This window comes from Triticum aestivum, chromosome 4D, assembly GCF_018294505.1.
Source record: "Triticum aestivum cultivar Chinese Spring chromosome 4D, IWGSC CS RefSeq v2.1, whole genome shotgun sequence".
NCBI lineage: Eukaryota > Viridiplantae > Streptophyta > Magnoliopsida > Poales > Poaceae > Triticum > Triticum aestivum.
This window is the reverse complement of record NC_057805.1, coordinates 15,751,921-15,823,125: the sequence shown is the minus strand read 5'-3', so window position 1 is coordinate 15,823,125 and position 71,205 is coordinate 15,751,921. Positions and strand designations below refer to the sequence as shown.

The 71,205-nt window shown below is 43.5% G+C and overlaps 5 protein-coding genes and 1 pseudogene across 7 annotated transcripts; 4 read left to right on the top strand and 2 right to left on the bottom strand.

Moving 5' to 3' along the window:
• Positions 1-17,290: 17,290 nt before the first annotated feature.
• LOC123095783 (uncharacterized) lies at positions 17,291-17,998 on the top strand (annotated as a pseudogene).
• A 309-nt stretch (positions 17,999-18,307) lies between these two features.
• On the bottom strand, positions 18,308-21,756 carry LOC123095782 (uncharacterized). Its single transcript, XM_044517347.1, has 3 exons — positions 21,077-21,756; positions 18,667-18,738; positions 18,308-18,584 (listed from the first exon to the last, which is right to left on the bottom strand). Exons 1-3 carry the CDS (start codon positions 21,674-21,676, stop codon positions 18,582-18,584), a joined length of 675 nt encoding a protein of 224 aa, XP_044373282.1. The 5' UTR covers positions 21,677-21,756; the 3' UTR covers positions 18,308-18,581.
• Positions 21,757-23,423: 1,667 nt separating this feature from the next.
• LOC123095780 (chloride channel protein CLC-d) lies at positions 23,424-33,695 on the top strand. 3 transcript variants are annotated; one of them, XM_044517345.1, is made up of 23 exons: positions 23,424-23,821; positions 23,946-24,018; positions 24,989-25,210; positions 25,286-25,332; positions 25,407-25,505; positions 26,210-26,284; positions 27,976-28,064; positions 29,311-29,451; positions 29,532-29,602; positions 30,120-30,199; positions 30,287-30,436; positions 30,537-30,596; positions 30,674-30,748; positions 31,109-31,260; positions 31,407-31,542; positions 31,633-31,764; positions 31,868-31,945; positions 32,020-32,075; positions 32,157-32,234; positions 32,463-32,619; positions 32,699-32,800; positions 32,901-33,045; positions 33,289-33,695. In XM_044517345.1, exons 1-22 carry the CDS (start codon positions 23,621-23,623, stop codon positions 33,009-33,011), a joined length of 2,385 nt encoding a protein of 794 aa, XP_044373280.1. In that variant the 5' UTR covers positions 23,424-23,620; the 3' UTR covers positions 33,012-33,045; positions 33,289-33,695. The 3 variants fall into 3 exon arrangements, with proteins under 3 accessions (XP_044373280.1, XP_044373281.1, XP_044373279.1); XM_044517346.1 differs by having other exon boundaries at positions 23,425-23,821; positions 32,901-32,942; XM_044517344.1 differs by having other exon boundaries at positions 23,426-23,821; positions 32,901-32,947.
• A 481-nt stretch (positions 33,696-34,176) lies between these two features.
• Positions 34,177-36,940, top strand: LOC123095779 (proteasome subunit beta type-2). Its single transcript, XM_044517343.1, has 3 exons — positions 34,177-34,480; positions 34,629-34,752; positions 36,395-36,940. The coding sequence occupies exons 1-3, from the start codon at positions 34,323-34,325 to the stop codon at positions 36,746-36,748; spliced, it is 636 nt and encodes a 211-aa protein (XP_044373278.1). The 5' UTR covers positions 34,177-34,322; the 3' UTR covers positions 36,749-36,940.
• Positions 36,941-37,381: 441 nt separating this feature from the next.
• Positions 37,382-41,666, bottom strand: LOC123095778 (uncharacterized). Its single transcript, XM_044517342.1, has 6 exons — positions 40,896-41,666; positions 39,235-39,337; positions 38,952-39,007; positions 38,442-38,606; positions 38,060-38,173; positions 37,382-37,738 (listed from the first exon to the last, which is right to left on the bottom strand). The coding sequence occupies exons 1-6, from the start codon at positions 41,664-41,666 to the stop codon at positions 37,646-37,648; spliced, it is 1,302 nt and encodes a 433-aa protein (XP_044373277.1). The 3' UTR covers positions 37,382-37,645.
• A 21,350-nt stretch (positions 41,667-63,016) lies between these two features.
• On the top strand, positions 63,017-64,838 carry LOC123096580 (premnaspirodiene oxygenase-like). Its single transcript, XM_044518346.1, has 2 exons — positions 63,017-63,910; positions 64,194-64,838. Exons 1-2 carry the CDS (start codon positions 63,017-63,019, stop codon positions 64,836-64,838), a joined length of 1,539 nt encoding a protein of 512 aa, XP_044374281.1.
• The last annotated feature ends 6,367 nt before the right edge of the window (positions 64,839-71,205 follow it).

Below are 71,205 nucleotides of genomic sequence, written 5' to 3'. Positions count from 1 at the left end.
ACATATACCACAACATGTCCCTAGTGAGCCTCTAGTTGACTAGCTCGTTAATCAACAGATAGTCATGGTTTCCTGACTATGGATATTGGATGTCATTGATAACGGGATCACATCATTAGGAGAATGATGTGATGGACAAGACCCAATCCTAAGCATAGCACAAGATCGTGTAGTTCCTTTGCTAGAGCTTTTCCAAATGTCAAGTATCATTTCCTTAGACCATGAGATTGTGCAACTCCCGGATACCATAGGAGTGCTTTGGGTGTGCCAAACGTCACAACGTAACTGGGTGGCTATAAAGGTGCACTACGGGTATCTCCAAAAGTGTATGTTGGGTTGGCACGAATCGAGACTAGGATTTGTCACTCCGTATGACGGAGAGGTATCTCTGGGCCCACTCGGTAATGCATCATCATAATGAGCTCAATGTGACCAAGTGTTTGGTCACGGGATCATGCATTACGGTACAAGTAAAGTGACTTGCCGGTACCGAGATTGAACAAGGTATTGGGATACCGACGATCGAATCTCGGGCAAGTAACGTACCGATTGACAAAGGGAATTGTATACAGGATTGATTGAATCCTCGACATCGTGGTTCATCCGATGAGATCATCGTGGAACATGTGGGAGCCAACATGGGTATCCAGATCCCGCTGTTGGTTATTGACCGGAGAGTCGTCTCGGTCATGTCTGCATGTCTCCCGAACCCGTAGGGTCTACACACTTAAGGTTCGGTGACGCTAGAGTTGTAGAGATATTAGTATGCGGTTAACCGAAAGTTGTTCGGAGTCCCGGATGAGATCCCGGACGTCACGAGGAGTTCCGGAATGGTCCGGAGGTAAAGATTTATATATGGGAAGTCCTATTTTGGCCACCGGAAAATGTTCGGGATTTTTCGGTATTGTACCGGGAAGGTTCTAGAAGGTTCTAAAGTGGGGCCCACCTGCATGGGGGGACCCACATGAACGTGGGTAGTGGGGGCAAGGCCCCACACCCCTGGTCAAGGCGCACCAAGATCCCACCTTAGAAGGAATAAGATCATATCCCGAAGGGATAAGATCAAGATCCCTAAAAAAGGGGGATAGCAATCAGTGGGGAAGGGAAATGATGGGATTTCTTTCCCCCACCTTTGCCAACGCCCCAATGGACTTGGAGGGCAAGAAGCCAGCCCCCTCCACCCTATATATAGTGGGGAGGCGCATGGGAGCAGCACCCCAAGCCCCTGGCGCCTCCCTCTCCCTCCCGTGACACCTCTCCCTCTCGCTGAGCTTGGCGAAGCCCTGCCGAGATCTCCGCTGCTTCCACCACCACGCCGTCGTGCTGCTGGATCTCCATCAACCTCTCCCTCCCCTTGCTGGATCAAGAAGGAGGAGACGTCTTCCCCAATCGTACGTGTGTTGAATGCGGAGGTGTCGTCCGTTCGGCGCTCGGTCATCGGTGATTTGGATCACGACGAGTACGACTCCATCAACCCCGTTCACTTGAACGCTTCCGCTCGCGATCTACAAGGGTATGTAGATGCACTCTTTTCACTCTCGTTGCTAGAAGACTCCATAGATTGTTCTTGGTGATGCGTAGAAATTTTTTAATTTCTGCAACGATCTCCAACAGTGGCATCATGAGCTAGGTCTATGCGTAGTTTCTATGCATGAGTAGAACACAAAGCAGTTGTGGGCGTCGATATTGTCAATTTACTTGCCGTTACTAGTCTTATCTTGATTCGGCGGCATCATGGGATGAAGCGGCCCGGACCGACCTTACACGTACGCTTACGTGAGACAGGTTCCACCGACTGACATGCACTAGTTGCATAAGGTGGCTAGCGGGTGTCTGTCTCTCCCACTTTAGTCGGATCGGATTCGATGAAAAGGGTCCTTATGAAGGGTAAATAGAAATTGGCATATCACGTTGTGGTTTTACGTAGGTAAGAAACGTTCTTGCTAGAAACCTATAGAAGCCACGTAAAAACATGCAACAACAATTAGAGGACGTCTAACTTGTTTTTGCAGCATATGCCTTGTGATGTGATATGGCCAAAAGGATGTGATGAATGAAATATATGTGATGTATGAGATTGATCATGTTCTTGTAATAGGAATCACGACTTGCATGTCGATGAGTATGACAACCGGCAGGAGCCATAGGAGTTGTCTTTATTTTTGTATGACCTGTGTGTCATTGAATAACGCCATGTAAATTACTTTACTTTATTGCTAAACACGTTAGCCATAGAAGTAGAAGTAATCGTTGGCGTGACAACTTCATGAAGACACGATGATGGAGATCATGATGATGGAGATCATGGTGTCATGCCGGTGACGAAGATGATCATGGTGCCCCGAAGATGGAGATCAAAGGAGCAATATGATACTGGCCATATCATGTCACTATTTGATTGCATGTGATGTTTATCATATTTTGCTTCTTATTTGCTTAGTACGACGGTAGTAAGTAAGATGATCCCTTATAATAATTTCAAGAAAGTGTTGCCCCTAACTGTGCGCCGTTGCAAAAGTCCGTTGTTTCGAAGCACCACGTGATGATCGGGTGTGATAGATTCTAACGTTCACATACAACGGGTGTAAGACAGATTTACACATGCAAAACACTTAGGTTGACTTGACGAGCCTAGCATGTACAGACATGGCCTCGGAACACAAGAGACCGAAAGGTCGAACATGAGTCGTATAGAAGATACGATCAACATGAAGATGTTCACCGATGTTGACTAGTCCATCTCACGTGATGATCGGACACGGCCTAGTTGACTCGGATCATGTTTCACTTAGATGACTAGAGGGATGTCTATCTGAGTGGGAGTTCATTGAATAATTTGATTAGATGGACTTAATTATCATGAACTTAGTCTAAAATCTTTACAATATGTCTTGTAGATCAAATGGCCCACGCTAATGTTGCCCTCAACTTCAACGCGTTCCTAGAGAAAACCAAACTGAAAGATGATGGCAGCAACTATACGGACTGGGTCCGGAACCTGAGGATCATCCTCATTGCTGCCAAGAAAGATTATGTCCTAGAAGCACCGCGAGGTAACGCACCCATCCCAGAGAACCAAGACGTTATGAACGCTTGGCAGCAGCGTGTTGATGATTACTCCCTCGTTCAGTGCGGCATGCTTTACAGCTTAGAACTGGGGCTCCAAAAGCGTTTTTAGCAACACGGAGCATATGAGATGTTCGAAGAGCTGAAAATGGTTTTCCAAGCTCATGCCCGGGTCAAGAGATATGAAGTCTCCGACAAGTTCTTCAGTTGTAAGATGGAGGAAAATAGTTCTGTCAGTGAGCACATACTCAAAGTGTCTGGGTTACATAACCGCTTGACTCAGCTGGGAGTCAATCTCCCGGATGACGCAGTCATTGACAGAATCCTTCAGTCGCTTCCACCGAGCTACAAGAGCTTTGTGATGAACTTCAATATGTAGGGGATGGAAAAGACCATTCCTGAGGTATATTCAATGCTGAAATCAGCGGAGGTGGAGATCAAAAAGGAACATCAAGTGTTGATGGTGAATAAAACCACTAAGTTCAAGAAAGGCAAGGGTAAGAAGAACTTCAAGAAGGACGGCAAGGGAGTTGCCGCGCCCGGTAAGCCAGTTGCCGGGAAGAAGCCAAAGAATGGACCCAAGCCTGAGACTGAGTGCTTTTATTGCAAGGGAAGTGGTCACTGGAAGCGGAACTGCCCCCAAGTACTTAGCGGGCAAGAAGGCCGGCAACACCAAAGGTATATGTGATATACATGTTATTGATGTGTACCTTACCAGCACTCGTAGTAGCTCCTGGGTATTTGATACCGGTGCGGTTGCTCATATTTGTAACTCAAAGCAGGAGCTGCGGAATAAACGAAGACTGGCAAAGGACGAGGTGACGATGCGCGTCGGGAATGGTTCCAAGGTCGATGTGATCGCCGTCGGCACGCTACCTCTACATTTACCTACGGGATTAGTTTTAAACCTCAATAATTGTTATTTAGTGCCAGCTTTGAGCATGAACATTGTATCAGGATCTCGTTTAATTCGAGATGGCTACTCATTTAAATCCGAGAATAATGGTTGTTCTATTTATATGAGAGATATGTTTTATGGTCATGCCCCGCTGGTTAATGGTTTATTCTTAATGAATCTCGAACGTGCTGTTACACATATTCATAGTGTGAATACCAAAAGATGTAAGGTTGATAATGATAGTCCCACATACTTGTGGCACTGCCGTCTTGGTCACATTGGTGTCAAACGCATGAAGAAGCTCCATGCAGATGGACTTTTGGAGTCTCTTGATTACGAATCATTTGACACGTGCGAACCATGCCTCATGGGTAAGATGACCAAGACTCCGTTCTCCGGAACAATGGAGCGAGCAACCAACTTATTGGAATCATACATACTGATGTGTGCGGTCCAATGAGTGTTGAGGCTCGCGGTGGCTATCGTTATGTTCTCACTCTCACTGATGACTTGAGTAGATATGGGTATGTCTACCTAATGAAACACAAGTCTGAGACCTTTGAAAAGTTCAAGGAATTTCAGAGTGAGGTTGAGAATCAACGTGACAGGAAAATAAAGTTCTTACGATCAGATCGTGAAGGGGAATATTTGAGTTACGAATTTGGCACACACTTAAGGAAATGTGGAATAGTTTCACAACTCACGCTGCCTGGAACACCTCAGCGAAATGGTGTGTCCGAACGTCGTAATCGCACTCTATTGGATATGGTGCGATCTATGATGTCTCTTACCGATCTACCGCTCTCATTTTGGGGCTATGCTTTAGAGACTGCCGCATTCACTTTAAATAGGGCTCCGTCGAAATCCGTTGAGACGACACCGTATGAATTATGGTTTGGGAAGAAACCTAAGCTGTCGTTTCTAAAAGTTTGGGGATGCGATGCTTATGTCAAGAAACTTCAACCTGAAAATCTCGAACCCAAGTCGGAAAAATGCGTCTTCATAGGATACCCTAAGGAAACCATTGGGTATACCTTCTACCTCAGATCCGAAGGCAAGATCTTTGTTGCCAAGAACGGGTCCTTTCTGGAGAAAGAGTTTCTCTCAAAGAAGTAAGTGGGAGGAAAGTGGAACTTGATGAAGTACTACCTCTTGAACCGGAAAGTAGCGCAGCTCAGGAAGATGTTCCTGTGGTGCCTGCACCGACTAGAGAGGAAGTTAATGATGATGATGATCAAGGTACTTCGGATCAAGCTCCTACTGAACTTCGTAGGTCCACAAGGACATGTTCCGCGCCAGAGTGGTACGGCAACCCTGTCTTGGAAATCATGTTGTTAGACAATGGTGAACCTTCGAACTATGAAGAAGCAATGGCGGGCCCAGATTCCGACAAATGGCTTGAAGCCATGCAATCCGAGATAGGATCCATGTATGAAAACAAAGTGTGGACTTTGACAGACTTGCCCGATGATCGACGAGCGATAGAAAACAAATGGATCTTTAAGAAGAAGACAGACGCGGATGGTAATGTTACCATCTATAAAGCTCGACTTGTCGCTAAGGGTTATCGACAAGTTCAAGGGGTTGACTACGATGAGACTTTCTCACCCGTAGCGAAGCTGAAGTCCGTCCGAATCATGTTAGCAATTGCCGCATACTATGATTATGAGATATGGCAAATGGACGTCAAAACGGCATTCCTTAACGGCTTTCTTAAGGAAGAATTGTATATGATGCAGCCGGAAGGTTTTGTCGATCCTAAGAATACTAACAAGGTATGCAAGCTCCAGCGCTCCATCTATGGGCTGGTGCAAGCATCTCGGAGTTGGAACATTCGATTTGATGAGATGATCAAAGCGTTTGGGTTTACACAGACTTATGGAGAAGCCTGTGTTTACAAGAAAGTGAGTGGGAGCTCTGTAGCATTTCTCATATTATATGTGGATGACATACTGTTGATGGGAAATGATATAGAATTCTTGGGAAGCATAAAGGCCTACCTGAACAAGTGTTTTTCAATGAAGGACCTTGGAGAAGCTGCTTATATATTAGGCATCAAGATCTATAGAGATAGATCAAGACGCCTCATTGGTCTTTCACAAAGTACGTACCTTGACAAGATATTGAAGAAGTTCAATATGGATCAGTCCAAGAAGGGGTTCTTGCCTGTATTGCAAGGTGTGCAATTGAGCACGGCTCAATGCCCGACCACGGCAGAAGATAGAGAAAAGATGAGTGTCGTCCCCTATGCCTCGGCCATAGGGTCTATTATGTATGCCATGCTGTGTACCAGACCTGATGTAAACCTTGCCGTAAGTTTGGTAGGAAGGTACCAAAGTAATCCCGGCATGGAACACTGGACAGCGGTCAAGAATATCCTGAAGTACCTGAAGAGGACTAAGGATATGTTTCTCGTTTATGGAGGTGACGAAGAGCTCGTCGTAAAGGGTTACATCAATGCTAGCTTCGACACAGATCTGGATGACTCTAAGTCACAAACCGGATACGTGTATATTTTGAATGGTGGGGCAGTAAGCTGGTGCAGTTGCAAGCAAAGCGTTGTGGCGGGATCTACATGTGAAGCGGAATACATGGCGGCCTCAGAGGCAGCACAAGAAGCAATCTGGGTGAAGGAGTTCATTACCGACCTAGGAGTTATTCCCAATGCGTCGGGCCCGATGACTCTCTTCTGTGACAACACTGGAGCTATTGCCCTTGCCAAGGAGCTCAGGTTTCACAGGAAGACCAGGCATATCAAGCGTCGCTTCAACTCCATTCGTGAAAATGTTCAAAATGGAGACATAGATATTTGTAAAGTACATACGGACCTGAATGTAGCAGATCCGTTGACTAAACCTCTCCCTAGAGCAAAACATGATCAACACCAGAACTCTATGGGTGTTCGATTCATCACAATGTAACTAGATTATTGACTCTAGTGCAAGTGGGAGACTGTTGGAAATATGCCCTAGAGGCAATAATAAAATGGTTATTATTATATTTCCTTGTTCATGATAATTGTCTATTGTTCATGCTATAATTGTGTTATCCGAAAATCGTAATACATGTGTGAATACATAGACCACAACATGTCCCTAGTGAGCCTCTAGTTGACTAGCTCGTTGATCAACAGATAGTCATGGTTTCCTGACTATGGACATTGGATGTCATTGATAACGGGATCACATCATTAGGAGAATGATGTGATGCACAAGACCCAATCCTAAGCATAGCACAAGATCGTGTAGTTCGTTTGCTAGAGCTTTTCCAAATGTCAAGTATAATTCCCTTAGACCATGAGATTGTGCAACTCCCGGATACCATAGGAGTGCTTTGGGTGTGCCAAACGTCACAACGTAACTGGGTGGCTATAAAGGTGCACTACGGGTATCTCCGAAAGTGTATGTTGGGTTGGCACGAATCGAGACTGGGATTTGTCACTCCGTATGACGGAGAGGTATCTCTGGGCCCACTCGGTAATGCATCATCATAATGAGCTCAATGTGACCAAGTGTTTGGTCACGGGATCATGCATTACGGTACGAGTAAAGTGACTTGCCGGTAACGAGATTGAACAAGGTATTGGGATACCGACGATCGAATCTCGGGCAAGTAACGTACCGATTGACAAAGGGAATTGTATACGGGATTGATTGAATCCTTGACATCATGGTTCATCCGATGAGATCATCGTGGAACATGTGGGAGCCAACATGGGTATCCAGATCCCGCTGTTGGTTATTGACTGGAGAGTCCTCTCGGTCATGTCTGCATGTCTCCCGAACCCGTAGGGTCTACACACTTAAGGTTCGGTGACGCTAGAGTTGTAGAGATATTAGTATGCGGTTAACCGAAAGTTGTTCGGAGTCCTGGATGAGATCCCGGACATCACGAGGAGTTCCGGAATGGTCCGGAGGTAAAGATTTATATATGGGAAGTCCTATTTTGGCCACCGGAAAATGTTCAGGATTTTTCGGTATTGTACCGGGAAGGTTCTAGAAGGTTCCGAAGTGGGGCCCACCTGCATGGGGGGACCCACATGAATGTGGGTAGTGGGGGCAAGGCCCCACACCCCTGGTCAAGGCGCACCAAGATCCCACCTTAGAAGGAATAAGATCATATCCCGAAGGGATAAGATCAAGATCCCTAAAAAATGGGATAACAATCGGTGGGGAAGGGAAATGATGGGATTTCTTCCCCCCACCTTTGCCAACGCCCCAATGCACTTGGAGGGCAAGAAACCAGCCCCCTCCACCCCTATATATAGTGGGGAGGCGCATGGTAGCAGCACCCCAAGCCCCTGGCGCCTCCCTCTCCCTCCCGTGACACCTCTCCCTCTCGCTGAGCTTGGCGAAGCCCTGCCGAGATCCCCGCTGCTTCCACCACCACGCCGTCGTGCTGCTGGATCTCCATCAACCTCTTCCTCCCCTTGCTGGATCAAGAAGGAGGAGACGTCTTCCCCAACCGTACGTGTGTTGAACGCGGAGGTGTCGTCCGCTATTAGTGACTTTGGAGTGACTCTTTGTTGCATGTTGAGGGATATTTATATGATCCAATTATGTTATTATTGTTGAGAGAACTTGCACTAGTGAAAGTATGAACCCTAGGCCTTGTTTCAACGCATTGCATTACCGTTTACGCTCACTTTTATCGCTTGTTACCTTTATGTTTTTATAAATTCAGATTACAAAAACCTATATCTACCATCCATATTGCACTTGTATCACCATCTCTTCGCCAAACTAGTGCACCTATACAATCTACTATTGTATTGGGTGTGTTGGGGACACAAGAGACTCTTTGCTATTTGGTTACAGGGTTGTTTGAGAGAGACCATCTTCATCCTACGCCTCCCACGGATTGATAAACCTTAGGTCATCCACTTGAGGGAAATTTGCTACTGTCCTACAAACCTTTGCCCTTGGAGGCCCAACAACGTCTACAAGAAGAAGGTTGCGTAGTACACATCACAACACTATAAGCCCCTATCTTTCTCTGTGTCCGATTAAAACTCTAAACCCATAAGTATTGCGTGAGTGTTAGCAATTGTGAAAGACTAAATGATAGTTGAGTATGTGGACTTGCTGAAAAGCTCTTATATTGACTCTTTCCGATGTTATGATAAATTGCAATTGCTTCAATGACCGAGATTATAGTTTGTTAGTTTTCAATGAAGGTTCTGATTCATACTTGACATTGTGAATAGATTATTACTTGAGCATAAGAAATCATATGACAATATATATATATATAGGGATTGACTATTCGTCAACCTGGGTGAGGAATAGTTATTCTTCAGCCCCCTCTATTTTACCACCAATGCACTATAATTTATGTTCTGTAAGTTTTGTCTTATTTCTGACGTAAAAAGAGACCGTAAGAAAATATATAATCACCGTAAAAAATATTTTATGTTATGTAAAATTACAAACGTAAAAACATAGTGTAGAATATACATAAACTCTAAATTTTCTTGTCTTATGACCTATATTATTATTTTTTATACCAAAATTTACGTACTGAATCAATAGGAATGTAACTATTTGAATTCCAAATATAATTTAATTATGAAGTGATTGTAAGATTACCTCGGGTGAAGAATAACTTATTCTGCACCCTGGGTGATGAATAACATCCCTATATATATATATATATATATATATATATATATATATATATATATATATATATATATTGATGTTATAAGAATGATCATGATGCCCTCATGTCCGTATTTTATTTTATCGACACCTCTATCTCTAAAATGTGGGCATATTTATCGTTATCGGCTTCCGCTTGAGGACAAGCGAGGTCTAAGCTTGGGGTAGTTGATACGTCCATTTTGCGTCATGCTTTTATATCGATATTTATTGCATTATGGGCGGTTATTATACGTTATGTCACAATACTTATGCCTATTCTCTCTTATTTTACAAGGTTTACATGAAGAGGAAGAATGCCGGCAGCTGGCATTCTGGGTTGGAAAAGGAGCAAATATTAGAGACCTATTCTGCACAACTCCAAAAGTCCTGAAACTCCACGGAAGTTATTTTTGGAATCAATAAAAAATACTGAGTGAAGAAAGTACTAGAGGGGGCCCACACCCTCGCCACGAGGGTGGGGGGCGCGCCCTACCCCCCTGGGCGCGCCCCCTGCCTCATGGGCCCCCTAGCAGGCCTCCGGTGCCCATCTTCTGCTATATGAAGTCTTTTACCCTGGAAAAAAATCATAAGCAAGCTTTCAGGAAGAAACTCCGCCGCCACGAGGCGGAACCAGTCTAGGGCTTCGGCGCAGCTGTTATGCCGAGGAAACTTCCCTCCGGGATGGGGAAATCATCGCCATCGTCATCACTAACGATCCTCTCATCGGGAGGGGGTCAATCTCCATCAACATCTTCACCAGCACCATCTCCTCTAAAACCCTAGTTCATCTCTTGTATCCAATCTTCGTCCCAAAGCCTCAGATTGGTACCTATGGGTTGCTAGTAGTGTTGATTACTCCTTGTAGTTGATGCTAGTTGGTTTATTTGGTGGAACATCATATGTTCAGATCCTTTATGCATATTAATACCCCTCTGATTATGAACATGAATATGATTTGTGAGTAGTTACATTTGTTCCTGAGGACATGGGAGAAGCCTTGCTATAAGTAGTCATGTGAATTTGGTATTCGTTCGATATTTTGATGAGATGTATGTTGTCTTTCCTCTAGTGGTGTTATGTGAACGTCGACTACATGACACTTCACCATTGTTGGGGCCTAGAGGAAGGCATTGGGGAGTAATAAGTAGATGATGGGTTGCTAGAGTGACAGAAGCTTAAACCCTGATTATGATCCATATGTTTCATGCTATGGTTAGGCTTACCTTAATACTTCTTTTGTAGTTGCGGATGCTTGCAATAGGGGTTAATCATAAGTGGGATGCTTGTCCAAGAAAGGGCAGCACCCAAGCACTGGTCCACCCACATACCAAATTATCAAAGTAACGAACGCGAATCATATGAGCGTGATGAAAACTAGCTTGACGATAATTCCCATGTGTCCTCAGGAGCATTTTCCTTTATATAAGAGTTTGTCCAGGCTTGTCCTTTGCTACAAAAAGGATTGGGACATCTTGCTGCACTTTATTTACACTTGTTACTTGTTACCTGTTACAAATTACCTTATCACAAAACTATCTGTTACCGATAATTTCAGTGCTTGCAGAGAATACCTTACTGAAAATTGCTTATCATTTCCTTCTGCTCCTCATTGGGTTCGACACTCTTACTTATCGAAAGGACTACGATAGATCCCCTACACTTGTGGGTCATCAATTTCTACCTTTCGCCGATTTCAGCATCGCGAAGAGCTCGGGAATTACTTTTGTCATCCCTTGCATATTATAGTTCATCACGAAGTTCTAGTAACTTGGTGATAGTGACTAGAGAACTTTGTCAATTACTATCTTATCTGGAAGATTAACTCCCACTTGATTCAAGCAATTGTAGTACCCAGACAATCTGAGCACATGCTCACTGGTTGAGCTATTCTCCTCCACGTTGTAGGCAAAGTACTGCCAGAGGTCTCATACCTCTCGACACGGGCATGAGTATGAAATACCAATTTCAACTCTTGGAACATCTTATATGCTCCATGGCGTTCAAAACATTTTTGAAGTCCCGGTTCTAAGCCGTAAAGCATGGTGCACTAAACTATCAAGTAGTCATCATACCGAGCTTGTCAAAACGTTCATAACGTCTGCATCTGCTCCTGTAATAGTTATGTCACCTAGTGGTGCATCAAGGACATAATTCTTCTGTGCAGCAATGAGGATAATCCTCAGATCAGGACCAAGTCCGCATCATTGCTACTATCATCTTTCAACTTAGTTTTCTCTAGGAACATATCATAAATGAAACGGGGAAGCTATATGCGAGCTATTGATCTACAACATAGATATGCAAATACTATCAAGACTAAGTTCATGATAAATTTAAGTTCAATTAATCATATTACTTAAGAACTCCCACTTAGATAGACATCCCTCGAGTCATCTAAATGATCACGTGATCCAAATCAACTAAACCATGTCCAATCATCACGTGAGATGGAGTAGTTTTCAATGGTGAACATCACTATGTTGATCATATCTACTATATGATTCACGTTCGACCTTTCGGTCTCAGTGTTTCGAGGCCATATCTGCATATGCTAGTCTCGTCAAGTTTAACCCGAGTATTCTGCGTGTGCAAAACTGGCTTGCACCCGTTGTGTGTGAACGTAGAGCTTATCACACCCGATCATCACGTGGTGTCTTGGCACGACGAATTGTAGCAACGGTGCATACTCAGGGAGAACACTTATACCTTGAAATTTAGTGAGAGATCATCTTATAATGCTACCGCCATACTAAGCAAAATAAGATGCATAAAAGATAAACATCACATGCAATCAAAATAAGTGATATGATATGGCCATCATCATCTTGTGCCTTTGATCTCCATCTCCAAAGCACCGTCATGATCACCATCGTCACCGGCTTGACACCTTGATCTCCATCGTAGCATCATTGTCGTCTCGCCAACTATTGCTTCTATGACTATCGCTACCGCTTAGTGATAAAGTAAAGCAATTACATGGCGATTCCATTTCATACAATAAAGCGACAACCATACGGCTCCTGCCAGTTGCCGATAACTTTTACAAAACATGATCATCTCATACAACAATTTATATATCATCACGTCTTGACCATATCACATCACAGCAAGCCCTGCAAAAACAAGTTAGACGTCCTCTACTTTGTTGTTGCAAGTTTTACGTGGCTGCTACGGGCTTAGCAAGAACCGTTCTTACCTACACATTAAAACCACAACGATTTTTCGTCAAGTGTGCTATTTTAACCTTCAACAAGGACCGGGCGTAGTCAAACTCGATTCAACTAAAGCTGGAGAAACAGACACCCGCTAGCCACCTGTGTGCGAAGCACGTCGGTAGAACCAGTCTCATGAGCGCGGTCATGTAATGTTGGTCTGGGCCACTTCATCCAACAATACCGCCGAATCAAAGTATGACATGCTGGTAAGCAGTATGACTATTATCGCCCACAACTCTTTGTGTTCTACTCGTGCATATAACATCTACGCATAGACCTGGCTCGGATGCCATTGTTGGGAACGTAGTAATTCAAAAAAAATCCTACGATCATGCAAAATCTATCTAGGAGAAGCATAGCAACGAGCGGGGAGAGTGTGTCCACGTACCCTCGTAGACCGAAAGCGGAAGCGTTTTATCAACGCGGTTGATGTAGTCGTACGTCTTCATGATCCGACCGATCTTAGCACCGAACGTACGGCACCTCCGTGTTCAGCACACGTTCATCTCGATGACGTCCCTCGTACTCTTGATCTAGTTGAGGTCGAGGGAGAGTTCCGTCAGCACGACGGCGTGGCGACGGTGATGATGAAGTTACCAGCGCAGGGCTTCGCCTAAGCACTACGACGATATGACCGAGGTGTGTAACTGTGGAGGGGGGCACCGCACACGGCTAAGACAAATCTTGGAGTGCCTTTGGGGTGCCCCCTGCCCACGTATATAAAGGAGGGAGGAAGAGGAGGCCGACCCTAGAGGGGGCGCGCCAAAGGGGGGAGTCCTACTTGGACTCCCGGTCCAAGTAGGATTCGGCCCCCCTTTCCTATTCCAACTAGGAGAAGGAAGGGAAGGAGGAAGAGGGGAGAAGGAAGGAGGGGGCGCCGCCCCCTCCTAGTCCAGTTCGAACCAGCCCATGGGGGGGCGTGCGGCCACCCCTTGAGGCCCTTCTCTCCTTTCCCGTATGGCCCATTAAGGCCCACTACTTCCCCCGGCGAATTCCCGTAACTCTCCGGTACTCCGAAAAATACCCGAATCACTCGGAACCTTTCCGATGTCCGAATATAGCCTTCCAATATATCGATCTTTACTTGTCAACCATTTCGAGACTCCTCGTCATGTCCGTGATCTCATCCGTGACTCCGAACAAACTTCGGTCATCAAATCACATAACTCATAGTACAAATCGTCATCAAACGTTAAGCGTGCGGACCCTACGGGTTCGAGAACTATGTAGACATGACCGAGACACATCTCCGGTCAATAACCAATAGCGGAACCTGGATGCTCATATTGGCTCCTACATACTCTACGAAGATCTTTATCGGTCAAACCGCATAACAACATACGTTGTTCCCTTTGTCATCGGTATGTTACTTGCCCGAGATTCGATCGTCGGTATCATCATACCTAGTTCAATCTCGTTACCGGCAAGTCTCTTTACTCGTTCCGTAGTGCATCATCCCGTAACTAACTCATTAGTCACATTGCTTGCAAGGCTTATAGTGATGTGCATTACCGAGAGGGCCCAGAGATACCTCTCCGATACACGGAGTGACAAATCCTAATCTCGATCTATGCCAACCCAACAAACACCTTCGGAGACACCTGTAGGGCATCTTTATAATCAGCCAGTTACGTTGTACGTTTGATAGCACACAAGGTGTTCCTCCGGTTCGGAGTTGCATAATCTCATAGTCAGAGGAACATGTATAAGTCATGAAGAAAGAAATAGCAATAAAACTAAACGATCATTATGCTAAGCTAACGGACGGGTCTTCTCCATCACATCATTCTCTCATGATGTGATCCTGTTCATCAAATGACAACACATGTCTATGGTTAGGAAACTTAACCATCTTTGAGTAACGAGCTAGTCTAGTAGAGGCTTACTAGGGACACCTTGTTTTGTCTATGTATTCACACATGTATCAAGTTTCCGGTTAATACAATTCTAGCATGAATAATAAACATTTATCATGATATAAGGAAATATAAAATAACAACTTTATTATTGCCTCTAGGGCATATTTCCTTCAATCGTGTCATGTTGTTTTTGCTGGTTTGATTCTTTGTTGAGTTAGAAATTTTCCTGAACTACATGGCGAAGATCCTGTGATGCGACGGCCTGCACCTCTATAAGATCATCCTCATCCTAAATCCGTTCATCGTTCACAACCTCCTTTTTTTTACAGGCAACCGAAGTTGATAAACCTTTATGTTCGTGTTGGTACTTGAATGGCAGTTACGAAGTGACTTTTGATAGCACACAAGATATTCCTCCGGTATCCAGGAGTTGTATGATCTCATGGTCTTAGGAATAGATATTTGACATGAACAAACCTATAGCAATAAACTCAAGTGATACGATCGAATGCTAAGCTTACGGTTGGGTCTTGTCCATCACATCATTCTCCTAATGATGTGATCCCGTTATCAAATGACAACTCATGTATATGGTTTGGAAACTTTTACCATATTTGATCAACGAGCTAGTCTAGTAGAGGCTCACTAGGGACATACTATTTGTTTATGTATTCACATTTGTATATAAGTTTTCGGTCAATACAATTCTAGCATGAATAATAATCCTTTATCATGAACAAGGAAATATGATAATAACCAATTTATTATTGCCTGTAGGGCATATTTCCAACACATCGAAGTGGCGATTTCTCTTTTCGCAGAGCCATTTGTCATAGAAGTGGATTTATCTTGTGGTGTCATGCCTCTTTTATATGAGCTGCCCACAGTGTAGCCCAATAAGCTTAAATTTTATCACCCCCTCTGTATTTATTTATTCAACATATTGACTTTCTCTTAAGACAAAATTTGTAAACTTTGACACGGTTTATTGAAAATTTTATTTAAATCTATGATACCAAATCAATATCATTAGATTTATCATTGCATATATTTTCGTATCGTTTTTATTTTTTATTTTAAATTTTCATATTCATTTTTATAAACTTGGTCAAAAATTGAAAAGTTTGATTTAGGTCAAAGCTAATATGTAGAGTAAAAAACAAAGGGGGTATCATTATTATTATTAAACTTTGTTTAACAACATTTTCTTCAAAAAAATTGTTAAACAAATTCTAAGCATGAAAATATGTTTGAAAAAATGTACTTGAAAACAATATATCTTGTGTATTCAATAAAATGCTCACCGTATGTTGAAAATGTCCGTTCTATATTTGGAAATTGTTTGTCGTGTCTTTTGGACAAAATGTTTATCGTGTATTTGAAATAATAATGTTCATATATAAATGTTGATAAATGAAAGAAAAAAATAAAAGAAAAACGTCAAAGAAAAGTCGGCTACAGTGCATGGCGCTAGTAAAGATGAGATCACAAGATCAACCGACCATAATGAGGGAGGAGTGTGTGTTTTGCCACCTGTTATAGGATTTCCCCTTGTTTTGTTTGTTCCGTAAACGCGGCGGGGCAACGGTTTGGGACGATGGGTCATGAATTGGCTAGGTTAGCGTAACTTTTAGAGCGTAGGGACTGGTTTGAGGCCTATGAAGGAGACTGTAACTGTTATTACAGACGATGTAACCATTATTTCAAATTAATAAAGTATCGTTTTTAAAAAAAAAACAGAGGAGGACAACGTAACGCCAGCGAAGCTAGAGAGGTTTGTGTCCTTGCATATCTGATTAGTTGGTTTGAGAAGCCTATGAAAGCGTACTCGTCTAAAGTTTTGTGTTGTGCTTCACATCTAGTTGGACGATTGTGTACTTCTTTGAATAAAAGTATTCCGGTATTTCCTTTGACGGTGTCATGAAGCTAGAGAAGTTTGTGTCCTTGCATATCTGATTAGTTGGACACGATGAATTTAAGTAATCGTGACATGTTGTTTTTGTTGGTTTGATTTTTTTGTTGAGTTAGAAATTTTCTTCGACGGTATGGCGAAGATCCTGTGATACGACGGCCTGCACTTGTATAAGATCATCCTCATCCTGAATCCATTCATCGTTCACCACCTCCTGTTTTTTTACGGGCAACCGAAGTTGATATGTTCGTGTTGGTGCTCGAACGGCAGTATCGCCGATACGGTCCCATTGCTGCAATTTACAATACAATTGCATTTCGATAGATAAAGAAACGTGCTCCTGTTTCAGGCGCGGGCGCATAGAGCCAGCCCACCTGCGCAGCCGCAAGGCGACACCGCGGCGTCGGCGACGAGGCGAGGATGAATATGAATGAGCATTGAGCCGCTGTTGTCACCCCTACCGAGACCGGCCACCCCCCACATCGCCTGGCCCGACCGGTCGCAGTCCGTCAGCGCTGCCGGCCACATCAGAGCGCCGCAGCCTTCCCCAGTTTCAAAGCGCGAACCGGGCCAAGCCGAGCAGCATTTCCCAGGCGACAGAGAAAGGGACGCCACATGGTTTCAGAAACGAGCCGAGCAACGGCCTCCTGATACGCGCGGCCGCGGCAGAATCGGAAACCAGTAGTGGCAACTGTCGCGCCCAGAGCGTCAAAAGAAACGGCCTACCTCTTGACCGCTCTTTTGTCCGCCATGGGCATGGACATTGGCTGCCTCCTCTCTGCTCGCCGCGCGCGCCTGTTATAAGCAGCAGAGGTCGAGCGAGCAGCGAGCAGCTGGGCCGAGCGCTGATGGAGGAGGCCGTGGCGTGGGCGGCGAGGAGGTCGATGCAGGAGGCCGCGGCGTCGTACGCGCGTGCGCGTCAGGCCCCGGCCGCGCGGTCCACGGCGAGGTCGGTCGAGACGATCGTGGTGATCGTGGCGGCGATCGTGCTCGCCGCGGCGCTCGCGGGCGTCCTGCGGGAGGCACGTGGCGCCGGACCGCGACGTCGAGGGGTGGGCGGAGCGCCGGTGCCGGAGCTGCCTCGACAGCGGCCTGCCGCCGCCGGCAACATCACCATCCAAGGCCAGTGAGGCCAAGTAGTTCTTCTGCGCGCCCTTGTCTACTCCCTTCCCTCGTAGCAATGTAGCCTAGCAGTAGCAGCAATGTAGCATAATTTCCAGCATAGTGATACCACATTAGAATGATCAGGCACTAGTACTGCCGTCATGTAGAATTATTTAGAATGTAACCAAGCAGCTGGATGCCAAGCCGTTCTTTGTTCCACAAGGGTATCAGATTAGGGCCTCATGAGCTGATTCCTTGCTGTAATATTCTGTGCTCATAGTTCCAATATGCATATTTTAGCACTGGCAGTTACTCCCTGCGTTCCACATTTGGAGTTCTATGTTTGACCTAAGTCAAACGTCTTTAAACTTGGCAAAATCCATTGAAAATGTAAACGATCCAGAATGTAAACTGTATCTAAAAACCAGACAAATGGCTGACAGGAAGTTGACCCTGCTCGACCTGAAACAGAGCAAGGTTGCAGCACCCACTGGCCCACTGACATCTAATACCGATGAGCTATGGCCTATCGATGTCAGATGATCCGCAACCAGACAAACCAGCATCGAGAATGACAATCAGATGATCCGCAACCAGAAAACCAGCATCCAGAATGACAATGTAAAACACTGTTATTAACACTTGTCACGGAACTGATTGATATTAGAGATCTCTTGATATGACCACGGATTTAAACTACGGTATTTGGGTATGCCAAAGAATTTACAAACACCCCATCTACCAGTATATATATAGTAGTACATGAGAAATATCACCACGTGCACATCCATCACCACCGATTAAGTATACAACAACCACCAGCACTCCAGGCGAGGTCTGAAACAATAGATTCATGCGCGAAGATAGCTCGAGGCCGTCACCAACTCACTGGTAGAAAACATGAACAGGTCAGATTCTGGAAACTTTGCACTCGGCTTTGAGACGGTAAACTGAGTTCAAAGTTCATTACCTTTGGATAGCAGTCCTGGTGTACTATGGTCTGATCGTGTGGATTAACATGAACCACACATGCTATTCTCCCCTGCAACAGCCATACAAAGGGTTCAGTATGATGACCATGAATTGAGAAGAGCAGAATAAAAACACTGCTGGGGCAATAATATACTCCCTCCGTTCCTAAATATTTTTCTTTCTAGAGATTTCAACAAGCGACTACATACGGAGCAAAATGAGTGAATCTACACTCTAAAATATGTCTATATACATCCGTATATGGTAGTCCATTTGAATCTCTAAAAAGACAAATATTTAGGAACGGAGGGAGTAATTTGTTGGGCAAATTTTGGTCTATCTGGTATCTGGAATAACAACAAAAAACATACATGGTTCTTCCATACACTAGATAAAGTGATAAACTATTATATCTGTATTGAAGGATAACACCATGCTTCAGTATGCGATCTTTTGATTAATGGCAAAAGAAATTAGAAGCAAGAAACAGGCCCCCAGGCACCACAATCTTGTTTGATGCAGAAAAAAATGATTTCATCTGAGGTCCAAAGATATAAATATTTTGGGAGGAATCATTGAAGAACATCTCAACAAGATCAAATCAAAAAACAAACCCAACAAAACCAGGTAACACATAAGATACTTCACTGGGAAATAGGCAAAATGAACCCAAATCGGTAATTAGTTTCTATTGCCTGAAATGCCCAAAAAAAAAAAATTCCATACGATACAAGCAAGCTCTATGTTCCACTATCAAGGGATAACGGAGCATAAGTTCACCCAATAGCGTTTAATATGGGACACCGTGCCAGACACACACTTAGGTCTTTAGAACGAAACAAAACCAGACAGCAAAGCACCCAGCTTGGCGAACATAGTCACAATTTCTACAGCATTACAAAACGTACAGAACAACCACCACAACGATCTGGTGCAGCACCGACATGCTCTCCAGGCTTTCAAACAACTATCCATTGCAATGAAATTACTTGGTAGCATTTAAAAAAAAATCATCTGGATATTAAAATTGTAACCCAGAAACATCTTGGCAGCAATGTAACACTCTCAGTCTATCACCATAGCATTAAACTGTCCTACTTTGCAACAACATAGTACAAAATATATGATGCCCACTGCCCTGAACATGAGAAATTGAGAAGGGAATGTATCAGCTAGTGGCATCACAAAAATTGTTTCAGAGATGACTGCAAATGCCTCAGGCTTAGAATTGTGGAACCAGCTTGACTGATATAGAGGTTTCACTGCATAACTCTGCAGTGTTTAAAATGGCCATCGCCTAGTCTGTAAAACAACTCATTCTACAGGATTTTATATGATACCCAAATCTTATAACCCTAAACCCACACCAGATTTGGAGGAAAACATGGGATGTGAAGTAGAAAACTATTCAACTATTTTCCAGCCATCGCGTCATTATGTAGTGTAGGACTGAAGATGAGAATGGTCCAAGTAGTAAATATAGTAATTCAAATCTTATGCTTTTTATGGGATTTTTTTCCTCAAACATGTGAAGCAAAAAAATAAATCACTTTGAGATGCTAGTTGCACAAGTAATTCAAAATCATGGCCAATACAGAAGAGAATAACAGGAAGGTAAATTTAACTATAAGTATTTCCTCTATGTGTCCTACTGAAAGGGATAACCAGTTAGAAATACGACATATTAACTCTGAAAATATTGAGCTTTCTTCTTTCTATATGATCTTAAACCTATTATTATTTTATTTCTCTGTGAATAATTTTTACAAGGACCAGCCTTCAGTTAGGGGATCATCATACATAACGAGAAGTTCAGAAAAACAGAACCTGCTCAAAAGACCTGGCACATAATAGTCTTGAAGTGTTGTAGATTGATAAATATAAGAAATGATGTATTATAGTACGATTTCCCAGTTTACCTATTGTATTATACACCCCTAACAAACAATTATGGAAAAATGGAGAGGATGTAAGAGGTAACTGGTCGAAGATCATAACAACGAAGTTTACTAAATCGTGATTCGTGACTATGGAAGTCAGAGCATATTTCTTCCAACAGTATTATTTATACTCCTGGTAGACTGATTACCATTACAAAAGTGCTAATCAACATAAGTTGGCGGGTTAAAGGTATCGCAATCCAGAGCTGCAATGACCAAAGGTATTGTAGAGTTGTTTTTCTCACATGAATTTTTATTTTTATTTGCAATGTCCTATAGCTCTGTTTGTTTGGGAGGTCCATTAGACGTCAGATCCTAACGACTGGAGCAGGGCTTCCAATCCAATGTGGAGAGGAACGCACATTGCAACGAGGTTAGCGAATTAGAGACAGTCAGCAATCTAATTCACAATGCGTGCCTTCCATCCAGACATAAACAATGGGTAATTAGGGTTCCAGCGGCACGGACCTTGACCGGGATGCTGAGGAAGAAGTGGAGGTGGCCCTCGACCTCGACGACAGCGTCGAAGGGTATGGACCCGCGCGCGAGGTCCTCGAGCAGGTAGATGGCGTCCTCGACGACGCGGATCCCGTCGAGGCGGAGGTCGGCGTCGACGTAGGAGACGGCGCGCGCGCGGACGAGGCCGCCGCCGGAGGCGACGGTGCCGAGCGGCCGGCCGCGGTAGCCGATGGCGACGTCGAGGCGGCTGTAGTCGAGCGCGAAGAGGTTGGGGTTGCGGACGCGGGCCTTGAGCGCGGCGGAGACGTTGAGGGCGACGGCGGGGCGGGCGACGACGGAGACGTGCGCGAGGCGGAGGCGCGCGACGCTGACGCCGGGGTCGGAGGGCCAGAGGAGGAAGGCGAGGGCGAGGAGCGCGAGGGCGGCGAGGGCCGCGGCGACGCGGCCGCGGCCGCAGCCCCGGCGCAGGCGGCGCCGGAGCCGCACCGGGACGAGGAGGACGTAGGAGTCGTCGGCGTCGTGGAAGTCGGCCGGCGAGTGGGGGCTGAGGTACGGCGGCGGGGGGAGCAGCGGCTCCGCCGCCGGGCCGCGGGGTTGCGTCTTCGCCATTGGGGGGAGGGATGCGGGTTGGTGGTGAGCTGTCCGCTGCCGGGTGGGCCTTTCGCTTAGCTTGCAAGGCTGAGCAATGGAAGTCGGTTGATCGGTTGATCGGAGGTTAAAGTGAGGGAGCTCGTCACACCATTGCTTTGATTTTCGTAAACCTTTTTTCCCCCCTTTTTCTTTCTTTTTCTTTTAACGGTTGACTTGTGAGAGGGACTTTTCTGCAGTACTTCCATGAAGGGTGACACAGAGGGTACGAAGGGGGCTGCGATGACTTTGTCGATCTCAAAATCTACCGGCTTAATCTTTTTTTTTATGATCACTTAATCTCCTTTTTTAGGGGAGGCTTGATGTCTTTAAGGTGTGATCATAATGTAGGGTGTGTGTATGTTCGTAAGGATGGCCGTGCATGTGTGTATGTGAATGTCTGTGTCATGCATCCATCCTTCATTTTACTGTCATCGGCTCGGACTCCTACAAGTGCTCGTAAGAATAGGATGCTTGTATGTGCTTTCACAGCCGTGACTGTGTGCGCGCGTGTGATTCCTTCTTTTACTAGCGGGGGAAGTAGGACACGAGAGCGGTGATTCCAAACAGTGCCGATATGATGCCTATGCATATGGAAATAGTGGCAATGTAGACGGTTTGAGGAAGAAGGGAATGTGTCACCGACGACACACTCGCATCATGCATTTGCGGGTAAGCTTTAGTATTGGCTACATAGGAAAGACGGTGTACACTGCACGTGAGAAGTCCTTTAGGGATTGTTACCTTCACTTCGCTCTAAAAGGCACATGTATATCCTTAAATCAACAATTGACACAAATATGAGAGATGTGAATTGTGTGATCCATGATAAGCATGGAGTCACACAATTCTGAACCCGCTCGATGCTCGCACAACTGAAGCAGGGCAATGTGAGACAAGCTCCTCGTGGCTATTTAGGTTTGTTGTGTAGTCGAATGCTCTACAAATTTCCTGCAAAATAAAAAAATGTTTTGGAGATGTTGCAAGGAAACCTAAACTTAGATGATTTCTGCACATCATGTATGTCGTTTCCAAGATCGCAAGATTCTTCAAAATCAGCGAGCTGTCATACTGAATCGCCAGATTTCTACCGGTCTTAGCCAGATATGAATATCAAAGAAATAAGTAGTAGAGGTGAAAAGGAGGAAGCAAAGTGGAAAAGGAACATTTTGTTGAAGTTTAAAGACAACTCACTAACAACAATATGCAAGATTGCGCATCTAACCTAGCAACCGATAAAACAAAAATCTGAAGGAGTTCACATAATAAGAGTTAGTTGCACCTGCAGGACATAAAGGGAATTTGTATTTAAATGTGCTGTTAGGTAAGTTCTTGTACTACTATTATGGGTCGCTTTAGTTTTTGTATGTTGTTGTTGTTACCACCATGCAAGTTTATGCATTGCAGGTGTAATTAACTCTTCACAGAATAATACTCTCTCCATTTTAAAATAAGTGCCTCAATTTTGTACTAGTTTTAGTAGTATAAAGTTGTCTTAAGATTAAGACATTTATTTTGGACGGAGGGAGTATGTAAAAAGCCAAAACGAATAATATGTCAAAAAAAAAACTCTGGACAGAATAATCTCACAGACCGGAAGGGGGCAGTCGCTCCTCCCTCCTGCCACGTGCTCCGGCGCGCCCCACGCCGCCCCGATCCGTCTCCCCCGCCGATAACCAACCGCAGCGCCGCCCGGCCCCCGCCCCGCCCCGCGACGACCGCACACGCGCGACGCGAGAGCATCCCCCGCAGTACGCAACAACACAAGCCAACAACAACAACAACAAAAAAAACTGTTGACAACTCGATTCCAACCGAGCCCTCCTCCGCAGCTGTGCCCCCCGAGCTTCGCCCCGTCCAGTAAAAAACTCCCCACCGTCGTCCCGCCGTTCGAATCGCCCGCCCCGCCCCCCTCGGCGGGATCCGATGCTCTCCGGCGACCAGGGCCTCCCCGACGGCATCGGGATGGCGCGGCTGGCCTGGTCGCGCCTCCCCACCGCCGACGGCGCCGCGCCGTTGCCGGAGGGCCCCGCCGCCTCCGCCCCCGCCCAGGACGAGCTCTTCGTCGGCGCCGTCGAGAGCCTCGACTACGAGGTCATCGAGAACTACGCCTACCGGGAGGAGCAGGTACGCTGCGCCGCGCATTTCGGCGGGCCCTTTTGCTCTCTCCCGTGCCCTCGTTCCCTACTCGTGGTTTCAGTGTGCGTTCGGTTAGGTAGATGAGCTCCTGGTGCGTGTTTGGTGCTTGCAGGCCCAGCGGAGCAAGTTCTGGGTGCCCTACTACATCATGCTCAAGTGGTTCTTCGCCCTGCTCATCGGCGTCGGTGAGTGCCTCCCCCATGACCTGTTTGCCCGGAATTTTGTCGTCTGTCAGAGACTAGAAAAAGCCTTATCTGGCGATTTCAGATGTGTGCAAGTAGGTTATGCATTGTTTGGCAGGAGGTCCCTGTGATTGTTAAACCGGGCTGCGTCATGTAAACGAGCAAACATTTTTATCATCCCAGGAAGCCAAGCACTAGGAATGCTGACCATATAGAAATCTTTTATTATCAGTAACTGTAATATAATCGCTCTACGCGATCCATATAGAAATCACTATGATTTACATCCCAACACCTGAAATCCCCCAGTTAACCGATGAAACTCGGCAATGTTCCAAAAGATCAGCCATATACAATGAATAAGCGTTTTCGAGGTTCTTGCATAGTCTACTGGTTACGCCTTGTATTGGCTGGTTAGCTGGTATTAATGGCTAAAGGATGACCAAGTGAGTAGTGCAAGCTAGCATTGATCACAAGATGCCGAAGCAATATTTATGTTTAATGTTTAAAACAAGCTGGCAGCTACTGAACTGAACTGACTAGGTGCTATTGCGTGACGCTTGCACAACTGCTACCTATAACTGTTGTTTCTGAGTTTTATACTACTGGATTGTTTAGTCAGTTAACTACCGTAAATTGTGAAATTTTACTTCCACCAGTTAAAAATCCCTCTCCTAGTTGAATTCAATACAAATATTGTTTTCCTCGTTCCTGGCCTTGTGTATCCGCAAACACTGCTATCCTGAAATTCCTATTCAATTCCCTCCAAACTGGCTATTCCTTACAATTATGATTTAGTTGATACGAAAAATATGAAATCCTAAGTCCTAACATAGTAGACCACACATCTACCAGTGGAAACTATTTTTATACTTCTATATTTTGCCCTCTGCCCCTCTCTGTGCCCGTTGTCCAGTTTTTCGCACAGAGTGGATTTTTGTTCTGTTATATGATGCAATCATCCTGTTTTCAGGTACTGGATTGGCTGCTATATTCATAAATTTGGCCGTTGAGAACTTCTCTGGATGGAAATTTACTTTGACTTTTGCTATAATACAACACTCATATTTTGTGGGGTTCTTGGTGTACATACTTCTCAATCTAGCCCTCGTCTTCTCTTCTGTATACATAGTCACACAATTTGCACCAGCAGCTGCTGGATCTGGTATCCCAGAGATCAAAGGTTACTTAAATGGTAAGGTTTAACCACTTGAATTCCTGATATTGGTATTCTGACAAGTTTGGGACATAATCTGGAATATTTATGTAGGAGTTGATACACATGGAATCCTACTTTTTAGAACATTAGTTGGGAAGGTGAGTTTACATTTCTCCCGTCAGCTATTATGATATGTCATGCCATGCTCAAATGCTGCTGCTTTGAGTAATAGATTTTTGGGAGCATCGGATCAGTTGGAGGTGGATTGGCTCTAGGAAAAGAAGGTCCTCTTGTTCACACTGGAGCCTGCATTGCTTCTCTTCTTGGGCAAGTAGGTTATGTTGGCGATCTAAATTTTGTTCCATTCAACATTTATCTCAGTTAAAAATCAAAATGTAGATATATGATTTTTTTCTATCATGTTTGTAATTTGTCTTTTGATCAGCATAGACAGAATGCAAAATATTCACTAGTGGTATCCCCTGTCCTGTAAAGGGGTCATAGACTCATAGGCCTGTGGATCAACCAGGAAGCCTTTTGTTTACATGCCAAAGAGTTTTCAGTTTCTCACCGGTGACCAGTCACCACCATCAATTTGGAAAACCCATGGAAACCCTCTCAAGAATTTTCAGTGTCATCATGATAAAATTAACAAAGATGGTTGTTATTACATGTAACATAGTACTTGGTGTGATTTTTTAGTCTGATAGTGTGATATAATAATCAACAACCTCATCAAGTCATAAAGCATGCTACCATTGGCGTTGTTTTTATAGGGAAATTAAAAGTGGCGATACAACATCTCATGAATATTTTAGATATAAGTAGTGATGTTTACTTGAGCGGATTGGGTACTGTGGTTACACTTGTAACTCTGTTATATAGACCAACAATTGTTTGTCCCAAAACCCAGTAAATAAGGACTCGCCAGCAGCTTCTGTTTTTCTTGCTTTACTTCATTTCCATTCTGTAAGTAATTTATGATTATTCTGCGCACATAAATTTGCCAACTAATTACTCTGTGCATATACATAGGGTGGATCCGCGAAGTACCACTTGAATTCTAGATGGGTACAGATTTTTGAAAGCGATCGAGATCGGCGAGATCTTGTAAGTTATTTCGTTTCGCATGCAATGTCATTTTTTTTAACGTTTCCATCTCTTGATGTATGGCTTTCTTTTTCCGTATTAACGTTTCAGCTGAACCGTTTTATTAGATTAAAAAAAATCCGTAGTGTGACCAGTGTCACTGCCTGCTATCTGCCAGTCAACAGAGAAAAATGAGCATATCCTGGTTGCATGAGATATTTGGGGTATAGTATAGAATGTTGTATTGAGATTCACTGTGGGTTATGGCATTTTTTATATGTTAACATTGTTAACTAAGGTTGTTCCATTGAGATTGAAATGTTTCAGATTTCAGACACTAAAACTATCTTTCTAGTTTAAAACTTGACGACTCTAGCTTAAGGCTAACACTTCAACGACCAGTTTCCTCTTCCCTGTTTAAAATGCGGGATTTGACTGGAAGCATCTGCACATTCTAGGGAGCTAAGGGCGTCCCCAGTGCCTCCAAGCTGGGACCCATGTCGAGCCTCTAAGCTTAGCTCAAAACTCTGTAGTGTATAACAAATACTCCGAGCCTCTAAGGTGGACCCATATAAAATAAAATAAAATAAAAACCCTGATTCACAACCTACTTCTTCTCATCTTCTTGACATGGTCAGCACTCTCTCCCCGCATGGGCCAGCGGATTATTTTAGTCCGAAGCAAAGGTTGGAGGTGGACACTATGCTTGTGTCGCCAATGATTTTGGCGTAGAGGCTCACACCTGCAGTGTATGGCACCGCCCTCTAAGGGCTTAGAGGCAGCAAAACATCACTCTGTGGATGCTCTATGGGGGCCTTGTTTGGACATTAGGTCGTAGAGTCAACAGGAGGGCAAGGTCCAGGACCTTGTTACCTTTCTGCCATGAGGGTGGGGCAATGAAGTGGCAGTCAGCAATAGAGATTAGGGAGGTTGGCAATTCTTGTTTGCTTTATTGGTGGAGTACAATGCATTGTATAGCCCGCGTTACACTCCCAGGAGATCAACTTTGGGGCTAAACCAAAACCAATGTGTGAGACAAACTAGCTTGAGAATCAGGGGCATAACTTGTTATTCTTATCCAACATACCTCCTCCTTGGCCTGTTGCAACTGTGGCTCTCCTGTCATGTCTCACATGGTAGCACCAGTCTAAAACTTCCTGGCTGGTGCCATCTAGAGCCCCTTTTTTCTTGATGAGGGAAGTCTGTAACCTCTGTTGCTATCATATTGGCTAGTGCTGGCTCTGCACAATGTCTCTATTAGCTATTGGATCAAGTGGATGGGCCTGAGGATAAGTGGTAATCCCTTTTCTCTTGATAAAATCTACTCCCTCCGTTCCAAAATAAGTGTCTCAACTACTGGCTATGTGCCTGATGCCTCTCAGTTCCTGGAACCAGTCGATGGGCTTGCTGGTACCCTAAGCTCTCTTACCTTCAAAGTTAAGCGGATTTGCTGAGATATCTGGATAGACAAATTTACATTTTGTAAGTGAGCTGTAATTTTTTTTGGCTTCTATTCGATACATGCGCATTTCTTTATTTCACCTGGTAAAAGTTCAGTAGGTAAATTATGTTCAGTGAGTGTTAAAAGTAAATCAGATTGTGTGTGTACATTAAAGTTCAAATACTAACATGACATTAAGCCTGTATTTAAAATAGAATGGGTGAGTTTTCATATTAAAGATCTCAAAGCTATATTAATAATGTTTCAAAAGGTGACATGTGGATGTGCAGCTGGAGTTGCTGCCGCCTTCAGAGCTCCGGTTGGTGGGGTACTATTTGCTCTGGAGGAAGTTACATCCTGGTAAGAATTTTCTTTCATCATACTAATAATAAAATTAGCCATGGTGACCAATGTAATTTGTTCCATCTTTTGATCTATACTTCTAGTCTTACCCTATTGTTTTCTTTACATTTAGTAGACAACTATTTCAGTTAGAGAATGTTCATATACTTTTCAGTAAGCAGTAGGGCAGTACTAACAGGTTTTTCTGATTCAATAACCTTGAATACACTTTTAACAGCTTATATATGTCCTTTTCTGGCTTAGTTATTTCTTTCTATAGCTGCTATCAAGAAAACCTTTAGCACAAATGTGATTCACTCCACAATCGTCTATTAAATTGCCAAATGAGTACAAAAGTAGAAATGCATGAGCAGCAGTTTTCTGCTCATTATGTCTCTCTGATTTGTTTATAACAATGCACTTATTAAAGTTACCTTTATGAGGAACCTGCTTCATTTGTTTGCATGACCAATATAAATACTCAAAATGTTGTCATAGATGAATATAGGCTGCACTTCTGCTACACTGCAACAGCATGCAAGGGCATTTGTTTAGTTTTAAATTGAACTTGAGAACATCCGTTTGGAAATACATGTTATTTAGGGACTGGCTACCTGATGGATAATATAGTCTATCATGAGGGACATTGCCAGGTTTCCCAGGCTGCAACTCAAGAAATGCACCTGAGTGCACTTCCTTTCACTTGTGTTGCCGTATTAGTTTTTTCAAGATTTTGGCCCTGTGCTTCCAATAGTATATACATGAGTTGACTTACTATGAAGATCAAGAGCACGGTTGCCACCTAAGTACCACTGTATTTTATGTAATATCATATTTTAGGGTTGTGGGATCACCACCATTTCCCGTTTTATTACACGTTTTATAATACTATTGTAAGTGTACTTTTGGCTCAAGAAAGATAATCATGTTGCATGTAAATTGGGTCTCTTGCTCTCCGTGGAACTTACTTTAGTTGTCACGGTAATACATTTTTCATAGATTTGTTGCTTTTACTCTCTGGTTTGATCTTAGCTAGTTGTTTAGACCTACTACTTAGTATGCTTTTGCTGGGTATTACTGTCATCCAATTCATTATGTAATGTTGGTAATACACTTATGAAGTGGAACCTCTCATGGCAGTTCTTTTTATGGACATCTACGCACGCTGGGTAGCCTAATGATTTGAAATATGTTGTTCAACTGCGGGTCTTGCACTTCAATGTAATGTGATTTGATTGATTATGTTATCATTATATTGCTGAAGGTGGAGAAGCCATCTTATGTGGAGAGTATTCTTTACATCTGCTGTTGTGGCTGTTGTGGTGCGATCAGCAATGAATTGGTGTGACAGCGGAAAATGTGGTCATTTTGGGGCTGGCGGTTTCATAATCTGGGACATATCTGGGTAAGATTACTTTTTCCTAGTTATAAGGGAATGAAAATGACCTGTGAATTGTGATATTGATTGTTTACTTTTTCGTAAAGAGGTCAAGAAGATTACTCTTACCAGGAACTTCTGCCGGTGGCAATTATTGGTGTTATTGGTGGACTCCTTGGTAAGTTACAGTATGCAAAGTTGACTCAGTATATCTAGAAATGCCATAGTCAGGCGTTGTACCTGACGAGAACTCATTCATAAAGTTTACCCAGTAATATCTAGAATTGCCACAGTCAACATTGTTTACTTGACGAGAACTCCTTTGGATGTCAACTGGCTAGAGAAGCAAAGCTGCACCTAGCCAGCCTGGATTCTTGTACTCACTCAACTTTAGGCTGACTGGGGGGTTTATTCCCTCAGTCTAGTTCATTTTCTCCCTACTGATTTTGTAAGTACTGCACTATGCTAGGTTTTGTCACAGTTGGCTAAACAGCTGAGGCCTGAGGGTGTCTTGTAGAGAATCCCCTGTAGTTAGAGTTGGATCAAGTTACATGAAAATAATATGTTAATTAACCGATGTATCACAATTGTGAAAAAACCTACCCACAAACTCACTGTAGGCCCAAACAAATAAACAGTCCTATATTTGTGCCATATTTCATATTTTTCAGTTAATTCATTGGGTGTTTCTTCAGGAGCGCTATTTAATCAACTCACCCTGTATATAACTAAATGGCGGCGAACGTATCTTCATAAGAAAGGGAAACGAGTCCAGGTATGCTGGAGATATGATATATTAGTGGTTATAAAGGTAGAACTCCTCTTGTAGTTATATACCTAACATCCAGGTTAAAATTTGCAGATCTTTGAAGCTTGCCTCATATCTTTGATAACATCCACTGTTTCCTTTGTGTTGCCACTACTGAGGAAATGCAGCCCATGTCCTGAATTAGAAACCAATTCTGGTATCCAGTGCCCTCATCCACCTGGAACAGATGGGAATTTTGTTAATGTGAGTCTACTTTAGGATTTTTCAACTTGAATTACATGCTCTCTTTAGCTACAGTAATATTGGTTGTGTTCTTTCTTAATATGTTGTCTGTATATTGCAGTTTTACTGCTCAAAAGATAATGAATACAATGATCTGGCAACCATTTTCTTCAATTCTCAGGTCAGAATATGTTTGAAAAGCTTTTCCTTCCATGGTCCGTATTCCATGTCACAATATTCAATAACATTCTCTTGCAGGATGATGCAATACGCAATCTGTTCAGTGCAAAAACATTCCATGAGTACAGCGCACAAAGCCTTATCACGTTCCTGGTACCCTTTTCTGTCTGCTTGATTTATGGAATATTATACCTCGTAATATCTTCCTAACTCCATGAGCTGTTGAACTAAGGAAAAACATGAAAAAGTACTTGCCAAGTCCAAATAATCATGATCTAAAAAAGTTTCGAATAATCAGTAGTCTCGTCGAAGTTCGATTGTGTTCTCTTGTATTAGTAGCACATGCTGTTGGTATAATAAAAATTGATGGTTATCGCTACTCTATGCATATTCCGATGCTGTAGCGAACTTTATTTCTCGCCATTCCATTTACCATCATTTGGATGAGTTTTGAGATATCAAGAAACTTTATTTGTCATATACTTACCTTTCCCCTTTTATTGCTTTGCTCAGGTCATGTTTTACTCCTTAGCTGTTGTAACATTTGGAACTGCTGTTCCAGCTGGTCAATTTGTCCCAGGAATAATGATTGGATCTACATATGGCCGGCTTGTTGGAATGTCTGTTGTTAAGTTCTATAAGAAACTAAATGTTGACGAGGGCACGTGAGTTATCACTATCTCCAATTAAACCTATGCTGCATGTCTTATTAATTTTATTTATTAGGCTTCTTATTTTTGCATTAATGGCCCCTTGAAGTTTATTCTTCCTTTCTGCTCTGGCTATTTTACTATTATTAATATTGCTATAGGTATGCTCTACTTGGTGCTGCTTCGTTTCTTGGTGGTTCGATGAGAATGACTGTCTCTTTATGTGTTATTATGGTTGAGATTACAAACAACTTGCAACTCTTGCCATTAATCATGCTTGTTCTTCTAATCTCTAAGGTAAAAACTCTGCAAACATTGCTCAAACTCTGTGAACTTTGACTCCTTGTTGAACATGCAGAGTGTTCCTTCTGACTTCTATTCATGTAGGCTGTTGGTGATTTTTTTAACGAGGGGCTATATGAAGAGCAGGCCCGATTAAAGGGCATCCCTTTACTTGACTCTAGGCCTAAACAAGTGATGAGAAACATGAATGCGAAGGATGCCTGCAAGAATCAAAAGGTTCTGATGATTTTTATTCCATTCAAGGTGGAAGAAAGAACTATATGTTGTGTCAGTATAGTTCCAAATCTAACACGTCCAATATTCTGGTGTTTGGTGTTAGGTTGTGTGCCTTCCTCGTGTTTCAAGAGTTGTTGATATTGTTTCTGTTCTGCAAAGCAACAAGCACAATGGCTTCCCTGTAAGTAGATGCCAGTTCTAGAACACAGCTGCTTCTGTGGGGGTTTAAATAACAGATTTTCTTTTGTTGTTCAGATTGTTGAACGTGGGCAGAATGGCGAGTCGCTTGTCATAGGTCTCATACTTCGTAGGTAAGATGCAGTACCATCTGCCCTTGCTTTCTTGGTTTACCTTGTACACTGAACACTGACCCATTTGTCCTCTTCTTTCAGTCACTTGTTGGTGCTTTTGCAATCTAAAGTAGATTTCCAGAATACTCCTTTCCCTTGTGGGCCAGGCATACTGAACAGGTTTGTCTAACGCTCAGTTTGCCGGTGCTGAACTGTGCTTATTTTATAATCTGCTATGGAAAATTATGCACAAAAGTAGGCAAAACCGGTTCAAACAAACACTAAAATAGGGAAAAGCGGATGGGGCAAATGTGATTATGAGAATCCACCGCAATGCCAAGGACAGCCTTAAGTCGGAACCAATAGTCTATTGGCTGGTAATAATGGACTGTTTTTGCTGTTATGCAGGCATAATTTTAGTGACTTTGTTAAGCCAGCTTCAAGTAAGGGAAAGTCAATTGATGATATTCATTTGACGGATGAGGAACTTGGGTTGTATTTAGATCTTGCCCCATTTCTAAATCCGTCTCCTTACATAGTGCCAGAGGACATGTCTTTGGCAAAGGTAAAGCCTGCTTTTATTTGGACCATACACTCACTTCAGTGAGTTGGATATTGAAATGATCTTTTGTAACGATTCTCAGGTGTACAATCTCTTCCGCCAACTGGGATTGAGGCATATATTCGTCGTTCCTCGGCCTTCTCGGGTCGTAGGACTGATAACAAGAAAAGATCTCTTACTCGAGGTGATATAAGCCACACAATCGTTGCTGTCGTATATTGTACAGAAGTTAAGAAAGTATATTTGTCTGGACATCCTTCTCAGCTCTATTGTTTTGATTACAGGAGGATGGCAATACCGCGACAACAGAGCTCCAGTCGACCAGTGTAAGGTCTATATTATCTACTTCTTGCAAGCTGAGCTTTTCGTTGCTGCGCCGCAATGCGCAGAACTGAAGTTAGCAACTCTCTCAATATCGCACTGGAAACAGTGAGTAGATTCTAACTCGATGCTATTGCCATGCTCGAGCACATAAGTGTTCGGACTACGTCTCACTGATCGGATTCACTAAACCGCCTGCCTATTGACGGTGGCACTCTATGCCGCGCTGGATCCACCGGTGCTTGTCTAGAGAAGCATTACATCACCGAAATAGGCTGGTGACATTTGGATGTGGTGCAGCAACTTGTCGATTCTGTTTTGGGTTGACTTGGGACTGTTTCGTCTTTGCAGAGCCTACCTGAACGGTAAAACGGCAGGGGGGAGCGCGCACCTGGAGCGTCCTCTTCTTGACAGCCTGATGATCGGAGGAGTAAATACATAGCACAACATACAGAGCGTCTCAAAGATAATTTTGATAGCAAGCAGTTAACCTTATTCCACCGCATGTCGTGATGGTACGCAAACCAAGCAACGCCCAACGAGCTACAGACGCAGGATTCTTCAAGGTTGATGATGCAACGGGAGGATGGCCCCGTGCGGTGGTGACTAATTAGGCGATTGTAAACAAAAAATGTTTATAGACTCACTGATGTCCGTAGCCGTCATCCATGTAAACCACGAGAAAATTGAAATTCTTTCGAGTAAATTGCTTCTCTGTGGTTGAGATGATATAACAAGGAAGATATAGCAGGTCGGAATCTGTGCACTGGGTCGAATCCTATCACCTCATTTATTTTCGGTTCTGCTATCGCTTATACATGTGTTGGCTTTCTCCCTCTCTAAAAGAAAAGTTACATGTATGGCAAGAGTTGCTGGCAGGATCTGAAGATGGATATGAAGGCAGTTCAAGCCGTCGATGAAAATTTAAAGCCAGTGGGGAACTCACAACGGTGCCTTGTTATTAATACTCAACAAAACAACTGGCACACCACAAAAACACAGTTCTTTCAACAGATTTTCTCAGAGATTTTTTTAGTTCATTCTTTGAGGCAAGGGATTTTTTTGTTTCTTTCATTTAGTTTTTTGTTGAGGAACGAACACACATTTTGTTTTTTGAGGGGGCACACACAGTTTTTTTTTTTTGAGGGGGACACACAGTTTTATTCAGGACAGGCCTGTAATACCGAAAGGCAGCCCAGCCCACTCAGGCCCGAAGTCCCTGTCTCCCTGACTCTCTCGGCTCGTTCCTTTCTTTCTTGGGACCGAAGCCGGGCTCGGCTCCAGTCCCCCAAATTACAACCTCTCTCGCCGTCTGCTCGCTCGCCCGTCCCCCAAATCCCTACTCCCCCACCAACCCCAGCCGAACCCCGGCGGCGTCACCGGCGATGGAGTGCGTCATCGGCGTGGTCGGCCGCGACTTCGCGGTCGTGGCGGCGGACACGTCCGCCGTGCAGAGCATCCTCGTCCACAAGACGGACGAGGACAAGATCATGCTCCTCGACTCCCACAAGCTCATGGGCGCCTCCGGCGAGCCCGGCGACCGGTAAGCACCCCTCCACGCCCGTCGCCGATCCGCCCACCCCGGCGGCTCCGGGCTCGCTTTTCTGCTGGGGGCGGCTTTGCGGTCTCGATCTGACCCGATCTGGCCTTGTTTTTTTTTCTTTTCCGGGGGCGTCGGGCGGCAACAACAGCGTGCAGTTCACCGAGTTCATCCAGAAGAACCTCCACCTCTACCAGTTCCGCAACAACATGCCGCTCAGCACCGCCGCCACCGCCAACTTCACCCGCGGCGAGCTCGCCACCGCCCTCCGCAAGGTGCCGACACAGCCCACTTTCTCTTATGCTATCTAACGGTCCTGCTGCGGATTGGCCGTGCGTGTCCCTGGGAGGGAGGGGCTAGGGTTTGCTATCCCCACCTATAGCACAGCGGTTCTGTTTCTTAGGGTTCGATTGGGCAGAAACTTCTGGATTACCGTGTTTTGTTCAGGTTACTTGCTCTGGTGTAGACCTGTCGTTCGAAGCGCTGAGGATGTCATTGTGGATTTTTGCTAACTTGAATGGGGTCTTATGGCTTACTATTGTGTAGCCTTGTAGGTCTTCTTATATTCATATTAACGGTTTGTTGATGAATACCGTATGTCATTTGTTTGTCAAACATTTTTGGACAAATTAGATGCCTGTTATACACTCTTGTGTTTATGCTAGTTTAAGTTCATGACAACCTGAACCCCTCTGTACATTAGTTGGGATTCCTCAACTAAATTCTGCATATGGGATTCAATTGCTTCGATCAAAAAAATCTGTCTAGAATACTCATTGATGCTAGCTCAAGTTGACTTCATGTTTCCATCATTGGGATCATGGAGCAATGTTACATAATAATGCAGAAGAACTGTTCTAGAGTAAAAAGTGGATAGAGCTATATCACCTATGAGTGCCACAGGGAAGGGCTAGGGTTTGTTAACCCCACCTTTAGCATAGGCGATAGCTCTGTTTTACACCATTTCCGTTTCCTTAGGGTTTGAAACTTCTGGATTGCCATTTTTTGTTTAGGTTACTTGATCTGGTGTAGACCTGCTGTTCGACGGGCTGGGTATGTGATTGGCGATTTTTGGTGACTTAAATGTGGACTTTTTTTATAGAAAAAATAGATCTCTGTGTTACACTCATGTGTTTATGCTAGTTTAAGTTAATGCCAACCAGACTTTTGTACATTAGTTGGGATTCCTCTACATTCTGCATATGGGTTTTAACTGCTTTGTACATATTTTTTCTTTCTAAAACATGCATCAATGGTAGTTCAACTTGACTGCATGTTTCCATCATTAGGATCATGGAGCAACGTTACATGTTAATACAGAAGAACTGTTCTAGACTAAGCAAATGTGTAGTGGATAGAGCTATCATTTATGTTAATGCATTTTCTGAACTGTCTTTCATTTTCATGTTATGCCTCTATGGTCCTTGGGCGCTTCTTCTTTGCTAGTAGATTAAATCATCGACATTTTTGTTTTTGTTTTCATTTGTGAGAATTCATGACTAACATTTTAGTGAGATATTGCAGTGTTTTAACTTGCACGAAGTGCATAATTCTGAACTTTACATTCACTGTAAAGAAGCAAGTGCAGGGCTCTGTCCTTTTTCCATTTTGTTGTTGTTTGGCTCCTAGTTGTAGGTTTATATAGAGAAATCTTGGCTGCAATTTACAGATTAAAAACTAATGATGTTTAGCACAGACTTGGGCTACACCACCTAACTATTCCATTTGTAACATAATTGCGTTTACTTTGTTGTCGGCACCTCCGTGCCACCTTTTCCTTTGCCTTTATTTCTGAGTGAGGTTACTTCTGTAGAGCTCTAGTTGAATTCAACTGCATCATTAACTGATTTTGGTGGCAACACATTCATCTTTTTCTCTTGACAATTCTTTCCCTGACATTCATGTTTCATTTTGCAGAATCCCTACTCTGTAAACATCATACTTGCAGGGTTTGATAAAGACGCTGGTGCATCGATGTACTACATTGACTACATCGCGACGCTCCACAAGATCGACAAGGGAGCATTCGGGTATGGGTCGTACTTCTGTTTGTCGCTGATGGACAAGTTGTACCGCCCTGACATGACTGTTGAGGAAGCGGTGGACCTTGTTGACAAGTGCATCAAGGAGATCAGACTCCGGCTGGTCGTCGCGCCCCAGAATTTCGCCATCAAGATCGTGGACAAGGATGGCGCCAGGGACTATGCTAGGCGTGAGATCGGAGGTGACAGTCCTGCAACCGCAACCGCAACAATAGCAACAACTGCCTGAGGTGATTGGCCCTGTCGGTGGTCATTTGGAGGCTGGAGACTGAACCCTTCCTGTTAATTGTTTCCGAGTACTGTCACTATGTAATCGCAATACGTTTCGGTTCGAGAACTGTGTTGCAAATTCTCCCAGCTGTGGACTATAGTCTGTTTATGACCCCCATTTCATGGTTATATGTTTCACTGTTTCTTGCTATTGAATGCTGTGCTCCGGGTACTCTGGACTTCCTGCTAATGACTGCTGCTGCTTATTACTGTTCTGCTTCTGTCGGTGCTGAGAATTTGTGTGTAATGCGTGCTGCGTGGTTCATCTGTTAAATCCTAAATAGTGCTGCTCATACAAAACCATGAACTGTGCGGTCTTAAATACTGATGTGGTGATCTGCCTGAGTGGAAACTGTTTGGCATTGTTTCCTTGCAAACATTACTGTTGTAATAATATGAGGATACACATGTAATTTCTTGCTTGGGATTTTTACTCATGTACTACTCTAAATACTTTGCCTGATAACCTGGAACGGGAGGAAACACTTTCCAGAAACATGCATTTCATCTGCAGGTTTGTCACTATATTCGTTTCTTCATGAATGTTTCTTAACATGATTCAGTGGTAAATAAAATGCCACGCGACAAACCGGCAGTACGACTAATCTGTTCATGCAGAAGAAACTTGCTTACAAACTTGAGTCACATCAGAAAAACTGGATGATACTACCATACTATGTCAGATTTTGAATGCTGTGCTGTTCCGTTGAGCAAACTTTCATGTAGCTGCTACGAGGAAGCGACTTCATTTACAATTATATTTTTACAAACACAAAACCTGAGCTATAGTTAATAAGCTGGACTGTCAAAAATGAAATCCTTTGTAGGGGCAGGGCAGTATACATCTTAAATCCTTCTATAGGGGCCTCAAAAGTGGGTAATCTTCCAGGAGTTCCCGCTCCGACAATGTGTCGTTCTCATTCTGTGGTGTCCATAAGACCTCGACCGCCTATGAAGAAGGTCAACGAAAATGGTTAAACACTATTGCTATAGCCTCATTAAATCAACCAAAGGTGGATAACAGCATGCATTGCAAGAAAAAATCTAACAAAATGTTGCTCATTGAGTGCACACAATGTGATAATGTCAGATTCTTCGATACTATCGATGCAAAAAAAAAAAGATTCTTCGATACTAGTGGAGTGCAAAATTTATGGTGGATCTAACAAGCTAGCTCTACTCGAAAGCATTGTTAGTTTTAGTTACAATGACCAGGTTGCTGCTGGTTTACATTCATCGACTCCAGAGAAAAGGAACAAGCAGAGAATACCATTATTTTGCTTGACGGTACGCCACCAAGCATTTGTAGAGCTGTCTTCAGGTCACTGCTGCTGTTTATAGTAGGTAGCTTGTACACCCCCTCAGCAGCAACCAATATGGTAATCTACGAATAAGAATAAAAAAGTTTAGATATGAACTGATGATTACCACTAGCAACACAGCTAATCAGGAGGTTTTGTCAGTAAAGAGAGGGAATATAGTTTATAACAAAATTTGCAACAAGGGTGGGAATATTTCCACAGTAGTACAGTACGTTTATTTTACTAGGTAGAAATAACTAGAATAAGTGAACCTCCTGTGAAGGTCCCAAATATCAGATATATTACATCCAAAGATTGCTTCCATTTAATTTGAATGTTTGAAAAGCATACCACAATGTACTCGTTGCTAAAACCACTTGATCTTTGAGTGCCTGCTTTTTGCCTCTTGATACTGTTCACATTCACGAGTGTCTCTTCATCAAACTTGCCTCGTTCCTCAATTGACAGTTGATTGAAACGTTTCTCCCCATCATCCATGCTTCGTTTGACATCCACCTTGAGAATAAGTTAATACCGAAGAGATTAAGAAATATGAATCCAAACAAGAAATTTACCGAATTCCAAATCTATAAAATCTTGCTAGTAAGACAGGCAGAGCTCCTTTCCTTGGTTGGCAAAAAAGGGATCAATTAGTAATTACATGTATAGTGGTCATGTGTGGGATGTTAGGCAACCTACAAACTTTAGTATGAAAGTATAGTGTACCATTCAAAATTTGTGAATATTTCTTTTTTTTTTGGTGATGAAACATTGACGGATATGACTGACACTACCAGTGAATTGAAAAAAATACATACACTGCATAAACTGAATATAAATCAAAGAACTAAGTGTGCTTACTGTTGAATAAGCTGAGATACAGCAATCTGGATGCCGAAGTAATGCCAATGTTGTCTCTGGAAGACATCATATGAACAACAAAATAGTTAGATTGAATGCAGAAGAAAAAGGGTCAGAATCTTATGAAAATAACAAATCTTCACAGTATGCTCGCTTGGTAAGCAGTATGTTGACTTCACATGCCAATAATAAAAACTGTCACACAAATATGCTGTTGCCTGATACCATATACCACCATAACTTGAAGTAGTATAATGAAGCAACATACATTATCTGGTTTTACCTGCTAGTACAAAGCTCAACCCAGCTGGGGTTGACGTATCTGCTTTCTCGGCTATTTGATCAAGCTCCTTTTGAAATGATCGGGCCATGCCTAGTAAGCCAACCTACGAACATATTTCAACATATAGATTAGGAAATTAAAATGGACTGCTTCCACAGATAAATAAAGGAATATGCTATGTGGATTAAGTGTCAGTGAATTTGTTGTAAATCTACATACATTGTGAGTAACGTTGGCATGATTACTGATAAAAAGATTAATGCTAGCAAGCATTTCTGATTGCCTAATGTCGGCATGATTACCAATAAACAAATTAAAGCTGCCACCAGAAGCCCTGATTTGGCAATTACCAATTGCTATACATCTAAGCACAGTACGCTGTAAACAACATATATGATGTATCACGGTTTGGAAAGCAACACTACATAGTTAAGCTTTAGAAGATAAACATACCATCACTCAATCAGAGGCAAGTGTGCAATAAATCAAACAAAGAACTGCTAATGATATCTTTGTTATACCATAGCTCTTATGAGTCAAAATTCTCCATGATATGGCAACAGTGTAGTATCACCAGCTGATCCTAATGCATTCTCGTTTATATGTTTGGAAGGACAATTTATGGTATAAGGCCCTCATTTTACCCAAATAAATTAGGAGTCTAAATTATATGACATGAGTAATGTTGACATTATCTCATTTGCATGATTATATCATCAGTTGCATCACAGTACAGCTGCCAACATACATCAAGATCACAGAATGAACAACATAGCTGGACCTGCTCCGAAAGTTTCTAACCTTATTAAAGATGTACACACAAAAGCTAAGTCTTTTTAATACAGCCTTAACCATTGATGGATCTAGAATCCAAGAAGTTAGCACTGTGGAACTGTCAGAACAATTTAGAACCAAATAGCCACAAATACCAAGTCTAGGCAATGTATTATGCAGAACATATAGAAATAGTGCCCAAATCAAGAAGTGGTTTACATGTTGCAATAACCGATCTACCATCAATCCATTTGAATAAGTGGTTTACATTTTACAGTAACCAGCTTATCAACAATTCATTAGAGGAACAGTCAGAATATTTATAACCAAAATACCAAATAGCCACAAATATCAACTCTAGGCACACACGGCTTCTAGTGTATCAGTTAACCAAAATCATGCTAAATCACGATGGCATGCTCAAGCAATGTTTTATGCAGACATCTAGAAATGGCGCGCCACATCAAGAAGTGGTTTACATTTCACAGTAACCAAGCTATCGACAATTCATTTGCATATTGTTCGTGCAAACATATGAAGAGTGTTGAGTCCATCAAGTGATCTATGCTAAGGTGAATTACTCAGGCAAGAAATAGTCGAAATACCAGAAGAACTTAGAACCAAATAGCCACAAATATCAATTCTAGGCACTGTTTTTATGCAGAACACATAGATATGGTGCGCCAAATCAAGAAGTGGTTTACATTTTGCAATAACCAACATTTTACAGCAACCAATATATGGACAGTTCATTTGCATATTTTTGGTGCAAACATGTGAAGTGTGGAGTCCATCAATTGATCCATGCTAATGTGGAGTACATAGGCAAGGAATCCTTCCAGCCACCGTAGGAAAACAACAGAAGAAGAAAGGGTAGGATTAGGAACCTGCAGCTTGAGGACGGTGGTCTTCTGCGTGTCGGTGAGCACGCTTCCGCCCCCGGAGGAGTCGGTGAGGAAGCCACCGAGGTAGAGGAACGCGGCGAAGCCGACGAGGGTCAGGAGGAAGCCGGAGCCCCCGAAGCCGATGCCGAAGGCGGGGCCGACGGACACGAAGGGCGAGGGCGAGTAGAAGGGCGCGGAGGAGTACCCGCCCCCCATCCTGGGCGCCGGCGCGGTGTACCCGTAGGACGGGGCCGGGGAGGACCGCGAGGAGCGGGAGGAGAAGGCGGACCCGCCGACGCGGCCGCCGGACGCCGCCAGCGCCGCGTGGTGGGGCGCCGCGGCCGCGAGCAGCGCGCCGGCCAGGAGGAGCGCCAGCGCGGGCTTCCTGAGCGCCGCCAGCGAGTCGAGCAGGGACCGCTTGAGCGCGTCGAGAAGCGCGTGGGGTGGCGGTCTTGCTGCCGGCTCGGCGGCGACGGGGCACGGGGGGATGGGGGATGCCTGGTGGGCGCGGAGGCGCGGGAAGCGGGCGCGGGCGGGGAGGGGCGAGGGGCGGAGGTGGTGCGGGCCGCGGCGGGGCGGGGGCGGGAGCGAGCGCGGGTGGTGCGGGGAGAGGAAGCGGGCGGGCTCGAGGAGGGAGGCGGCGGCCATGGCGGAGCGCAAGGCGCGATTTTTCTTTTCTTTCTGGGAAGTGTGTGGCGGTGGAGGGTCGGGGTGGAGAGGATGACCGGCGCCGGAGCTTGTGTGTGTGTGTCTGTCTGTCCTCTTCCGCGGCATGAACAGAAGAGCACGGTGGGTGGAAGTTTCAGTCTACGCGGGGAGGCAACCAACGGCTTGGATCGGGCCTGCTAATGACCGACGACGTTGATGAAACATGGGTGATCTGACATTCTTTTTTCTTCTGAGGGGGAAAACGTTGCCACTTTATTCAATGTTCATGGCTCCTTCTAGAGCAATCTTTGAGCTCACACGCTCGGGCAATCTAACGCAACCTTTCCTAGCTAAGATACGTGCAACTTTATTTACCGAACGTCACACCCAAGCAACCATAGACTCCTGAAAGGGGGTTAGTAAACATTTAATCTCCTCAACTAGTTGCCCGTTAGTCGAGAGATCCTTCTGCACATTCATAATCTTACGCGCCGCCACTTGAGAATCCGCCTCGAGGATGGCCTTCCGTATCTGGGGTTCTTGAGCAAGGGATAGGGCCCTTCGGCATGCCATTAGCTCAGCCACCTCTGCGTTGTGAGTTGAAGAAAAAAATGGCATGATCCCGCGATGAACACGCCATGTTTGTCTCTGAGGAAAACTCCTCCCCCTCTCCTACGTTGTTGATTTGCTAGTGCACCATCACCATTCGCTTTACCCACCCTTCCTCTGGTTTCCTCCATGGAGGATCTGGCTGAGGCCATGTTTATTATGACAGGAGGGGGGGGGGGGCAGTTTTATTCCATCCATGATTACAATGTCAGGGCATCTCCAACGCTGACCCCTAAACCGGACACTGCACCCGCCCGTGAATCGGAGAACAAGTCCAGGGACACGGATGCGAGAGCCGGCCATCCAATGCTATCCCCTAAATGTCCGCTAGTACGGTTAATTTGAATTTCAAATCCATCCAAGCACATAGCATGCTGGATCACATCAGCACCGGATCACATTGTCCTGATCACAACTAAAAAGGGGCAAGTATGCATAGTTTTTAAATGCCCGATCACAAGAGAATATTGTTCAACAATCCGTGCAAACAAATAAATTTTCTGCCCTGCTGGACCGGCAATCCGAGCCTCCACACTCAATCTGACGTCGTCGCCTCTGCCTCCTTCTCCGCCGTCTCGCCCGCCTCTGATACGTCTCCAACGTATATTTTTTTTGTTCCATGCTATTATAGTATCAATCGTGGATGTTTTATATGCAATTATGGACGCGGAGTTTCTGCTCCCGAGCTCATCTGCACCCGCGCTCAGAAAAAAAAATCAAAACAAATACTAAAAAAATTCAAAAAATTCCATTTTTTTGGGTGGTAGATAATTTGATGCGTGAGGTCCGCTCTAAATTTCAACTCATTTGAACATGTGAGCAGCTCTCGGCAAAAAAGACAAAATTGGGGTCTGTAAAAATGTTTACTGTTTATGCACTGTTCTGACCCGATTTGTCTTTTTTGCCGAGAGCTACTAAAATGTCCAAATAATTTGAAATTTGGAGCGGACCTCACGTGGTAAATTATCTATCACACAATTTTTTTGGGGAATTTTTTGAATTTTTCTAGTATTTATTTTTATTTTTTTCTGAGCGGGAGCAGATGAGCCTGGGAACCGAATTGGATATCCGATGCAATTATATGCTATTTTATATCATTTTCGGGACTAACCTATTAACCCAGTGCTTAGTGCCAGTTAATTTTTTTTGCCTATTTTTTATTTTCCAGGAAATCAGTACCAAACAGAGTCCAAACGCTACAAATTTTTTTGATGATTTTTTTTCTGGACAAGAGAGACCCTAGAAGCTTCGGGAGGAGACCAGAAGGCAAATGAGGAGATGACAAGGCAACATGGCGCGCCCTGATGCCTTGTGGGCCCTCGTGGCTCCATTTGACCTAATTCCACCTCTATAAATTCTCTAAAATCGGGAGACCAACGGAGAGCCACCCAAAATACTTTTTCCACCGCTGCAAGTTTCTATTCTTCCGCGATCCCATCTGGAGGTATTTTCCGGTACTCTGCCGCAGGGGGAATCGATCACGGAGAGCTTCTACATTTGCCTTGCTTCCTTCCGATGATGCGTGAGTAGTTCACCACAGACCTACGGGTCCATAGCTAGTAGCTAGATGGCTTCTTCTCTCTCGTTGATCTTTAATATAATGTTATCCTCGATGTTTTGGAGTTCTATCTGATGTAATCTTCTTTTGCGGTGTGTTTGTTGGGATCCGATGAATTGTGGGTTTATGATCGACTATTCATGGATATTAATGGAGTATTTTCTGAACTTTATTGTGCATGATTGTTATAACTTTGTATTTCTGTCTGATATATCCGTTTGGTTTGGCCAACTAGAGTGATTTATCTTCAGTGGGAGAGGTGCTTTGTAATGGGTTCAATCTTGTAGTGCTCTATATCCCAGTGACAGGAAGGGGCAAGCAGCGTATTTGTATTGTTCTCATTAAGGGTAAAACGACGAGATTTATTCATATTGATTGAGTTTACTTTGTCTACATCATGTCATCTTGCTTAAGGTGTTACTCTGTTTTATACTTAATACCCTAGATGCATGCTGGATAGAGGTCGATTGGTGGAGTAATAGTAGTAGATGCAGGCATGAGTCGGTCTACTTGTCTCGGACGTGATGCCTATATACATGATCATTGCCTTGAATATTGTCATAACTATGCGTTTTCTATCAATTACCCAACAATAATTTGTTCACCCATCGTATGATATGTGTTCGAAAAAAAGTCTCTAATGAAAACTATGGCCCTGAGTCTACTTTTATCATATATAAAAACATAAAAATACCTTGCTACAATTTTCTTGTTTTGCAATTTACTTTATTACCCACTACTACGAGATTTAATCCTTGCAAGTAATCATCGAGGGGATTGACAACCCCCTTGTTTGCGCTGGGTGCAAGTATTTGCTTTTGTGTGTGCAGGTGCTGTTCGCGAGGCTTTGCGTGATTCTTCTACTGGATTGATAACGTAGATCACAAGTAGCAGAAAGCTTTTCTGGCACCGTTGTCGGGGAGACATCATCAAAACCTATCAAGTACCTTCGCACAAACTATCATCTACTTGCTCTTATTTTTATTTGCATTTGCCTCTCTTTTTCATCTCCCCCACTTCTAATAAAAAAACAAAAAATATTTTTATTTGCTTGTTTGCTTGCTTTGTTTGAAGTTGTCACCATGTCTCAATTTGTTATTGGGAGTGAGGATGGCAAGTCTCCTAAAATAGAAGTTCCCGTAAATTTGGATACTAAATTTTTTGTGACGAGAAGTGGGAACATCATTGGGAAAAGCATTATTCAGGAATTCTTTACTTGTATTGGAAATTTGGTTTGCAATGATATTCCTATTCTTAAAAGAACCAATAGTTACTCCGAAGCTATTTCTGCACTCGTTCTCAAACTTGAAAGAAGATTTATGCACTCACCCTACCTTACGGAGGTTGTTCTACGAGTTACCTGTCATAAACAATCCTAAGGCTAAAACGATAGCTACTCTTAATCTTATGAATGAATTTGATTACATAGTTCGAGAGGCTAGAGAAAATTTTGATTTCTATAATATGAGTTATGAGCATCCTGTGATTGATAAAATTTTATATGATGAAGATCTTATGATGAGATATATATTTCGTGATCACCATACTTTTGATGAAAATGCTAAAAGAGAAATCCCTCCTTTACATATTATCCAACAAGTTTTCAATGGTATTAATCAGCAATATTCTTGGACCGTAAAAGGGAATCAACTAGGATTTGAAGAAAGTTGTCTTGAGAATGCTAAAATTTTAGTAGAAGATGTGTTCCCTATTGCTTTTGAAAAACCTCCTAATAAAAACATACCTCAAGACATGAAAACCAAGGATGACAATACTTGAAACTATGCATTACGCCTAGCTAGAGACGTAAAACAATAGTGCTTGTTGGGAGGTGAGGTAACTCAATAGTTATCTTATTTTTTGTGTTTTTTTTTGTGTTCACACAATTATGCTACTATTATGATTGTGTTTTATGTTTATGTAGTGTTTGTGCCAAGTAAATCCTTTGGGATGATTTGGTAGATAGTTGACTTGATTCTGTGAAAAAACAAAAACTTTTGCGCCCAGTGTTGGGGAACGTAGTAATTTCAAAATTTTCTACGCACACGCAAAATCATGGTGATGCATAGCAACGAGAGGGGAGAGTGTTGTCCACGTACCCTCGTAGACCTAAAGCGGAAGCATAGCACAACGCGGTTGATGTAGTCGTACGTCTTCATGATCCGACCGATCAAGTACCGAACGCACGACACCTCCGAGTTCAGCACACGTTCAGCCCGATGACGTCCCTCGAACTCCGATCCAGCCGAGTGTTGAGGGAGAGTTTCGTCAGCACGACGGCGTGGTGACGATGATGATGTTCTACCGACGCAGGGCTTCGCCTAAGCACCGCTACAGTATTATCGAGGTGGACTATGGTGGAGGGGGGCACCGCACACGGCTAAAAGATCAAACGATCAATTGTTGTGTCTCTGGGGTGCCCCCTTGCCCCGTATATAAAGGAGCAAGGGGAGGAGGCGGCCGGCCAGGGAGAGGCGCGCCAAGGGGGAGTCCTACTCCCACTAGGAGTAGGACGCCTCCTATTCCTAGTAGGAGTAGAAGAGGGGGAAGGAAAGGGAGAGGAGGAGAAGGAAAGAGGGGGCCGACCCCCTTGCCCTAAACCAATTCGGTTTGGGCCTTGGGGGGGGGGTGCCCCACACTCCCCTTGCTGCCCTCTGTTTCCACTAAGGCCCATGTAGGCCCATTAAGCCCCCCCCCCCGGGGGGGGGGGGGGGGTGGTTCCGGTAACCCCTGGTACTCCGGTAAAATCCTGATTTCACTCGGAACACTTCCGATATCCAAATATAGGCTTCCAATATATCAATCTTTATGTCTCGACCATTTCGAGACTCCTCGTCATGTCCGTGATCACATCCGGGACTCCGAACTATCTTCGGTACATCAAAACACATAAACTCATAATATAACCGTCATCAAACTTTAAGCGTGCGGACCCTACGGGTTCGAGAACTATGTAGACATGACCGAGACACGTCTCCGGTCAATAACCAATAGCGGAACCTGGATGCTCATATTGGCTCCCACATATTCTACAAAGATCTTTATCGGTCAGACCGCATAACAACATACGTTGTTCCCTTTGTCATCGGTATGTTACTTGCCCGAGATTCGATCGTCGGTATCTCAATACCTAGTTCAATCTCGTTACCGGCAAGTCTCTTTACTCGTTCCGTAATACATCATCCCGCAACTAACTCATTAGTTGCAATGCTTGCAAGGCTTATAGTGATGTGCATTACCGAGTGGGCCCAGAGATACCTCTCCGACAATCGGAGTGACAAATCCTAATCTCGAAATATGCCAACCCAACAAGTACCTTCGGAGACACCTGTAGAGCACCTTTATAATCACCCAGTTACGTTGTGACGTTTGGTAGCACACAAAGTGTTCCTCCGGTAAACGGGAGTTGCATAATCTCATAGTCATAGGAACATGTATAAGTCATGAAGAAAGCAATAGCAACATACTAAACGATCAAGTGCTAAGCTAACGGAATGGGTCAAGTCAATCACATCATTCTCCTAATGATGTGATCCCGTTAATCAAATGACAACTCATGTCTATGGCTAGGAAACATAACCATCTTTGATCAACGAGCTAGTCAAGTAGAGGCATACTAGTGACACTCTGTTTGTCTATGTATTCACACATGTATTATGTTTCCGGTTAATACAATTCTAGCATGAATAATAAACATTTATCATGAAATAAGGAAATAAATAATAACTTTATTATTGCCTCTAGGGCATATTTCCTTCAGTCTCCCACTTGCACTAGAGTCAATAATCTAGTTCACATCGCCATGTGATTTAACACCAATAGTTCACATCACCATGTGATTAACACCCATAGTTCACATCGTCATGTGACCAACACCCAAAGGGTTTACTAGAGTCAATAATCTAGTTCACATCGCTATGTGATTAACACCCAAAGAGTACTAAGGTGTGATCATGTTTTGCTTGTGAGAGAAGTTTAGTCAACGGGTCTGCCACATTCAGATCCGTATGTATTTTGCAAATTTCTATGTCAACAATGCTCTGCACGGAGCTACTCTAGCTAATTGCTCCCACTTTCAATATGTATCCAGATTGAGACTTAGAGTCATCTGGATCAGTGTCAAAACTTGCATCGACGTAACCCTTTACGACGAACCTTTTGTCACCTCCATAATCGAGAAACATATCCTTATTCCACTAAGGATAATTTTGACCGCTGTCCAGTGATCTACTCCTAGATCACTATTGTACTCCCTTGCCAAAATCAGTGTAGGGTATACAATAGATCTGGTACACAGCATGGCATACTTTATAGAACCTATGGCTGAGGCATAGGGAATGACTTTCATTCTCTTTCTATCTTCTGCCGTGGTCGGGCTTTGAGTCTTACTCAATTTCACACCTTGTAACACAGGCAAGAACTCTTTCTTTGACTGTTCCATTTTGAACTACTTCAAAATCTTGTCAAGGTATGTACTCATTGAAAAAACTTATCAAGCGTCTTGATCTATCTCTATAGATCTTGATGCTCAATATGTAAGCAGCTTCACCGAGGTCTTTCTTTGAAAAACTCCTTTCAAACACTCCTTTATGCTTTGCAGAATAATTCTACATTATTTCCGATCAACAATATGTCATTCACATATACTTATCAGAAATGTTGTAGTGCTCCCACTCACTTTCTTGTAAATACAGGCTTCACCGCAAGTCTGTATAAAACTATATGCTTTGATCAACTTATCAAAGCGTATATTCCAACTCCGAGATGCTTGCACCAGTCCATAGATGGATCGCTGGAGCTTGCATATTTTGTTAGCACCTTTAGGATTGACAAAACCTTCTGGTTGCATCATATACAACTCTTCTTTAATAAATCCATTAAGGAATGCAGTTTTGTTTATCCATTTGCCAGATTTCATAAAATGCGGCAATTGCTAACATGATTCGGACAGACTTAAGCATAGATACGAGTGAGAAACTCTCATCGTAGTCAACACCTTGAACTTGTCGAAAACCTTTTGCGACAATTCTAGCTTTGTAGATAGTAACACTACTATCAGCGTCCGTCTTCCTCTTGAAGATCCATTTAATCTCAATGGCTCACCGATCATTGGGCAAGTCAATCAAAGTCCATACTTTGTTCTCATACATGGATCTCATCTCAGATTTCATGGCCTCAAACCATTTCGCGGAATCTGGGCTCATCATCGCTTCCTCATAGTTCGTAGGTTCGTCATGGTCAAGTAACATGACCTCCAGAATAGGATTACCGTACCACTCTGGTGTGGATCTCACTCTGGTTGACCTACGAGGTTCGATAGTAACTTGATCTGAAGTTACATGATCATCATCATTAGCTCCCTCACTAATTGGTGTAGGAGTCACAGGAACTGGTTTCTGTGATGAACTACTTTCCAATAAGGGAGCAGGTACAGTTACCTCATCAAGTTGTACTTTCCTCCCACTCACTTCTTTCGAGAGAAACTCCTTCTCTTAGAAAGGATCCAAATTTAGCAACGAATATCTTGCCTTCGGATCTGTGATAGAAGGTGTACCCAACTGTCTCCTTTGAGTATCCTATGAAGACACATTTCTCCAATTTGGGTTTGAGCTTATCAGGATGAAACTTTTTCTTATAAGCATTGCAATCCCAAACTTTAAGAAACGACAACTTTGGTTTCTTGCCAAACCATAGTTCATATGGTGTCGTTTCAACGGATTTAGATGGTGCCCTATTTAACGTGAATGCAGCTGTCTCTAATGCATCACCCCAAAACGATAGTGGTAAATCGGTAAGAGACATCATAGATTGCACTATATCCAATAAAGTACGGTTATGATGTTCGGACACACCATTATGCTGTGGTGTTCCAGGTGGCATGAATTTGTGAAACTATTCCACATTGTTTAATTGAAGACCAAACTCGTAACTCAAATATTCGTCTCCGCGATCAGATCGTAGAAATCTTATTTTCTTGTCACGATGATTTTCCACTTCACTCTGAAATTCTTTGAACTTTTCAAATGTTTCAGACTTATGTTTCATCAAGTAGATATACCCATATCTGCTCAAATCATCTGTGAAGGTCAGAAAATAACGATACCCGCCGCGAGCCTCAACACTCATCGGACCACATACATCAGTATGTATGATTTCCAACAAATCTGTTGCTTGCTTCATTGTTCCGGAGAACGGCGTTTTAGTCATCTTGCCCAAGAGGCATGGTTCGCAAGCATCAAGTGATTCCAAAATCCCATCAGCATGGAGTTTCTTCATGCGTTTTACACCAATATGACCTAAACGGCAGTGCCACAAATAAGTTGCACTATCATTATTAACTTTGCATCTTTTTGGCTTCAATATTATGAATATGTGTATCACTACGATCGAGATCCAACAAACCCTTTTCGTTGGTGTGTATGACCATAGAAGGTTTTATTCATGTAAACAGAACAACAATTGTTCTCTAACTTAAATGAATAACCGTATTGCAATAAACATGATCAAATCATATTCATGCTCAACGCAAACACCAAATAACACTTATTTAGGTTCAACACTAATCCCGAAAGTATAGGGAGTCTGCGATGATGATCATATCAATCTTGGAACCACTTCCAACACACATCGTCACTTCACCCTTAACTAGTCTCTGTTTATTCTGCAACTCCCGTTTCGAGTTACTAATCATAGCAACTGAACTAGTATCAAATACTTAGGGGTTGCTATAAACACTAGTAAAGTACACATCAATAACATGTATATCAAATATACCTTTGTTCACTTTGCCATCCTTCTTATCCGCCAAATACTTGGGGCAGTTCCGCTTCCAGTGACCAGTTCCTTTGCAGTAGAAGCACTCAGTCTCAGGCTTAGGTCCAGACTTGGGCTTCTTCACTTGAGCAGCAACTCGCTTGCCGTTCTTCTTGAAGTTCCCCTTCTTCCCTTTGCCCTTTTCTTGAAACTAGTGGTCTTGTCAACCATCAACACTTGATGTTTTTCTTGATTTCTACCTTCGTCGATTTCAGCATCACGAAGAGCTTGGGAATCGTTTCCGTTATCCCTTGCATATTATAGTTCATCACGAAGTTCTAGTAACTTGGTGATAGTGACTAGAGAACTCTGTCAATCACTATCTTATCTGGAAGATTAACTCCCACTTGATTCAAGTGATTGTAGTGCTCAGACATTCTGAGCACATGCTCACTAGCTGAGCAATTCTCCTCCATCTTGTAGGCAAAATATTGTCAGAGGTCAAATACCTCTCGACACGGGCATGAGTATGAAATACCAATTTCAACTCTTGGAACATCTTATATGTTCCGTGGCGTTTCAAAACATTTTTGAAGTCCCGGTTCTAAGCCGTAAAGCATGGTGCACTAAACTATCAAGTAGTCATCATACCGAGCTTTTGTCAAACATTCATAACGTCTACATCTGCTCCCGCAATAGGTCTGTCACCTAGCGGTGCATCAAGGACATAATTCTTCTGTGCAGCAATGAGGATAATCCTCAGATCACGGATCCAATCCGCATCATTGCTACTAACATCTTTCAACTCAGTTTTCTCTAGGAACATATCAAAATAAAACAGGGGAGCTAAACGCGAGCTATTGATCTACAACATAGATATGCTAATACTACCAGGACTAAGTTCATGATAAATTAAAGTTCAATTAATCATATTACTTAAGAACTACCACTTAGATAGACATCCCTCTAATCCTCTAAGTGATCACGTGATCCATATCAACTAAACCATAACCGATCATCACGTGAGATGGAGTAGTTTCAATGGTGAACATCACTATGTTGATCATATCTACTATATGATTCACGCTCGACCTTTCGGTCTCAGTGTTCCGAGGCCATATCTGTTATATGCTAGGCTCGTCAAGTTTAACCTGAGTATTCCGCGTGTGCAACTGTTTTGCACCCGTTGTATTTGAACGTAGAGCCTATCACACCCGATCATCACGTGGTGTCTCAGCACGAAGAACTTTCGCAACGGTGCATACTCAGGGAGAACACTTATACTTGATAATTTAGTGAGAGATCATCTTATAATGCTACCGTCAATCAAAGCAAGATAAGATGCATAAAAGATAAACATCACATGCAATCAATATAAGTGATATGATATGGCCATCATCATCTTGTGCTTGTGATCTCCATCTCCGAAGCACCGTCATGATCACCATCGTCACCGGCGCGACACCTTGATCTCCATCGTAGCATCGTTGTCGTCTCGCCAATCTTATGCTTCTACGACTATCGCTACCGCTTAGTGATAAAGTAAAGCATTACAGGGCGATTGCATTGCATACAATAAAGCGACAACCATATGGCTCCTGCCAGTTGCCGATAACTCGGTTACAAAACATGATCATCTCATACAATAAAATTTAGCATCATGTCTTGACCATATCACATCACAACATGCCCTGCAAAAACAAGTTAGACGTCCTCTACTTTGTTGTTGCAAATTTTACGTGGCTGCTACGGGCTTAGCAAGAACCGTTCTTACCTACGCATCAAAACCACAACGATAGTTTGTCAAGTTGGTGCTGTTTTAACCTTCGCAAGGACCGGGCGTAGCCACACTCGGTTCAACTAAAGTTGGAGAAACTGACACCCGCCAGCCACCTGTGTGCAAAGCACGTCGGTAGAACCAGTCTCGCGTAAGCGTACGCGTAATGTCGGTCCGGGCCGCTTCATCTAACAATACCGCCGAACTAAAGTATGACATGCTGGTAAGCAGTATGACTTATATCACCCACAACTCACTTGTGTTCTACTCGTGCATATGACATCTACGCATAAAACCAGGCTCGGATGCCACTGTTGGGGAACGTAGTAATTTCAAAAAAATTCTACGCACACGCAAGATCATGGTGATGCATAGCAACGAGAGGGGAGAGTGTTGTCCACGTACCCTCGTAGACCGAGAGTGGAAGTGTTAGCACAACGCGGTTGATGTAGTCGTACGTCTTCACGATCCGACCGATCAAGTACCGAACGCACGACACCTCCGAGTTCAGCACACGTTCAGCCCGATGACGTCCCTCGAACTCCGATCCAGCCGAGTGTTGAGGGAGAGTTTCGTCAGCACGACGGCGTGGTGACGATGATGATGTTCTACCGACGCAGGGCTTCGCCTAAGCACCGCTACAGTATTATCGAGGTGGACTATGGTGGAGGGGGGCACCGCACACGGCTAAAAGATCAAACGATCAATTGTTGTGTCTCTCGGGTGCCCCCTGCCCCCGTATATAAAGGAGCAAGGGGAGGAGGCGGCCGGCCAGGGAGAGGCGCGCCAAGGGGGAATCCTACTCCCACTAGGAGTAGGACTCCTCCTATTCCTAGTAGGAGTAGGAGAGGGGGAAGGAAAGGGAGAGGAGGAGAAGGAAAGAGGGGGCCGGCCCCCCTTGCCCTAAACCAATTCGGTTTGGGCCTTGGGGGGGCACGCCCCACACACCCCTTGCTGCCCTCTATTTCCACTAGGGCCCATGTAGGCCCATTAAGCCCCGGGGGGGGGGGGGTTCCGGTAACCCCCGGTACTCCGGTAAAATCCCGATTTCACCCGGAACACTTCCGATATCCAAATATAGGCTTCCAATATATCAATCTTTATGTCTCGACCATTTCGAGACTCCTCGTCATGTCCGTGATCACATCCGGGACTCCGAACTATCTTCGGTACATCAAAACACATAAACTCATAATATAACCGTCATCAAACTTTAAGCGTGCGGACCCTACGGGTTCGAGAACTATGTAGACATGAACGAGACACGTCTCCGGTCAATAACCAATAGCGGAACCTGGATGCTCATATTGGCTCCCACATATTCTACGAAGATCTTTATCGGTCAGACCGCATAACAACATACGTTGTTCCCTTTGTCATCGGTATGTTACTTGCCCGAGATTCGATCGTCGGTATCTCAATACCTAGTTCAATCTCGTTACCGGCAAGTCTCTTTACTCGTTCTGTAATACATCATCCCGCAACTAACTCATTAGTTGCAATGCTTGCAAGGCTTATAGTGATGTGCATTACCGAGTGGGCCCAGAGATACCTCTCCGACAATCGGAGTGACAAATCCTAATCTCGAAATACGCCAACCCAACAAGTACCTTCGGAGACACCTGTAGAGCACCTTTATAATCACCCAGTTACGTTGTGACGTTTGGTAGCACACAAAGTGTTCCTCCGGTAAACGGGAGTTGCATAATCTCATAGTCATAGGAACATGTATAAGTCATGAAGAAAGCAATAGCAACATACTAAACGATCAAGTGCTAAGCTAACGGAATGGGTCAAGTCAATCACATCATTCTCCTAATGATGTGATCCCGTTAATCAAATGACAACTCATGTCTATGGCTAGGAAACATAACCATCTTTGATCAACGAGCTAGTCAAGTAGAGGCATACTAGTGACACTCTGTTTGTCTATGTATTCACACATGTATTATGTTTCCGGTTAATACAATTCTAGCATGAATAATAAACATTTATCATGATATAAGGAAATAAATAATAACTTTATTATTGCCTCTAGGGCATATTTCCTTCACCAAGTACAGGAATTCTTTAAATTCATTGGAACGTGATAAAATTTTGAAGTTTTTAGACACGATTGATACACAAATTGCCCACGTTGTCCTAATTTTCAGTATTTTTGGAGTTACAGAAGTACCGCGTTTTGTTCAGATCATTACAAGCTGTTCTGTTTTTGATAGATTCTGTTTTCGTTGCATAGTTTGCTTGTTTTAATAATGCTACAGGTGGTGGGGGGTATAAGTCATAGAGCAGTTAGAATACAATAGTTATTATGCAATGATAAAATATAAATGGGTTGATAACAATACCTAAAGTTTATGATTTGCTTGTTATACTAACGGGTCTCACGAGGTTTCTGTTGAGTTTTGTGTGCTGAACTTTTCAAGTTTTGGGTGAGATCACGATGGATGAAGGAATAAGGAGCGACAAAACCCTAAGCTTGGGGATGCCCAAGGCACCCAAGGTAATATTCAAGGACCACGCAACATCTAATCTTGGGGATGCCCCGGATGGCATCCCCTCTTTCGTCTACAATCCATCGATATATTACCTGGAGCTATATTTTTATTCATCACATGATATGAGTTTTGCTTGGAGCATCGTGTATTATTGTAGTCTTTGCTTTGTTTGGTTTCTTAGTTTGCCACAATCATTGCTTGTTGCACACATATTTTAAGAGGGACACACATTTATTCACGATTTGTTAGAATACTATATGCGCTTCACTTATATTTTTTGAGCTAGATAGTTGATCTAGTGCTTCACTTATATCTTTTAGAGCACGACGATGGTTATATTTTAAAGAAATAGTTGCATTCTCATGCTTCGCTTATATCTTTTTGAGAGTCTAATGAATTAGTAATGGCAACATGTACGGGTTATAAAATTGGTTCTGATACGATAGGTATTCAAGAGAGATATAATAAAAACTTTCATGTAGATCACTCAATATGATAAGTTTGATTCCTTGCAATAGTTTTGTGATATAGAGATGGTAATATGTGGGAGGTACTAGTGAATAATTGTGGTTTAGTAAGAATATTGATGTTGAGGTTTGTGATTCCCGAAGCATGCACGTAGTCTCTCGTTATGCTAAGAAGTTGGAGCATGATTTATTATTGAGTGTCTTCCATTGCGTGGAGGTCAGAGGCGCGCGATGGTTAACTCCTACCAACCTCCCTCTAGGGGCATACCTAGTAGTACTTTGTTCGAGGGCTAATAGTCCTTCGCAATAAGTATGTGAGTTCTTTATGACTAATGTGAGTCCATGGAATATACGCACTCTCACCTTTCCGCAATTTGCTAGCCTCTTCGGCACCGTGCATTGCCCTTTCTCACCTCGAGAGTTGGTGCAAACTTCACCAGTGCATCCATACCCTGTAATATGATACCCTCTATCACACATAAGTGTCCTTATATCTTCATCAAAACAACCACCATACCTATCATGGCATTTGCATAGCCATTCCCCTCCCGTACGTTGTTGCTTTGCTAGTGCACCATCAGCATTCGCCTTAGCCCATCCTTCCTCTGGTTTCTCCATGGATGATCTGAATGAGGCCATGTTTACAACGACACTCATTGGGGGGGGGGGGGGTAAAACAATTTTATCCCATTCATGATTATAGTGTTAGGGCATCTCCAATGCTGACTCCTAAACTGGACACCGCATCCTTCCATGAATTGGGGGACCAGTCTAGGGACACGGATGCGAGAGCCGGCCATCCAATGCTATCCGCTAAATGTCCGCTAGTATGTCTAATTTGAAATTCAAATCCATCCGATCACATAGCATGTTGGATCACATCAGCACCGGATAACATCCTCCCGATCACAACTAAAAAGGGGCAAGTATGCATGTTTTTAAATGCCCGATCGCAAGAGAATATCGTCCGACAATCCATACAATTTTTTGTCCTGTCAGAACGGCAATTCGAGCCTCCACACTCAATCTACCGTCGTTGCCTCTGCCTCCTTCTCCGCCGTCTTGTCCTCCTCCTTCTCTGCAATCACTTTCTCCGCCTCAAGCTCTTCCTTCTGCCACTTCAACATATCAAAACAGACGGCATGCACGATCACCCTTGTGTCTTCATGCAAATCCTCAATCTTCAAGGTCAACATCTCCGTGTCTTTTGAAGCGGCTATGATCTCAATCTTCATCTCTATGAGTTTGAGCTTATTCTTGGTCGCCACCATCAACATATTAAACATCCTACGCCTTTTTCCTCCTTGGCATCGAAACACTTAAAGTATGCTTCCTCCTTCTTGGACAAGATGCCCTCAAACCTCTTTGCCATCTTGGCCGCCGCCCATGCTTGCTTCACCCTCTCCTCCTCCCACTTCTTTCTTCGGAACCCTCGTATAAACTTGTTAGGCGGTTCTTTTGTTGGGTCGGTTGGATCACCGACATCTTCCTCGGTACCATGGGCGATGGTCTTGGCAATGTATTGATTCCACTTGGGATATCCATTTAGCTTCAACCAACAATGCATGACGATAAAGTTCTTCTTCTCCAACTTCAATAACACCTACTACACGCACGGTAAGGCTACAAAAAAAGTTGTCAACAATGCATATCTGGCCAAATGATCCAAAACAATGCATGTCCGGCCAAATGATCTACAAAACAATGCATATTCGGCCAATGATCTGAACAATGCATATCTGGCCAAGTGATCTACAAAACAATGCATATCAAGCCAAATGATGTACAAAACAATGCATATCCGCCCAAATGATGAACTTACTTGCTCGATGACTTGCGCACCACTTGGATACCGTGCGATGAGTTGCCTCAAGTGGCCACAATACTTTGACACAGCCTCTTGGATGATGTACCATCGATTGTTGAGACACTTTGTGCCACGGTTGCAGATGAGCGAGCCGGGGTAGGGCTCGAAATGCTTGTGTTCATGAAACCAAGAGTGAATGTTGGCCCAAAATGTTGTGCCCTTTTGCTCCATGTCATGGATCGGATCAATGCTAGTGGTCAACCATACATCGTACAACAACTCGTCCTCCCGCATGTGGAAGCTTTCTTATCTACCCCTCTTGTTTGGATCGGCAACAAATTCATCCAGATCATCGTCGCCGTCGTCGTCCTCCTGCTCCTGCTATCCCATGGCCCAATCCAGCTGTCGTATGTCCGTGCCCGGCTAGTTGTACGCGCTGGACTGGGTGTAGCCCGACTGCGTGCCTGGCTAGGTGTACGTGCCAGACTGGGTGTAGCCCTGATGTGTGCCCGGCTAGATGTATGAGCCGGCCTGGGTGGGCTCCGAGTCATCCACCTGCCAGTCCTCATAAAAATCTCCTTGTCCGCCTCTATCGTGGATGATCTCAAACATTTCCCTGGCCGTCCACTTTGGTTCCGGGTTGCAACAAAATTACGGTTGGAACCACTCCACAGACCATTGGGGTCGCCGTTGTATGGCTTGCGGGGTCCGGACAACTGCATCCAGACGGATATAGATTGTTTGGGGGTTGGCATTGGAGATGCCCTTACATGGTGGAACTGCATGTAACCAAACAACCGAGCTGCCTCACTCAGGTGCATGCACCGTGTACGAGATGCGATGGTGTCCGTGTAGGATCGGGCAGGCCGCGACACCGTCCACTGCGCCAGGGATGCGAACGAGTCAAGTTTGAGTGAGTTGGACTAGGCTAAGCTTAATTTATACTAAAAATTGAGCAATCTCAAATCGAGTGAAGCTCAAGATAGAGCTGTATAAAATGGCCCATTCTCATCGATCTCGAGTCGATCTAGAGCTATTTTCAACCTAAATAAGATGGGTTTCTTAATAATTTAAGGCATTTTTTGAAGCAAGATAGGCCAAAGCACAATATTAGAAACCACTATATTCTTTTACTTATTTTCTCTCAACTGAAATCTAGTACTTAATATACAGAGATCTTGAATGAACTAGAAAGATAAAAAAAGAATGTGTGTCCGCTGTCAAACTTTAACCGTGAATAACAGGAAATTTAACACATGACTGACCACGTACCATATTAAGGCTATACTTTTTCTATGCTTAATTAAGCTTTCATGTTTGCGAGTAGGTAAAATGGAGAAAAATCTTATGCAGTATATATGGCAATAAATATTTTATTTTGTTTTAATATATCAAGATTATTTAATATAATTATATGATATCAAACTATTGAGCTATAATCGAGTGAGCCAATGTCGGATCAAAATCGGCTCGTTTCTCGATCGAGCTATATAAAGTGTTCATAGTTAGCTCATGGGAAAGTAGTGGCTGCACCCACACAATGAACAGTAAAATCGCAAAAATAGAATTTTTTTGAAACTTTGTGGCATTGATTATGTGCAATTTTTTACAAGCTTGCAAAGTTTGGTCGCCAAATAACATCGAATGATCTCCATATGAAATGAAATACAAATTCTTGCTCTGCACCTACGTTTCAGATTTTATGTTTGAGCACAAAATTTGTTTTTTGTATAGACCTCCTCGGGTGTCATATGACCAATTTTTTTTGCAAGCACCTAAAACTTTGGGTGTAGAACAACCACACTCTTAGCTCATTTCTTTTCAAAGTCGATCTCGAATCAAGTTAAAATATGAGTCGATCTCGAACGTCTCACAAATCTTGAGCTTTTCTTGCAGCCTAAACTGCGCCCCGGTAGCCGACTTGCTTTGGCCTTTGGGTTCACCGGTCTGATGATAACACTACTGTCTTATTTTTGTTTTAAATACTACAAGTACTCTCCCGCAAAAATAAATAAATACTACTAGTACTGTCATTGCGGCTGGTTTATGCGGAGAAAATCAGGGCCCCAATCAACACAATACTACTAGTGCTTCACAAACATTGTGACATTATCGAAACGTGATATGACCAAAGCTAGCTGTGGACCACTAATCAACTAGTGATGATCCAGATCTCAAAAAAAAAAACTAGTGGTGATCCTTGACCAGACTCAACCCATGACACGTCTCTTATGTCTGTGCATTGTAATGATGTAGAGGCCGGGTGTGATCTTTTTTTCTGAAGAAAATGACACATCTCTGACTTAAGAGATTCGGGATAAATTAATACAATTAGGAATACGGTTCTAGTGGTACTTATGACTAAGATCTTCCTTTTATAGCATAAAATTTTATTTTATTTACTCAAAATATATGATCAAAATACGAAGGAGACTAATACAGAACACCTACAGTATTTCTTAGTCCATTTATAAATTATTATTTATCAGTAGATATTTATAATCCGACGAAGATCTTCTTAACCCTTTGTAATTGCATGAATCTCGATGGCAAAAATCGGATGCCTCTTAGGGTTTCGGTCGAAAATTCAAACCCGTTTATATATTAAAAATAGTTTAGCTACCTATTCTTTGTCTCCATAGTACTCAAAGAGACTAGAACTTGCCAGACTCTTTACCCCGGATTAACTATGTCCTTTGTCAAGATCTAAGCAGCACTATGCATACACCAACGCACCTTATATGATTAATAATATTTTTTATGTCAAGCTGGACGCATAGAATCACAATGTGGGAGTACTATGTTTTGCAGGTTGATGCACACGTCACTTTAGCGTCGCTTGATGTGGACAGTAACAGCCATCACTACTACTAGTTAGCTAGCTGGCTGGTCCAGTTGTAATTTTACACGGTAGTTTTTATCTCTATCATTAAAGGAGAGTTTGTTTCAGCGCCTCCATCTCTCACCCGATCTTTTCCTCCCACGTTGGTTTCCTTTTGGGATTTTTGGTAACCTCAACCGATGACGCACAAAATAAAAACCAACATTAATATATAACTTGGAATAATCTAAAGGTGATGCTGATCAGATGGATGGTAGTTTGAGAAAACCATGTTTCGTCAAGTTTGAGCAACTCGTGTAGAAAGTTCGCACCCTGGCCGGGCCAATGCCTCGCATAGGTTTCAGACCAGAAGGAGAAATCCGACAACCCATGCTAGCTAGTGTGTATGGAATAGGGTTTTGGATTTCAGTTCGGAAATATTTCAATCATGTATAGCTGAAATCGTTGAAATTCAGTGATTTTGATTTTCATTTCGGTCAAAAGACCAAAGTTTCCACTTGAATTTGACTGAGATCCAACAAAATAATTTAATTTGTGTGTACTACCGAAAGTGTTGAAATATTTTGACCGAAAGGGAATTATTTCAGTATGTATGATGGAATTTTGATGAAATTAGACAGAAAGCAAAAACCATGTGGTTTGTGTTCGGGATTCATGCCCTCTCTGTTTTTGGCGATACACTGTAAAACATATTACAGTGTAGTCCAAGTTTAAAAGTGTTTTTTTGCTTGATACATACTATATGGTAAAAATTGCAGTGTACTCAGAGATAGGAAGATATCCAATTAATGAGTTACAAGTAAATCCAATGGTGAACTCTTTTTTTGTTGATAGGCGGTGAAACATTACGGTACTAGTCGTGTATGGCTTAACTACATACACAACATATGTTTGGTTGAGCCTAATAGCTAGTATTTGGCTAGCCAAAACTTTGACTAAGGTTTTGTTTGCCAATGAATTGACCAATGTTGGCAGGGAAAAAAGGCCTAGAGAGGGAATTTATTTTGTTATGTTGTGTCCCACTACTTGTATGTTTATTTTCAATGGACTTGCATACAATTCCCGAAGGAATTTTTTAGATCGAGTCAAATGAAAATATATTTTTTGTATTTATGACCACTACACAAACATCTAATCCTTGAAAATAAATTCTTGTATTATTTAGACAGTGTGAACCAAATAAATTAGAGACCGATTCTTCATCATCACAAAGTATTCATGTAAAATACAGATGAACCAAATCCTTGAAAAATAATTTCTTGTATTATTCTCAATACACTAGAAAGTATTTCATTATGTACCGAATTTCTTGTATTATTCTCAATACACTTGAATTTGACCGAGATCCAACCAAATAAATTAATTTGTGTGTACTACTGAAATTGTTGAAATATTTTGACCGAAAGGGAATTATTTCAGTATGTACCGAAATTGATGGAATTTTGATGAAATTAGACAGAAAGCGACAACCATGTGGTTTGTGTTCGAGATTCATGCCCTCTCTGTTTTTTGTGATACATGGTGAAACATTACAGTGTAGTTCGAGTTTAAAAGTGTTTTTTGCTTGATACATATATGGTAAAAATTGCAGTGTACTCAGGGATAGGAAGATATCAAATGAGTTACAAGTAAATCCAATGATGAACTCTTTTTTTGTCGACAGGCGGTGAAACATTATGCATGATACTAGCCTTCTATGGCTTAACTACACAACACATGTTTGGTTTGAGCCAAAGTTCACCTAGTAACTAGTATTTGGCTAGCCAAAACTTAGACTAAGGTTTTGTTTGCCAGAATTGAGCAATGTTGGCAGAAAAAAAGGACTAGAGAGGGAAAATAGGCATGAGCGTGCCAATTTTTTTGGCAACCATCCGAACAAGAACCATTTTTTTGCTATGACAATTTTGTTGGGAGGGTGGATTTTGAACACAAACAAAATATAGCCACATAAATGGCCTTGGCCACGCTTATGTTGTGTCCCACTAATCGTATATTTATTTTCAATGGACTTGCGTACAATTCCTGAAGGAAAATTTTAGATCGAGTCGAATGGAAATATTTTCTTTGTATTTATGACCACTACACAAACATCTAATACTTGAAAGTAAGTTCTTTTATGGTTCATACAGTGTGGAACCAAAAACAATTTAGAAACAGATTCTTCGTTATCACAATACACTAGGAACCAAATCCTTGAAAAATAACTTCTTGTATTATTTTCATTACACTAGGACGTATTCATATATAAAATAATGCACTTGGCTAGCTAGACCTATAGAGAGCACTTAAAATAATCTAGCTACAGATTCTTCGCCATCACAAGATATTCAAATAGACTAGAACTAGAACTTGCCAGCAGCCTCTTCAAGCCCGGAGTAAACTATCCTTTGTCAAGATCTAAGCAACACAACTATGCACACGTCAACATAGCCAGATAAGATTTTCTTTGATACTACATGTCTAGCTGGACCCCTGGAATCACAGTATGGGAAATATATTGCTATTTTATGCAGGTTGATGCATGTGCAACGACGTCACTCTAGCTTCAGCTGACGTGGGCACGAAGAACCGGCCAATACCCAACTGTAATTTTACACGGTAGATTTTGGACATAGTAACTCCCGATAGCGATGAAGGTGATGCCGATCGATGAACGGTGGTTTGAGAAATCACGTCTCGTCAAGTCTGAGAAACTCCCGTGGCCTGTGGCTAATGGCGCGCCTAGTTCCCGTCGACGACGTCCACGTACGTACGTGTAACCTCCCATGACTTATCTTGTTGCTTGCAAGGTAGTAGCACACCATGCATGCAATGCACCGGCTTTGTGCTATGCTAGGGTTAAATTTGCGTTGGCTGCAATGGAGTCGTCGAAACCAATGAAGGGTTCTGGTGGACGCACCTGCTCACTTCCGCTATAAAACCAGACGGTATCCACACTAGTGAGATCAGTGCAAGCCTTCAAGCTGCTAGCTAAGATCACTTCACCCGTCAATCCGTAGGTAAGCTACTGCCTCCGTTCACAAATATAAAATGCTCTAACTCATTTCTGTTTTTATGTAGTTTATATTGAAATATTCAAAACATCTTTATATTTATGAACAGAGGGAGTGGTTAGATAGAGTGGCCATTTTCTCCAAGGTCTAGTGCACGGTGTGCTAGCCAGCCATGGAGGACGCCACGTACAACACCATCCTCGTGGTCCTCCTGGCCGTGTCCATGATCTACTTCTTCAAGCCCGCCTCAGGCCGCCGACCGCCGGGCCCGCGCACGCTCCCCATCATCGGGAGCGTGCACCACTTCGTGAACACCCTGGTGCACCGGAGACTCCGGGACCTGGCCGGCGTGCACGGGCCCATCATGATGCTCAAGATCGGGCCGATGCCGCTGGTGGTGGTGACGTCGCGGGAGCTGGCGCGCGAGGTGCTCAAGGTGCAGGACCCCAACTTCGCCAACCGGCCCCGGCTGCTGGTTGGGGGCATCTGCGGCTATGGCTGGACCGACATCATCTTCGCGCCCACCAGCGATTACTGGCGCAAGATCCGCAAGCTCTGCATCCACGAGATCCTCAGCCCCAAGCGCGTGCTCCAGTTCCAGTTCATACGCGAGGAGGAGGTGCAGAGGCAGGTGGACCTCATCCGCGCCGCCGCCGCGGCCGGCGAGCCCGTCGACGTCACCAGGATGGTGTACGACATCAGCAGCCGGACCATCTCGAGGTCGGCGTTCGGGGAGGTGCGGCCCGACATGCCGGTGTTCCAGCACGCCATCAAGCGCGTTGTTGGGCTGTCCAGTGGGTTCAACGTGCCCGACCTCTTCCCGCGGCTCAAGGAGGTGCTCGGCGAGGCCACCGGGATGAAGAGGAAGCTGCGAGAGATCCACCGGACGTTCGACGACATACTCGTGGACATCATCGAGGGGAGGCGGAGGGTGCGCGCCGACAAGATCGCTGCCGGTAAGGATGTCGTCGATGAGAACGTCGTCGACGTCATGCTCTCCTTGCAGAAGGGTGACAACCCCTGGGGGTTCCCGGTCACGGACAACACCATCAAAGCAGTCGTACTGGTAAGTCGTTTGCACACGTGTTACTTTGGTGATGTGCAGATTAAAGTGCATGTGCATGCTTACCAGCAGATTAAATTAAAGATTGTGGCTAGGTCTCAGTTTGAGATTTAACCAAGTCTCAGTTAAGTGACATACCATCTATGAAAGAAAAAGAAAAATCTAAAAAAAATTATGCACGGATCTCAATGTATGATCTAATATAGCACGGACTGAGACATAACCAAATCTAAGTTGACTGAGACTTAACAAGATTGTAAATTAAAGTGGTTTCATATAATGGCAGGACATGTTTGCCGGCGGCACGGGGACCTCCGGCTCGTCGACGGAGTGGGCGATGTCCGAGATCATGCGCACCCCGCGCGTGATGAAGAAGCTGCAGGACGAGGTCCGGCGAGCCTTCCACGGCAAGGAGAGCATCAGCGAGACGGAGCTCCGCAGCAACAGCGTCAGGTACCTGAAGCTCACCATGAAGGAGGCGATCCGGCTGCACCCGGCGGCGCCATTGCTGGTGCCTAGAGAGAGCATTGAGACGACGGAGATCGGCGGGTACGTGGTGCCGGCCAAGTCCAGGATGGTGGTGAACGCGTGGGCGATCTCAAGGGACCCGCGGTACTGGAAGGACCCGGAGGAGTTCGTGCCGGAGCGGTTCGAGGAGGACGGCGCGGTGGACTTCCACGGGCTCCATTTCGAGTTCACGCCGTTCGGGGCCGGGAGGAGGATGTGCCCAGGGTACAACTACGGACTCGCCGGCATGGAGCTCACGCTGCTGCAGCTCATGTACCACTTCGACTGGAGGCTGCCCGCCGGCGTGGAAGAGGTGGACATGGCGGAGTCCATGGGGCTCGGCGTGCGCAGGAAGAACCCCCTCATGCTCTATGCCACTCCTTACATTGTCCCTCCTCCTGCTGCTCCCTTAGCTTCGACATGATGCGCCCTTGTTGCATTGGAAGAGTAGTGAGTGACGTCTGGTACTGCCATAAGCATGGCTTGTGGTAAGTACCAGGGGTTGAGGGCTCGACCTGGTTAAATGTGTGTATGTATGTGTGTCTATATATCGCTTTCTTTTTATTGTCATACTACATGAGTATTTTCTTTGACATGAGACAGACACATATGCCATTTTTTTTTGCATGGATATGCCATCTCTTTGGGAAGCATTTGCTTTTTGACTTAGTTTATATGTTATGCATTTGGGGACCGAGGGAGTATTGACCAATCTGGGCCAACGGCTATAGAATGTGCTCACTGGAGGGCCTATATTTAGCCATCCACACCGAAATATGCCTCAAATTTATTTATAGAAAGAAAAAGCCCAATCTCGTAAAGTCCTCCTCCCTCAAATTTATTTATAGAAAGAAAAATACAAAGCAGTTCTCAAAACTTCTCCAAAACACACACAAAATATCATCGCCAATACCTGTTCAACTTTGAGATTGGCTTTGACTCAATCTTTCCCACCGTGCATGGGGTTTGAAAGGTGGGTTTTACTTCCTTCTGCGGTATAATTTGAAACTTCATCATGCCAATCTCCTACCTCTGGAGCTAAACGTTTTGCTGAAATTTGGGATAGGCTTTAGGTCCATATAGCAATTTCTGAAAATCTTTAAGGGCCCATGTGGGTTTATTGGCATTAGGTGGAGGTAGGAAGTTTAGTCCCACCCCGGAAGTGAAAGAGGAGTTAGACCTCCTTATAAGGGATTCTCTTCTACATGCTATTGTAGCTTGAGAATAGAAGAGGCCCTCGCGCACGCCTCCTCCGCTGCCCGCCTCGCCACGACGCGCCATGGGTTGCGGGATTGAGCCGAGCCGAGCGCACACCTATGCGCTTATTTTTGCCAGTCGCTAACGGAGAGTTTCTGACAGCTGGGCCATGATCTGAGACGTCGGATCGTGGGCTGTCACGGACTCGGACGTGGATCGAGCCCACGTCTCTCCACGCGGCTGCGCCTATATAAGTGTGCGGTGCCTCCTAACCCTAACTGACACGAACAGATCGCATCTGCTCACGCGCACTGCCCACCGTCCTTCCTTTGCTGCTGCTGCCGCCGGTGACTCCATCCCGTCCGCCGCGTACACGGTCGACGGGAGAGCAGGTCTTCGAAACCCCGTCCCTCCGGTTCCTGTACGGGAGAGGGGCGAATAGGTTTTTGGGAAGCGACTATGCGACTGCTCGCCGTTCGTCTACTTCCTCTATGTCTGCGTCGTCCTCGTCATCATCATGTCCACCGACGCCGAACGTGCCGCCGCCGAGAAAGCTGAAGCCGACAAGAAGGCCGCCGAGGACGCTGTTGCCGCCACCACCGCCGCGGCGTCTGCGTGGCCTACTGGAGGGTATAACACGTTTATCCCGCTCCTGTTTATTTTCGTATTAGCAGTACTAGCAGTATGTGTAGATTTGTCTACTGTTTGCTTAGTACGTGCATGTTTAGATCAGAACCAGTATGTCGTCAATTCAGTCAATGCCATGCTAGTGATTTATCTATGGATTAAATTAGTCGAAAAATTGCCTATTTCCTCAGCAATCCAAACAAGTGGCTTTGCCGCTGCACTGAAACCGGATAAGTTTACCGGTAGGTATTTTAAGCATTGGCAGACTAAGACCACTTTATGGCTCACGGCTATGAACGTGTTCTGGGTCATCGGTGTCTCCACGGGAACGATTGCTCCTGAACAGGAGAAGGCGTTCAAGGAGGCCACCGTTGTGTTCCTCGGAGCAGTTCTTAGCGTGATCGGAGATAAACTGGTCGACGCATATTTACATGTGCACGTCGCCAAGGACTTGTGGGAGGCGCTCGAATCTAAGTTCGGGGCCGCCGATGCTGGGAGCGAGATGTATATTATAGAGCAGTTTCACGATTACAAGATGGTTGAAAACCGTCCTGTATTGGAGCAGGCTCATGAGATAATATGCATTGTTAAGGAGCTTGAGCTTCTTAAGTGCGAGTTACTGGACAAGTTTGTCGCGGACTGCATAATCGCTAAGCTCCCTAATTCCTGTAAAAACTTTGCCACCACTCTGAAACATCAGAGGCGTGAATTCTCTGTGGAAGATGTCATTGGCCATCTCGAGGGATGATGGTGAATGCGTGGGCGACCTCGAGGGACCCGTGGTACTGGAAGGACCCGGAGGAGTTCTCGCCGGAGCGGTTCGAGGAGGACGGTGCCGTCGACTTCCACGGGCTCCACTTCGAGTTCACACCGTTCGGGGCCGGGAGGAGGATGTGCCCCGGGTACAAGTACGGGCTCGCCGGCATGAAGCTCACTCTGCTGTAGCTCATGTACCACTTCGACTGGAGGCTGCCCGCTGGCATTGACGAGGTGGACATGATGGAGTCCATGGGGCTCGGCGTGCGCAGGAAGAACCCACTCATGCTTTATGCCACTCCTTAAGTCCCTCTTCCTGCCGCCCCCGTGGCTTCGACATGATGCGCCTTTGTTGCATTGGACGTACAAAATGATGGACGTCCGGTAGTGCAACACGCATGCCTGCGATAAGTACCAGGGGATCCAGGGCTGGCTCGACCAGGGCCTTTTTTTTGGGATCGACCAGGGTTAATGTGTGTGTGTGTATCGCTCTCCTTTTGTTGGCATATACTTCTACATGAGTATTATCTTTCACATGAGAAAAGAAGATATGGTCCATTGCTTTAACGAAACGACGTATAACCTCCCCTTTAATAGTAGATATTGGCTAACAACCATTTTATTTTGCCGTCCTAAATCGAGTAAAGTACCGAAGCTAGAGAAATATTTCGCGAGGGGGGGGGGGGGGGGTGTTGAAGGAAAAAATTGAACATATGAGGGGGCCAAACATATTTTTCACATGTAAGACCTCCAAAAACGCGAATCACGGTGACCCTCCCGCGTGACTTGTACGCCATGCCAGTCCAGCCATCCACACAAGGAGAGGAGTCATTAGCCCAGCCCAGGACATGGTCGGCACCGAGGGCTACACAACGATGTTATGCACTATTGAAAATATTTGAATTCATGTGTATTATTGAAATTACTAAAATAATTTCACCAAAATCTCACTAAAGGTGAAACCATGACCTGCAATGACATTGCGGTGCCCAAGAATCCAATGGCCACGGAGGTGAACTTGTTGTCGAGCCGCGGCCTCTTCAGCCGGAGGAAGACGGTGTTGGGAAGCTCGTTGATAATGTAGTTGTCGTGGAGGTCGAGCTCCTTCAACATGGGCAGGAAGGCTGGCAGGGTGTCGTTGCGGCTAGCTTCCCATGCACGGATCGCGGAGACCCTCCCTGAAGCGAAAAATTGTGCGGTACAGGTAGGTACTGGCAGATGCACAACCGCTCATTACCATCCTACGATTTGTGCGACATTGTTTAGTATAAAAGTAAATCTTTTTGTTTTGGGAATACAGAGCAATACAACAAGAGAGGGGGTCCATAATTATAGCTTTTTGCCTCAGGCGAGAGAGTGAGAGAGGAGAGACGGGCGTTGCAAGCACAGAACATTGCCCGTAACTAAAGACCTACGTTTAATTTTTCTTGTATCATTTTCAATGGCTCATAATCTTTGAACCAATATTTTGATTTCAAAACTTCTTACATATTTGAACTCCTGACGCAAAGACCTTTAAAACATGACTGATTTTGGATACATTTAAATGGGTTTCAAAAAATCATGAAACATATTTAACAAAATCACATCTATTTCAACTCCAAATTTTTGAAAAAATATATTTCATTTTTTTGAAAGAAATTGTTACGCAATTCCAAATAATCAGTTTCACAAGTTAGCATTATAATTTCATATTTTTTTTATTTTTGGATGACACATTTCACTTTTCACTAGCTTCTTTCACAAAATCACGTCTTTTTCGATTGCATATTTTGAAATGGCATATTTGACTCTTTTGAAATAAACTTTTTCACATTTTAAAATGATCAGTTTCACAAGTTAACATTTCAGTTTCATAGTGTTTTCATATTCAGAATCCACCACATTTCACTGCTTGTTTCATAAATATCACATCTATTTCACTCCACATTTTAAAAATAATATATTTTACTCTTTTGGAATAACTATTACACAGTTTTAAAATAATCAGTTTCACCAATTGACATTTCAGTTTAATATTTGGGGTAAATAGGTTTCCAATGAAATAGGTTGGTTTCACATTTTTCCAGTGATATAGGACTGCTTCACTTTTTTATAGCGAAATAAGTTTTTCACATATAAAATTTGAAATATCAAAATTAAATGTGTTCCAAATGTACCGAGGTTTGATCTTGTTTTGAAGGTCTTGACGCAAGGAGTTCAAATATACAAAAAAACAGAAACGGGAGTTTTGTTTAACATATACGACTCATCCAAATTATGGAAAAGAGAACTAAAGTGATGAATTTAAGAGAGAGAGAGAGAGAGAGAGAGAGAGAGAGAGAGAGAGAGAGAGAGAGAGAGTCTATGCTTGAGTCAGAAAAGAGAAAAAATATGTGCACCATGCATTTGTACTTTTTCTGACTACGATAGGATCCAGAGAATGATTTGACTTTAAAACACGTAAATGAAGTGTGCCGCACAATCGCAGTGGGCCAGTCACACAAAAAGAAAACGAACGGCGAGAGATGTGTTGCTATGTACTGTTAACGTGCAAAGTGATTTTGCGAGACCCTCCCACGCTCGTCCCAGATTAGAGCATCATACTTATGCAATGCTCAAGAAATTACTATTAAGGAGAATGCATACAAAGCTAAGAGTAATCCCCATGCACAAGAGGTGGCGCCGAAGAAAGAAAGATGGAATTGACTCAGCATAAAAGGTAAATAAATAAGTCCTTCGTAGAGGGAAGCAGAGATTGCCATGCACTTAATTAATTTTTGAATAGTGGTTCATCTTTTGTTGCCAAGGTTTTCAATCACTTTCCTGTTTCTTAATGTGATGTAATACATCTGTCTTTCATTGCGCCCCCACACCCCATGATGGTGTGAGAGGTTTCCCCTATGTCTTTTATTGAGCTTATTGTTTTGGCAAGGAGAGGTTTCCTTCCATTTGCTCATTTTTTTATTTGGCAGACCTTCTGCATCTTTTTGGTGGGCCTTACAACTTCATCTATGCTCCACTGTACCACAATCATAAGTTCATAGACTTCAAATGTATTACAACACAGTAAAAGGTTGATCATTGAAAATGTTTTTTGACTTTTAAGTTTTGTGCCGATGACAATTTACTTGGAATGACCTTACTCGGCCATGACTAGGTAGGTATACTGGACACTTTACGACATAAACTTTCGTCCAAGGATTTTCAATGCACAAGCAGTATTTCTGCTTAGTATAGGAAAATGCCAACAAAAGACTAGGAGCAACCACTCTAGTGAGCATAGAAACTACAATCATACATTTTTAATATACAAACATGGTGAAAGCCTACAAACTTGAATACCACCAAGGTTGAATTGAAATTTATCAAATATATGTAGACATATGCCAAGTCAACCATCGGTCCTTCATTGGGAGATACTTACCACCAACACATGATGGATTTACCTTAATTATGCAAATAATGTTCTTTGTCATTATTATATAACTCCTTATTTGATTAAAGATATGGCCTATCATAGTTTCAGTTTATTATATTTTACTTATATTTTGATAAATTAAGGAGGGATGCATAATTACTTCTCCCCAACCCCCACCATTGGGACAGAGGTGTTGCCATGAGAGTTAGTACCACAATGATCAAAACACCAACTTTGCCCGCCACGGAGAAGGGGCTGCTCGAGTGCAGCATGTAGAAATAAATAAATTTGAGTGGCGACGGCTAGTGTAGTTAGACCACTAGTGTACCTTCAAGTGAGAGCCCTACATATTGTACTGCAGGTTATCTTAGCTACAATGATGCTATTTAATTACCATGTGCCATCAATAGATGTGCCAAACCTATCGTAATATGCAAGACACATTTGCCTAGGAAAAAGATAGTGCGACATGCCAATGGTTCAGTGACGTGTTCCTCGTAAACATGATAAATATAGTTTAGACTTTCTTTCCTGATTTTATATCTATAAGCCATAGATTGTTGTCAAGATATTTGTTATACCAAACACTTTAAATATCTATACTAAGTTATTTAAGGACGCACACAAAGTCATGTACACTATATTCATCCAAAGTGTAACAGAACAAATCGAGGAGGAATATGAACTTTTATTTTCTTATAGGATATGGTTTAAATATTCTTTAAAGCACAATCATTTAGAAACAACATGTATGCAAGTGCGGCAAATTAAGCTGAGAGGCATGCAATTTGTTTCTTCCTTATTTTCTCAA

Bases quoted from the DNA above. Each gene is read 5' to 3' on its own strand.
- LOC123095782 (XM_044517347.1), bottom strand. From the start codon at position 21,676: ATGGCGAAGACGCAACCCCGCGGCCCGGCGGCGGAGCCGCTGCTCCCC. The intron at 18,739-21,076 runs GTCCGTGCCGCT...TGGCTGTTGCAG, and splicing joins TCCTCAGCATCCCGGTCAAG to GGGAGAATAGCATGTGTGGT.
- LOC123095780 (XM_044517344.1), top strand. From the start codon at position 23,621: ATGCTCTCCGGCGACCAGGGCCTCCCCGACGGCATCGGGATGGCGCGG. The intron at 25,506-26,209 runs GTAGGTTATGTT...GCATATACATAG, and splicing joins TTGCTTCTCTTCTTGGGCAA to GGTGGATCCGCGAAGTACCA. The intron at 32,076-32,156 runs GTAAGATGCAGT...CTCTTCTTTCAG, and splicing joins ATAGGTCTCATACTTCGTAG to TCACTTGTTGGTGCTTTTGC.
- LOC123095779 (XM_044517343.1), top strand. From the start codon at position 34,323: ATGGAGTGCGTCATCGGCGTGGTCGGCCGCGACTTCGCGGTCGTGGCG. The intron at 34,481-34,628 runs GTAAGCACCCCT...CGGCAACAACAG, and splicing joins TCCGGCGAGCCCGGCGACCG to CGTGCAGTTCACCGAGTTCA. The intron at 34,753-36,394 runs GTGCCGACACAG...TTCATTTTGCAG, and splicing joins TCGCCACCGCCCTCCGCAAG to AATCCCTACTCTGTAAACAT.
- LOC123095778 (XM_044517342.1), bottom strand. From the start codon at position 41,666: ATGCCGCGGAAGAGGACAGACAGACACACACACACAAGCTCCGGCGCC. The intron at 38,607-38,951 runs GTAAGCACACTT...CTTATTCTCAAG, and splicing joins GTATCTCAGCTTATTCAACA to GTGGATGTCAAACGAAGCAT. The intron at 37,739-38,059 runs GTATTCTCTGCT...CCTTCTTCATAG, and splicing joins TACCGTCAAGCAAAATAATG to GCGGTCGAGGTCTTATGGAC.
- LOC123096580 (XM_044518346.1), top strand. From the start codon at position 63,017: ATGGAGGACGCCACGTACAACACCATCCTCGTGGTCCTCCTGGCCGTG. The intron at 63,911-64,193 runs GTAAGTCGTTTG...ATATAATGGCAG, and splicing joins CCATCAAAGCAGTCGTACTG to GACATGTTTGCCGGCGGCAC.